General features: G+C 45.8%; 2 protein-coding genes across 2 annotated transcripts; both read left to right on the forward strand.

The window, feature by feature from the left end:
* Window positions 1-1,453: 1,453 nt before the first annotated feature.
* CUNH6orf89 (chromosome unknown C6orf89 homolog) lies at window positions 1,454-27,463 on the forward strand. The gene is made up of 8 exons (XM_067531595.1): window positions 1,454-2,345; window positions 4,966-5,131; window positions 18,082-18,236; window positions 18,564-18,703; window positions 20,196-20,322; window positions 21,216-21,339; window positions 22,183-22,450; window positions 26,937-27,463. Exons 1-7 carry the CDS (start codon window positions 2,151-2,153, stop codon window positions 22,266-22,268), a joined length of 993 nt encoding a protein of 330 aa, XP_067387696.1. The 5' UTR covers window positions 1,454-2,150; the 3' UTR covers window positions 22,269-22,450; window positions 26,937-27,463.
* A 5,513-nt stretch (window positions 27,464-32,976) lies between these two features.
* On the forward strand, window positions 32,977-43,563 carry PI16 (peptidase inhibitor 16). Its single transcript, XM_067531537.1, has 6 exons — window positions 32,977-33,136; window positions 37,643-37,861; window positions 38,731-38,840; window positions 39,829-39,917; window positions 40,872-41,537; window positions 41,949-43,563. Exons 1-6 carry the CDS (start codon window positions 32,984-32,986, stop codon window positions 42,086-42,088), a joined length of 1,377 nt encoding a protein of 458 aa, XP_067387638.1. The 5' UTR covers window positions 32,977-32,983; the 3' UTR covers window positions 42,089-43,563.
* Window positions 43,564-71,579: the final 28,016 nt, after the last annotated feature.

Here is a 71,579-nt window from a genome sequence, read left to right on the forward strand (position 1 = left end):
ATTGACACAGGCTCAGGGTGAAATGGCAGTTCTGAAAACCACTCAACACTCTCTGGTCAGGGTTTGTGCCAGCTGTCCTCAGCTCAGGTTTGAGTCCTGGTCAGGCTTTAAAATTAGGCCTGAGCAGACCTCTAATCCTGAAAATACCTGCATGTGAGTCACTTCAATCTCCTACATAAGTGTATGCAGGATCGTGGCCTCAAACTATAAATGCTTTAGTTCAGAAACCATCCCTTCTGCAGTATTTGTACATTGCCTAGCACAATGTGTCCCTGAATCTCACTAGGGCACTACCATAAATAAGTACTAAATAATAATAATAATAATTAATAGTAAACCTGGTGGCTTTCCAATAAAAAAACAAAAACAAAACATAGAAACTTATTTCTCTGGATTTAGCTGTATAAGGTATACAAGATTTATTTCCTACGCGTATAGCAACTAAGTAGAAGTTTTATGAAACATTTTGCATTGATCTGAAAGTAAATAATGGTTTGGTTTTGGTTTTTTTTGAAGGCATCGTTTGTTTTAAAAATGTTAGAAAAATATTTTATTTTCTGGCAGGGAACAGAGATTATTATTGACTTTTGTCAAGGAAATGAGAAAGGTTTTCAATGGTAGTATATGATTTGTAGGTGTGATCTTCAATTATGCTTCCTAATAGTGGATACTAATAAAGAGGGGGCTAGTCTTTTATGACATGTCTCTGCCTTTTTGACACTGATGAGCTTCTGCTACTAAAGAAAGGAGAAAAACTGCCCTATGTGACACTCCTACTGTAAGGATATCTGTCATGAGCTGCTGTGTGGAATTGCTGTCAACGGTTGCAAAACAAGTGCTCGATTCTGCAAGCTCTTTGTGCACAGATCTCATTGAATTCACTGGACTTCTTTGTGTGGCGTTCTCACAGGATTGAGCTCTGGCATCTCAGCAAATGATACAAAGCGCTATACAGGCACTACAGTGAAGTTCAATGACCTTCCAGTCCATTTAGTACATCACCTGCAGTTCCAGTGTCAAGGCAACTAGAACAGTCACAAAAGTTGAGTGAAGACAGTTTAATCTTCTGCAAATGCTCTTACACTGATTCATAAACTAAGCAAGAGCATTATATAAACTAAAGAGTCAGTAAAATAGTATTGTTTTTATAGAGCTTGCAATCTACAATCTGTTCTTCCCCAAGCTTGCTCCTGGATGCAGGATGGGATTCACGAAGGTGCTTAGGGTTCCTAAGTCTCATGAAATCAGTGGGAGTTAGGCACTTAAATACCTATGGGAATCCCACCCAGAATGCTTACTACTCAGTGGGGTTATTAATAAAAGTAAGAACTGAATACATCTTGTAGTAAACATTTGGCCAATCAGGTCATAAATAAACCTGAGGAACGGAGAATGGAATATGATAAGAAGCAGAGCAAGCTTAATACTGGGAACTCTTCCTGCTTGCAGCTAGCAGATGTCACATTGCCAATACCCAACAATGAGCTGACCTTGGAATTAAATTGAAAGAATTTCAATAATAAAAACTTGACCCTCCACTCACCCACACGCCTTGTTAAAAATAAGTAAGAGGACATAGGGGCAAGGGATTTAGTGAACAAAAGATGTGTCTTGTTAAAATAAGTGACTCTCAAAAGCTGTAACAGAAGAGAGCTTGGACAATACACACGCTCATTGGCTCCCATAGTATTGGTGGTGACCTTCAATGAGCACAATGATTTGTGGGTCAGATCTTCAGCTTGAGTAAATGGATGTAGCTCCATGGATTTCACTGAAGCTACACCCATTTACACCAGCAGATGATCTGGCCCTGTATCTCCATTGTCTGCCTCGTAGCCTTATTAAATCTCATGATCTGTAAGGCTGTTGTTTCTTCTTTCTTTTGATCCCTGGAAGATGCAGATTCAGCAGAGGAGGTTAGCGCTGCAGATAACTGTTTTCAGGTTGATGTTTGAATGAACTACCTCTTTGGCGACAACCAGCTTTGCGGCTGTGCTGCAGAGAAACTTCCTTTCTCACCTAACCTTGAGGATGTGCACCTTTCTGCGGGGGGTGACCTTGCGTTCTGTGGGGGGGCGGGGCGGGGGCGAAGCTTTCGAAGGTTTGATGTTTTTTGACTGCATTCAATCTCCCCACAGGGATTTTCACTGATGGCCATGGAGCTTTCTACCAGTGAGCTCAGCATCTATGACAAACTGTCCGAGACCATTGACCTTGTGAGGCAGACTGGCCACCAATGTGGAATGTCAGAAAAAGCTATTGAGAAGTTTGTCAAGCAGCTCTTGGAAAAAAATGAGCCCCAAAGGGGACCCCCCCGGTACCCTCTCTTGATGGCTTTCTACAAGGTAAACCATTTTTCTGACATGCAGGGGTGGGAGATGCTGACACTTATACATACATGCCTTGTTAGGGTTTGACATTTTTCTTCTACATAATGGCATCTGAGGCTTTTATTTCCCCATGATTAAATAATAAAGGCACAACAGCAAACTATCCCAGTGCGAAGGAAAGATAGGAAGAATAAGAAGAGGCCATTATGGCTCCATCAGGAGCCCTTTAATGATCTGCAAATTAAATAAATAAATACATAAATAAAAAACAACCAGAAAACCAACTACAAAAGGTGGAAACATGGACAAATTGCTATGGAGTAGTACAGACAAATAGCACAAGCATGTAGGGACAAAGTCAGAAAGGCTATGGCACAAAATGAGTTACACCCAGCAAGGGACATAAAAGGCACTAAAAAGAGATTCTATAAATACATTAGAAGCAAGAAAAAGACAAAGGAAAGTGTAGGAATTGCAATTAATATTCACAACGAGAGAGAAAGAACAGGTAATTGAATATTTACATGTATTCAAGTTGGCAGGACCTGATGACATTCATCCTAGGGTATTTAAGAAACTAGCTGAAGCAATTTTGGAACAGTTAGCAATTATCTTTGAGGATTCATGGGGGACAGGTGAGGTCCAAGAGGAGTGCAGAAGGAAAACATAATATTCATCTTTAAAAAGGGGAACAAAGAGGACCCAGGGAATTATAAACCAGTCAGTCTAACTTTGATACCTGGAAAGATACTGAAATAAATTCTTAAACTCTCAGTTGTAGGCACCTAGAGGGTGATAGGGTCATAAGTAATAGCTAGCATGGATTTGTTAAGAACAAACCGTGCCAAACCAACCTAATTTCCAGATGTGACAGGGTTACTGGCCTAGTGGATGGAGAAAGCTGTAGACATGATATATCTTGATTTTTAGCAAGGCTTTTGAGACAGTCCAACATGACTTTATCATAAATAAACTAGGGAAATGTGGTCTAGATTAAATTACTATAAAATGGGTGCAAACTGGTTGGAAGATTGTACTCAAAGACTAGTGATCAATGATTCACTGTCAATGTCAATCTGGGGAAGACATATCTAGTGGGGTCTTGCAGGGGCCTGTCCTGGTTCCAGTACTAGTCAATATTTTCATTAGTGACCTAGATAATGGAGTAGAGAATGTGCTTATAAAAGCAAGGGAGATTTAGGATAGATATTAGGAAACACTTTCTAACTATAAGGATAGTTAAGCACTGAAACAGGCCTCCAAGTGAGGTGGTGAATCCCCTTCATTTGTGGTTTTAAAGAACAGGTTAGACAAACACCTGTCAGCAGTAGTCGAGGTTACTTGGTCCTGCCTCAGTACAGATGGCTGGGCTAGATGACCTTGCGGGGTATCTTCCAGCTCTACATTTCTATGACTTTCCTGAGGAGTCTGATTTTGCCATAACTAGCCACGTGCATAGCCCTGCACCCATTCTCCGGTGAGATTGTTTGAAGAAGAAGAAGGTACGTTTACTGAGCTTTGGAACTGCCCCAGTGTGTCAGAAGATGAGTGTGTAGGCATCCTCCCTTCATAAAATGTTAAAGAATGCGGCACCACCTCTGGGCTAATGAAGACTCATCACATCAGCACTTTTATTGGAAACTTTACTTCCCCAGCCTGATTGATATAGAGGAAGGATGGTCTTGTACTTAAAGCTCAGGGTAGGAACTCGAGATCTGGGTTGTACACCTGGTTCTGCCACAGACTCCCCATTGACCTTGCACCTGTCTGCATCTGTTTTCTTATCTGTAAAATGGGACGCACCCCTCAAGATGTTTAATGATGGGAAAGTGCTTTGAGATCGTTGGCCAGAAAGTGCTATATAGGTTCACAGTAGGGTATTTATTGGATGGTGGTGGTGGTGGGGAAAGGAGACAATTTCTTGTTGGGTGAGGTCAGATATTTGCTACAAAGATGAGAAATTTCCCATTAAAAATACTGCTGGCTATATGTTAATGTCCTCTTCTACAACTTAAGTCTAAAGCACTTTTTTTTCCCAACAAAAAAAAGTCCAGTTTTGTCATTAAGAATACACAAATGCTACATAGTGAGGCAGTGGAGCATCTGGTTTGTATTCCTAGTTCTGCTATTGACTCCCTGTGACTCTGTAGGCAAGTCATTTGATTTCTTTGGGGCTTATTTTGGCTTATTGTGTTGATGAAGTAACTCCATCAGGGTGATTTGAGGTTTGGTTAATGTTTGCAAAGCACTTTGAAATCCTTGCGTAAAGGGTGCTATGGAAGTGTAAAATATTATCTGATTAGGGAGTAGGAGCTAGAGTTATTGATGGAGATCCCTGGCCTTCCTGATGGAGAATGTTAGTATTTAAGTGTTTAAAAAAATAAAAGCAACCCAGTGTCTGCAGACGTTTGTTTAAACACCAATTCTTGTACAGCTCAAATTAACAAAACGGAATGAGAAATCTGCCCCTCTCTGCAACCAGCATTGCTGTTTAAATGAGGTGTCTCAACAGAAATGAGAACACTCATGACGCAGACACTAGAATGCATCTTCATAACTGGATGGAGAACGTTTCCATTCTGAAGACATATGCTTCTTGCAGTGGAATTAATCACATGCCTGTCTTCTCTCACAGGGCCTACTCACCCTGGGGTTAATCTTGCTAACTGCGTACTTCGTGATGCAGCCATATAGCCCTTCGCCACCTGAAACCACGCTCTCCAGAGCCCACGCTTGGGGCTTCCTCGTCGGTCACATCCGGCTGCTGTCTTTGCCTATTGCCAAGAAGTACATGCTGGAGAGTAAGGAAATAATTTCTTTGTTGTTGCATAACAGATACAGTGAGGCAGGAAGGACAATGAACACCGAGTTGAATAGTAATTGCATATACCAGCTGAATGTTTCACTTTCCTCCAAACGAATAACACTTTACTATGGTGGCACCAATCTTCATAGAATTGTAGGACTGAAAGGGACCTCATGAGGTCATCTACTCCAGTCCTCTGCACTTATGACAGGACCAAGCATTATCTAGACCATCCCCGACAGGTGTTTGTCTAACAAAATTTCTAGCATCATATTTACACACAATCTGTTGTATCAGTAGCCAAAGCATGAAATTAGTCTGAATGAGATTCCCACAAGCAATTTCCAGTGTATAGATCTGGTCTGTGGTGCATCTTCTCTATTACTTTTTATCACGAATCCTTCTTGCATGTTCTCTTCTTCTGATACCAAAGGCCCTGATAGAGAAGTTCGCTTTCTCTCTACCAGAATGAAAAAATAATGTCCCTGCTTGAAGTGGCTCAGTACGGTGCTCCGATATGGCGGTAATAGAAGTACTGCCAGTGCCTTGATTGATAGATTTCCCTGTAAATGGGGCCTCTTCGTTCTCAGCTAAGCAAGTGGAAGTAGCTTTGTACATCAAAGACCAGATGTTTGTGAATACAGATTTGAAACTCCAGCCTGTGGCTCTGATTGGGTTAGGGAAAGGCAAGCTTTATCCATTGGCATGTTGGGAAGAGACTGTGGGCTTGGTAACTGCACCTTTTGTACACCTAGAACTCCTAGTGAAGTCAATGGCAGTTCCATGCATGAGACAGCTAGAGCACTCTATCTCTGAGTAGGTATACTGATGTCACAGTGAGGAATACAGTGTAAGTACCTAGATAGACATAATAGGAACGGAAAAGTTGACAATGAGTTCTCGTTTCCATTCAAAGTCCATTTCCACCAACCCAGTGAGATCATACGTGGGCAGTAGTGTAGGCTGTGGTGATTTTGATAAATCCCTACTTCAGACATCAGTAATGGCAATAAAGTTTTCAGTTATTCTAACTGAGAGAGTACCGAGATAATGATCATCTTGCCTCCCATTGTAAAGGAAAGACTGAAGTCCTTGCCCTAAATTGGTTTATATTTAACTTCAGCGTTTCATTGTGTCGAAGTTTCATTATCTGGCTTTGACCTTCCTGCATCAGCTAAAAAGGACCCTTTGAAATGCCAGCTCTTTTCTGCCTTCTCTCTGAGCGTGTCTCTCTGTTCTGTTGACATAAACACTAGACAGGCTATTGATTTAATCCCATGTGGCTGGGTCCCCCATTGTTCATTTCCTGGCTTGCAAATGGGATTTTGTGGGCAAAATAACCAGAGGTGGAGGAGAGGCCTAACATTTAACACTGGCACTGGAGTCTGCTTATCGAACTTTCTCTATGTGCATTTGTAAAAATGTCCCTGGGGCCAATAAAAATGTGTCTCTTAACTTCTCTGCTGGATAGAGAAACACAGCAGATAGTAGTTGAGTAGTGCTGATGATTGGAGGTTTCCGAGTACTGCAATGCGATTGGGGCCATGTAAGAATTAGTGCAGAGAAGCTGAAACGAAGAGTTTGAGAGATAATGAGGGAATTCAGGCAGTAGCTTGTGTCCACATCCCACTGCTGATCAGTGCTGCAGACCTTCTCTGACCCATTCCAGCCTGTATTGGAAGGATGTCAGCACTGAGGGAGAGGAGTCATTTAAGTTAGTTCAAGGGTGTGTAACTTGAAACAATAAGATAGGAGGAAGGAAACAGGCTGAATATCAGAGGGAAACAGGCCAAAAATCAGGAAATGCAGTGAGATCTATAGCTTGGAATAGTCCACGAGCAAAAAAGTGGAAGCACTGTTGCTTTGGACATTTAAAACTGGGCAACATGCTAGACTGGGCCACACACTAAAAATATACTGCAAGGGCCTTGCACTGGCAAAGGAGGAAGGATGATTGCACATTTAAGGCCTTGGATGGAGACTCAGGAGATCTGGGTTCAGGACTGCTTATGCTGCAACTTCCTTTGTGACCTTGGGCAAGTCACTTATCTCTCTGGGTCTCAGTTTTCCCTATCTGTAAAATGGGGATAATAATCTACTACCTGTTGCCTGTCTTGTCTATTTAGCTCTTTGAGGGCTTGGGGTTTTTACTATGGGTATGTACAGTGCCTTGCACAGTGGAGCCCTGATCTGTAGACTCAAAGAAGGTGCACTGCTACGATAATAATACTAGGTTGGAGTAGATATCCAAATGGGTTTTTCCTTCTTTAGTTTTTATGATTCGTTTGGCTATTAGTCCTGTTTGGGGTTAAACTCACATTTCCTTAGTACTCCACCCAGGAAGATCACAATGCTGTTTTGTCATCCCACTCATTTCCATGACGATAAGTTGTGATGGTCCTAAAGGCAAGATTAGATCTTTGCTGAAGGACGCCCAAAAGAAGAAGCTGTGCCAGGAGGCAGAAAGCAATAAAGCAGTTGAAGGAAAAAGAAAAAGGAGAGAAAAGTACTAATCAAGGGTCCAGTCCTGCAAACACATCTGCCCTCTGTATCATAAAGTTTGTTAGAAATCATTTTCTGACTGAGTGATGATGACATCTGGAGCCTTTCGCATCTTGGTCACCAGTTTGAATCCAGCCAAGGCTGGTATTGATTGAAAGTCCCCTGTCAGCTGCTCTGAGGCCACTATGTGTATGTCTACACTGCACACTAAGCTCGGCTTCTGACTCAGGTTTGAGATTAAGACCACCTTCCATCATGCACAAATCAGTCTGACTTGGGTCAGCAAGTACTCAGGGTCCTAGGACTCTGCTAGGGGGACGAGTCAGAACCAGAGTCCTGCTGTGACTCGGATCCAGGCCCTGACATTTTGCAGTGTGGACGTAGCTTAAGTCATAGACCCAAGTCAGAAGGTCTGCGTAGCGCAGTATGAATGTGTGAGCATGTCTGTGAGGCCCTGGTCCAGCAACTGTAAACCTAGGCTTACAAAGCAGTGTGGACACTCAAGCATGGGCTTGAAAACACTGAGTCCGCAAGCCCAGGTGTCTCAGATCCAGACTTAGTGTTCAGTGTAGACATACCTTATGTGAAATAGGTCTGGAGCCTCAGTCTGCTTCATGGTAGACAAACATCGGCCATGCAAAAGCCACCATCCTAACTGACACGTCGTTTTAGAGGCAAGGGAGAGCACTAGTGTTTACTACACAGTGGAGTGAATATGAATACTTGGCAGTAGGAGGAGCTTTGCCTTGTACGTTCTGTTGCATGACTGGACCTAAAGTAAGTTTCCTTTTTGTCTCTTCCCTCCCATCAAGTCTGTTTCTGTATCAATGTCATTGTGTCCCCACCCTTTGTTCTTTTAAAGCTGACCACTAGATCCTTAACTTCGGACACTGTGCCTTAGTTTCAAATATTTCCCCAGTGCTAGGATCTGAAGTCTTATTAGTTGGTTAAACATTGCTCGGAAATGTGCTTTGCCTTTTCTTTCATGGAGCTGGAGTGTTTACACAGCACTCGTGTGCGCACTGGGCCTCAGTCATGTTATACACTTCATGGCACTGGATGGGAATTCGCTGCCCTGGATGAGAACGGTGAAATTGATTGGGTAGCCTCGGCACAGGGCCCCACGTTGCACAGGTGCTCGAGAAGCTGATAGATTCCCAATCACATGGGCCTGGCTGGGTTCGTACCAGAAATAAGATAAAATAATTGATGTGAATATGGGGCAGGTGTTTACCTAGGAGATTGCTGAGTGTATTTCAGAGAAGAGGGATGTCCTTCCTGGTGGTTAGGGCTCTAACCTGGGACTTGGGAGTCCTGGGTTGAATTGTCAGGAAGCCTACAGTGAAGCAGTGTGACCTTGGGAAAGTCCCTCAGTGCCTCAGGACCTATCTGTACCGGGGTGACAATAGCACTGCCCTGCCTCACAGGGATGTTGTGAGGATGTATCACATAGACTATAAGGCTTCTCAACAGAACAGGTCCAGTCTGGGCTGTGTCAGCACAGACTTCTCTGACACCAGCCTGCTTGTGTGCTACACACCTGCCCTGGAGGGAACACCTCTGGGGCAAGTGAATGGTCCACTTTCATGGGCCCCTTAGTGGTGGTTTTTGTGGTTTGGATTCCTGAAAAATGGACTGAGACCCAGTCCGTCAAACTCATTTCACATAGGTCTCCAAACAGCCTCCCGATAGTTGTTCTGGTATTACTGCAGTCCTTGGGAGCCCTAGTTCTGGGCCAGCCCCCCTTGTGCTAGGTGCTGTACAAACACAGAGCAAAAAGACAGTCCCTGCCCCAAGGAGTTTACCTTCTGATATTAATAACTTTCAGTCACAAGTTCACAACTCATTTGGGCTGGACTTGAGCCAACAGACTTGAGGGAGAAGGTTCCATAGCCCATTCACAATCTCCTGAGCTGCCCAGCTCATCACAACGACTTTTTCTTTGGATGCTTATTTTCTGTTTCACATTTTGATCACATACTGAAATGAAGAGCATAATGCATATTTTCAGCCATCTCCATTTCCCACAGGAGTCCTCAAGTTACTCCTGTATCACTTGGACACAACAAGGGTTTTTTGTTTTGTTTTGTATATTTACATTTTCAGTAGGTTGAAACTTTGCTCTCAAATCTTTCTGCCTCCCAAATTGGTGATGAAAACCTAGAGGATTATATCCCTTTCTGAATGATGTTTACGCTAATATTACATGCTCTTGGGTCCACTAAATGCTCCTCTCAACATGCTTTGCAGTTGCATTTTATATGGTGTTAAGGCAGCTGCCCCTAAAATGAAACAGACAAGTCGTGCATCACTTCTACTGTGGTAAAATAATCAGCTCCTGTCTTCCCTGGTGTTTCTGCCATGAAATAGAATGTGTGGGTTCTACCCAGATTAGCAGGAGGAGTTACACTTAGCAAGGGCCTGATCCTGACTGAGCACCCTCTACAGAAGGAATTGTTAGCTCCTTCTGTAAAATGGGATAATGATAGCGCCGCCCTATCTCACAGGGGACTGCGAGGATAAACATATTAAAGACAGTGAGGTGCTCAGATAATCAGGGCTATGCAAGTACCATAGGCAGACAGACCTCTGTGTGTGGCTGGCCCAGCAGTGGCTGCTTTGGAAAGGGTTAAGCTCACAAGGAAGCTGGAATGTGGTTGGGAGCCAAACAAGCCTCAAGCTAAACTGGAAATGGCCAGCCAAAAGACAAACATTGCTGTTGTACCTTCTCCCAGCTGTACAGTCCCCTGTGAGATAGGGCGGTGCTATCACTATCCCATTTTACAGATGGAGGACTGAGGCGTAGCGGGTATATCTATGCTACAAGGTTTACAGCTGCAGCTGTGCCATTGTAACACTATAGCATAGACACTTGATACAGCAACAAAAAGGGATTTTCCTTGAATCCAGCCCTCTTGAGAGGCAGTAGCTGGTTTGATGGTGCCATATGACAAAACATACCCAACAAAACGACCCAGCAGTGTTTACACTGAGGCTTAGGTCAGCTTAACTGTCTCTCAGGAGCGTGAATTCTTCTGGTGGAGCAGGACCTGAACCTGGATCTCTCCTGTTGTAGGCTAGTGCACTGACCACTGGACCAGCCTTCCTTTCTACCATCAACCACAAACCTTAGTCAGAGACAGATGATACTTGTTTGGCTCCCAGCAAAAAGCACTTCTGCCGAATGGGGCACTCGGCTTTTGCACTGTAACACTATACTCCAGGGCTCCCTCTGAATCCTGTTGCTGTTGTGAGCTCAGCTGACCTTCGTTGTAAACAACCCTTTAATAACATAACCTGAGACATAATAGCAGACACATGTTTTGGCTCATGTTTTAAAAAAAAAACAAACCAAAAACAAAATAGAAAAGTCGGGCTGGCTTTGCAGTGAAGGGTGGTGCAGAGTTTTTTATTTTTCAGCTTTACCTTGGCCCTCATTCAAGCAGTGGGGTTGTTTATTTGAACTTGCTGACAGTAAACGAACTCATTGTGGGATTGTGGAATGCAGAAAACTTGCTATGTTTTTGCATTTTGAAGACTTCAATATCTCCCCTCCTCCCACCCCGACTCAGGGACTTGTATGTTTGTTAGCAGAGGTTTTTGTGGGAAGCGTGGATGTGCTATCCCTGTGAATGATACCTGCCTCTCAGAGCTATTGTGAAGCTCAATGTGTGTTTTGTGATCCTTGGGTGGAAGCAGCTATGGAATTGCAAAGTGGTGGTGGTACCGTAATGTCCGATTTGTGTTGGGAATCTCAGTTGTGTGCATGCTGCCTTACAGGGCATCTGCTCGCAGCTGGAAGTTGGAGTGGATTTCTTGAAGGGTCTTTCAGCCAGCCCTAACTCTGCCTTTCAGCTAGCAGATTAGTCGCTGCAGATTTGCTCAGCTTATTCTGATCACTTGTTTACATGAATTGTGATGAAGTTGGAGATTTTATTTCCCCACTTTCAGTTGGGTAATAATGATTATTCAGTCCCTCTTGCCATGAATGAAAGTTGCTCTTTGACCAGCCACTTCCCCATTGGTAAAATGCATGACTATGACCCATGAGCCAGTGACCCGTTTGACCCAGAACAAACTGTAGGCTATTTTGTTAGCGGGTTTCCTTTGGTAGATGCTTCCCACCAGTTTTGAAGAGAGAGCAGATATGTACAAATTACCCAGAGGTAGGGGTGAGGATTGTGAGCACTAGACAGGGGCCATCTCTTCATTCTTTGTTTGTACAGTGCCTTGCAGAATGGGGCCTGGGTCCATGCCTGGGTCTCCTAGGTGTTACCGCAATATAAAACAGAACTTGGCTCACATGAGAAGAGGGCCAGTCCCCCGTAGATGGGCAGGGCCCCACAAGATCATGGTGCATGGGATCCGAGGGGTAGGGAGCAGGACTTGGGGATCCCTGGAGCACAATGGCTCTCCAGTTTCAGCTCATATGTTGGGGTAAGGGAGGGGGCTCAGACCTCCCCCAAAATACAGGCCCCCCCAGCACCTGGCTCACATGAGGGGGGGATGTGGTGATGGAGAGTCAGGCCCTACAAATGGGCAAGGGGGCCCCAGATGATAGGACACACATGGGAATGGAGGGAGGAGGGCTCACACACAGCCCAGGGGTTAGTGACGCCCCATATCCGAGATTACATTTGAAAGTAGGGAGTAGGGCTCAGACCCAAATGTGGTATGGGGAGGATGGAATCACACCTCTCCCTCCAGATCCTGGAACATGCAAAGGGGAAAGGGTCCAGGGCTCAGACACCTCCTGAGTGACAAAGCCCCACATATATCCCTGCTCACATGAGGTGGGCAATGAGAGGGGCTCAGACACCCCTGGAGAGGTAAGGGAACCCCAGATCCCTGCACATACACAGAAGAGGAGAATGTGGGGCTGACAGGCATCTCTGTCCCCTTTCTCCCCTAGTCCCTCTGCCACTCACCCTCTTGTCCCCTTCCCAGAGTCCCTCCTCTTACCCCTCCAACCTCCCCTAGCATCCATCCCCATAATCCCCCCCTTCCCTGCCAGCAAGCATTTACTTGTCTAATTTTTGTTTACAAAAATATTTTGATGACATTCCCCCAACATAAATAAACCTGACCCAGAGAGGTTTTAGCAATGTGCTTTCCCACCCATCCCAGATTGCTGACTGAGATGAGACTTGACCTGACACTGGCTGGGTGAGTTCTTCGGGATCAAAGGCTTACGGCTTAGCCCTTCAAGCTATCCAACTGCAGTGAAAGTTTTCCACCAACAAATCCTGTTAGCCTCGCTGTCTGCATGTGCTCAGTGTGATCTGTTTGGCATTCGACCTTTACTCGAGCCTAATTAAAGAGCCAAACTCTTGCTAATAACATTCTGAATTTTGCTCCCCCAAAGGGCTGTTGGTGCCAGGTGCTCTAGGGGTAGCTGTCAAGCGAGCGAGACCCTTGTGCCAGGATCAGATCCAGGGTTTGGTCTCTAGGTCTGGGCAAAAAACATTGTCAGGATATACCTTTTCAAAAGCTGTTTATTTTGAGGGTCTGTATCTTCAGAACCTGCTGGTCAAGTGACCTCTAATTTGGATCACTACCCATACCCCTCCCCCTGGAAGCATGCCAAATTTCAAGGCAATCTGAGTTACTGTATGGATTTTAGAGCATTACGAAGAGTCTTCGTTTAAACAGAAATGACATCTCAATCTTAACTATAGCAGAGCTAGTGCTCCACTATAATAATAAAAACTCCTTTGAAAATAGGCTTTTCTGAACTCATCCAATGTCTAACGCACCAACATGTCCTGATTTTGACTTTATATTATAAATGACTGAGTTAATTTTTAGCCCGGTTTAAAAATCATGATCATTTTATTTATGGAGGAAGGCTGTTCCTTTTAGCAAAGACATAAGGCTGGGATTCAGGAGATGTGATTTGTGACCCTGGCTTGGCCACTGTCTTGCTGTGTGATTTTGAGCAAGTCGTTTCATCTCATAGTTTCCACAGCTGTAAAAGAAGGATGATCATAGTTTCCTTCCTCAGAGACTAAATTGTATTAATTAATTAATGTCTGTAAAGTGCCTTGAGATTCTTAGGTAGCAGACGTTACAGAAAGAGAATCATATTAGAGCATCTTACGTTTATGTAGTGCTTGTCATCTGAATGGATCCCAAAGCACTTTGCAAGCTGATTCATTGGGTATAGTATGTACAAACTGCCTTTTCCTTGATGCGTCCCAGAGAGAGAGAGGAGAACAAAAATATAAACAATAAAAATGGGCGAGTGAGCCACTCGAGGGAACGCAGAGTTTAGAAGTCTGCAGTGGTGCTAACATGGCAGTTGGCGGGTCGTGTCTCGGAAGCAAGCACAGATGGAAGATGAGACAACAATGACTCTCGAATGGAAGCCAAAGGCAGTTAAGTGCTGTCAGGGCTGGCTAGAGGAACTGAAAGCCTTTGTTTAGCCTTGCTCAATCTTGGCCCAGAAGTGGGGTGCCTAGCAACACCAAGATGAGTCCTGCATCCTTCCGCAGATTTAATGAAGCTGTTGTTTAACTCTGTCGTTTGCCCGGATAAAGGATTCTGGTCATAAGCAAAAAGCCAGGTTTCTGTGACTTTGGCCACATATTCTTTTGCTGTCATGGCAATAGTGGTTCATTTAGAACAGAGACCTCACTTTTCGGTTAAGGGCTCTGTTCTGCAAATCCCAACTTCCACAAGGGCTTGTGACATAACAAGATCCTATGGCTGGAAGTTGAAGCCTCTGGAAACAAGAAGTGCATTTTGAACAGCGAGGGCCATTGACCATTGGAATAATTAGGGATGCAGTAGAGTCTTCATCCCTTGCAGTCTTTAAATGAAGATCAGCTATCTTCCCAAATGATCTTTTCTAGTTTAGTCACAAGTTATTGGGCTCAGTGCGGGAATTATTGGGTGAAATTCTCGGCAGGAGGACAGATTAGATGACCATAATGACTCTTCTGGCCTTAATGTCTGGGAAAAGTAGCCCTTTTTCTTGTGAACTCTCCTGTTGACATCTATGAAAGTACTTGTGAAAAAGGTCTGCAAATGTGAGTAAGGATTTTTTGGGCCTCAAGCAGTCATCTGAAATTGGAGACTCTTGCTGAACCTCTCAGAAATTTGTTGGACCATTCAAACTATTCCCTGTGGTTCAGGGGTCTCATTAAAGCCATTTTGAAAGGCCTGTGGTTTAAGCAGATGTGCAGCTGTACACAGATGTTCTTATAGAAGGGTCAGCAGTTGTCCATCTCAATTGTATCCAATGCACCTAAAATCTGAATATATAAATCATCGGCTGGCTCTCAGAGCAACAGGATAGATGAGTCATTTTGCCATGCCTGTAGGGATCTGCCTGAGTCTGAGTCGACTTGAGTTAAAATTAGTCACGCTTATTCCATAGCTGATTAGAATGCAGATCTCTAAATCTTATCTGCCGACCCACCCAGATTTCCACTGTTCTGGTAGTTTCTGATAATATAAGGCTGCAGCATTGGATGGTTGTTATTGGAAACCGACCAGCACAATAGACTTAAAAGGAAGAAAACAAAAATTGAGCACAAAGACCCAACATATAGAACAATACGCTTTAAGGGCCTGATCCAAAGCCCATTAAAATCAATTAAAAGACTACTGTAGACCCAGGAGGAGGTAGGTTTAGTGCTGTTACTGGTCAAGACTGCCTAAGACTTGCTCAAAGAGAGGATGCAGGAAACCCAGAAGAAAATGAGTCTGAAACCAGATTGTGAGGCTTTTTTGTTGTTGTTGTTGCTTGACTGTCACTGCTGTGTCTGCTTGCTGCAGAGAGCTCTTTTTCATTCAACATGAATGATGGTGGCCTTTCCTTTCTCCAAAGGCAGCATCTAGAACAGTGTCTGTAAAAAGCTAAGCCCATTGAAGTCACGGGAGCCTCCCTATTGATTTTGGAGCAGATTTTCCTATGAAGAGATTTCCTCTTCGGTGGCATAGAAAATTGCCACCAGCTTGCCTAAAGGAGCTTTTCTGAGTCTTGGGTGCTTTGTGGTCCACTTATGGATGCTTGTAGAGACCAGCCGGCTCTGAGGTTAGCCAGTGCAATGTCAGCTCTTAAAGTTTTGATACACATAAAACATTACATTCTGAAACATTGAAGTGTCTGAGCTCTAAGCTGCCTTTACGTCCATGAGCGTGACATTTTCAGCAGTTCATTAGAGTCGGGGCTGCCCCTGGCTCTCCGCACCTTGGAGCGCCAGAACTTTGCAGGGTCCCTGGGCTAGCTTTCTGTCCTTGAGTCTCTCAGCCTGCTGCTCCTGTCTGAGGTTAAACTCAACGCGGTGCCTTGACTAAAGATAGTGAGTTGGTGACTCTTCCCATCAGATCCATGTGAAGGGGCCACCGTTGAGTTAAGGCAGTTCATTCCTTGGTGAGAAGAGGGCCAAAAATTGAGAAATGTTGTGGAAATGCAAAAGGGTGGGGCAGTTATTTTAAAGTGATTATAACTTGAAATACGCATTCTGTGTAGTGGAAATGTTGACCAAAAATCCCTCTGACATTAATCACAGTAACATTCAAAAAGAAGTTGTTACTGTGTCTGTGTTTGCACTGCAGGAGCCCATAGGAGCCCCAGTCATGGACTAGGTCCCCTTATGCTAGGCGCTGTAAAACTACAGGACAAAAAGACAGTTGGTGCCCTGGAGACCTTACAATCTGAGTTGAAGACGAGACGACAGGTGGATCCAACAGGCAGGCAAGGGAGCACAATGTGAGAATAAGGCAATACTGGTCAAAATGATAGGCAACGGTCACAGCATAGCAGTTGCCTTCCTGTGAAAAGCAAGAGGGCTGCATGAAAATATAGCAGAGGAGGGAAAGTTAGTTGCAGCTGGACCGTTGTCTTGTAATGTGATGGTGTATTAGGACATACCAATACGACAGCCACTTCCATTTGTCCCGTGATCAAGCTACACAGGAATAATTATGCACGCATGCAGCTTTACATTTTAATGGAGCTTCATATAATCATAGCATGACAGTAACAGTCACACAGGACAGTTTTGTTTATATGAAGGTGCCTTCTCCTGTTAAATCTACAAACAGATCACACCCGACGTGCTTCACTTAAAATCCAAATAATCCCCCGGGGTGGCTGGACAGAGTGATAATCTTAAAGGATTGTAGGAGTCTAATTGAAATGGAGAGAGAATACTTTGTGAAGTGCCTGCTCCAATCCCCTGTGTGCTCTTGTATGCAGTTGTCCTCCCCTCTACATGCAATCTATTAGCCTTTCATCACTCCCTCCCTTCGTAGCTCGGCCCGGCCCTTTTCTCCCATCACACTTTTCATGCTGGTCACACGCATTCTGATACGCAGACTAACACCCTCAACAGTAAATCTAAATGATTAATTAAAAACAAACCAACCCAGCCCCACCAACAGCAATGGGAATACATCTCGAATGCTCTCTAAACGTCTTATTTGTGGCAAAAAATAAATAACCTCTGGAATCAAACAATTGAGAATGCAAATATCCCATTCTAGTTCAAAGGAGAAATTGGGCCCTGGACTGAAGAGCTGATTAACATACAATCATGCAGGCTACTGTGCTCTTGATTTTGTACAGAATTTCAGCAGACCAATTGGCTACAACACCCTAGAATAGTGTTTAGAGGATTTCATGATAAACAGATTATTTTAATGTTCCTTGCCTTATTGTGAATTGCTATTGTCTAGTCCCAAGATATGTTTTATTGCTGTCTGTCCGTATTAATGATGACTCCAGTTACTTCAATGAGATCTTTCAGGTTTTGTTTCCCCTTATCGACCAGATGGGTTTTTTAATTCAAACTCCCTACTGCCGACAAAACAAAGATTTTCCTTTTTCTTTTGTAAGCACGGAGGATGGGAAAAGCACATTGAAGTGGCTTCTTCTGTCTGTTAAAACGTCATGCATGTGCGGGGGTGGAATTGGCCTTTTGCTCGGAATAAAAATGTTATGCTCTAATACCTTTTTAAAAAAACCAAACCAAAAACTTCATGTTCGTTTTCCAGTGAGAAACAGGAATTCTATCCTGACCCTTCTTAGTCCATCTATCAGCAGTAATATGTGAAATGCACTGCTTAAGCCTGGCAGATTCACAAATAATAAAGAACTGAAATCTGGACGTGCATGAATTAAAAAAAAAAAAAAAAAAAAGGTCCAAATAACTCTCCTGTATTGTTATCCCTTGATGAAATTTAACCATCTGTAAAGCTATTCCTTGACTGTGGGAAGGAGGGGAAATAAACCTAATGCTTTCCCATCATATGATGCCCACCAGATAAAGCTTGCCTGATTAATTGTTTTTAATGGCTAATGAATTGTGGGTGCCATCAGTAATCAGACAGTATTTTGTGTTGGGTTTAGAGATAATGAGTTTATAATCTGGACTCTGCTACCTTTCCATTTGACTCATCCTGAAATAAAGTTTGTTTTTCTTTTTTCTCCAGAGTGCCATGATTGGTGGGGACTAGATTGCAGGCAGAATGGTTCTCTGATTCCTGCCAACTGCTCTTGCTGTGCTGCTATAAAAAGCCTACTGGTAGTGACTGACCTAGGACATTTATCAGAAGACCTCCAGAGGCCTCAGCCCCTCTTAATCAAGGTAATGCACACATTTTTAATGGGAATATAACCACATGCATAACACAGATCAGAGAACCACACCCAGTGATTTCTGCATTAAGCCCATAATTTCCATTTGAGGTACAGCCGATCTTTAGAAAGACATCCAGTCTTGATTTAAAGACTTAAAGTGATTGAGATTCCACCACATTCCCTAGGTAAATTGTTCCAATGGTTAATTGTTCTCCCTGTTAAAATGCAAAGCTCAGATGGCTGTCACTGTTGGATGTGATGCAAGGAAGTAAAAATGGCAGAGAAAATAGTCCAGGTTAACACTGTTGGTCTAAATCTATTGCTGTTATTTAAGACAGGGCAGCATCTGTCTTATGATGAACTGAAGCATTTTCAGTCCCAGTACCCGGAATTAACAGAGATTATAATAGAAGAGAATTCAGCTGAACTATGGCGCTACCTTCCAAGACAGATGTTTCCATTTGCCTTCCCCTGGTAAGTTGAAACAAAACACATGGAAGTTGCACACCACCATTTTCCAGGGGGTGCCTAAGCTTTGCCCAGCTCAGAAACATAATGATGACTTATCAGGTGCCTGAGGGCTACACCTGATTGGCAAAAAAAGATCGGAGCAGATCTTAGCCCCCCTTTGTCTTTAATTGAGATGTCGTCCATGGAGACTGCTGACCTCATTGTGGAATGCTCCATCCTGAGCCAAGTGGAAGGCTGCTCTGATCAAGTTGGAGCATTGCATGCTTGGACTTCCTTTGTTGTTTCTCACAGTAAAGATCAGGCTGAACTTTGGTCCCACTGTACAACTTCTTGGACCATACCCTTGTCTCAATCCGAAGGAAACCTGGGTATCAGAGTGTCAGGAATCATTTGTGCACCAGATACAACTGTGTGTGGTCTTGAAATGTGAAAGGGGCCTAACCTTGTTTTGACCATGTCTTTAACCTGTGCTAAAGCTCTAGAGTTGTCCAAGACTTTGGCACAGTACAGGAGCATGTTAGGGTCCCATCTAGAGGCAACACCATATTTTTACAAACACCTTTCCGCTTTACTTTTCTGGGATGGAGCAGTCTATCTTATAGCTGGGTCCCGCTGGCACAATTGTAATTACAGGGTATGCCAGACTTAATGTTACCTTTCTCAGAAGGGGGGAGGTGGAGGAAGTGTGAGCAAGCTCTGGGAAGGGCGTGATGGCATCTGTGCTTTGGTTATGCTTAGGTGGGGTTCTTTTTGCAGAAGACACAGTGCTTCTTATCAGTCAAGAGAAATGTTATGATGAGTAATTTAGCTGCAGGCCAAATAATCATATAAGTCCACCAAGCAGAGATTTAAAAATAACACCCCCACTCTGCCAATCTGTTTTCTCTGGCCTAGTGAATAGACTTGGATTCCCTCAACCTTACATGTGTGGTTTCAGTTAGTGTCATGGACTGTCTTTTTGTTCTGTGTTTGTACAGCGCCTAGCACAATGGGATCCTGGTCCAACACTGGGGCTCCTAGGTGCTACCACAACACAGATAATAAATAATAAGAATGTAAGGTGGCACCTTCCCATTTCAGTAATGATTTTATTTGATTAACAATTTAGAAGAGATTTTTCTAAGGGAAGGGAGGGGAAAGGACTCCTTAGACATCTCCGATGAAGAATCAAGCCTTTTTTTCCCTGACTCATCGTGTCCTATCTCCTGTTCAAAGATGCGTCATTGTGTAAGGGAAGTGTGTGACCAGGGCACAGGCCTAGGAGCTACGGAGTCATGAGTTCTAATCCCAACTCTGACACTGACTTTGTGAGGAGCAAAACCCCTTCACTTAGCTATGCCTCAGTCTCCCTGTCTATTAAATGGGGCTAATAATATGTAGCTACCAACCTCACAGGGGTGTCGGGAATGAATATTTGTGAACCACTTTGTCATTGGAAAGAGGTGTTATGAGTGCTAAGTATTATTATGATGTGATTATTTAAAATGTTTTATAGGAACAAAGCCCTGAATAAAACTCAGATTCTCCAGAAACTTTTCCCTGCCTTGTCTTTGCTGGCATTACCAAAGGCAATCTCCCTGGAAAGCTGCTTTCTCATCCGCTACCCAGAGTTAGGGCATAAGGTAAGAAATCCATCACAAGGATGCTTTCCCCTTTTGTGTAGGTATGTGACAAGGCCTTGACACAGGAAAATCACCCATGTGTAGAGAGCCAATGTAAGGCCTATGCACCACATATACTAGGAGGGGCTCATATGTTGCATGGGCCATATGCTGGTGCTCGGCACAGAATTAGATTTTACCTACTAGCACAATCAGTCACTTTCCCTAAGCATGAGAGTCTTGTCTGATGATTAAAGCGTGGAGGATGCAAGTTGGGAAATGCTGGATTTTGTTCCTGCTTCTGTCCTGACTCACTGTGACGTTGGAGGACTGCTCTGTGCCTCAGTTTCCCTATCTGTAAAGTAAGGATCAGACCCTCATAAGTTAGGAGGATCCCAGAGCGTAGGCTGCAAAACATCTACACTGCAATTAAACAGCCCCTTAGCCTGAGTCAGCTGCATGGGCCAGCTGAGAGTGTCCAATTGCAGTGTAGACAAACCTGTGACTACTTAGGAGGAGGGTTGTGAAGTTGATTTAATGCAGTAGCTCCCAACCATTTTTGTTGGCACAGATCAGTGATGGGTGCTCCCGAGTGTGGCCCCTCACTCTGTGTTTCTTCCCCTTCCTTCTCCCAACTCTGGGCCTATTTTCCCTCCTCCTCATCTTGTTTGTTCTTTTTTTTTTTTTCCCCTGTTGGGATGTTTGAGTGTGGAGGAGTAGTTGTGCTGTGCTGCATTTTACAACTGAATAGAGGGCATCAGCAGCCTCCGGGGTCTTGGTTTTGGTATGATTTCATATGGCTAATCCAATAATAAATATCCTCTAAACATCAGCCATTGAGTCATGCCCTGAAAGGACTAGGAGAGCTTTTGAGCTCCTTTCTCTATATCTTTCCTCCTTCCCATCTGTTACAGACCCACAGACTGCACAGCATGTTTGCTGTTGGAAGTGGCCGGCTTACCCTGAATATTGCACCTACCAGTGAGTGCAGAGGACACTGCAGGACTCTGTCGGCGGAGATGGAAGCTGGGGATTTCGGTGAGTTCCAATGCTGCAGTGAGCAGATCTAGGAGATACTCTTCCAAAACAGACTGTCAGGTCCAGATGCCTGCTCCTGGTTGTGTCTTGTACCTGGTGCCTCAGAAGGAGATGAGCATCTACTTCCAGCACCAAATAATTGCAACTAACCAACTGTGCAAATCCTTCTCACATAGTGGGAGAGAAGAATTATTCCCCAGCCCCTCTGGGGGTTCAGTTTATGGCCTGGAGCATAAGCAGCATGGTGCTTAGAAATATTGTACACAACTTCATGACTAAGTCCTGATCCCTCACTGTTTTCTTGGCCTAACCCCCACTGATTTCCAAGGATCATTTGAGTCCACTTTCCGTTGAGGTCCTGCAGGCATTAAAATTGTTGATTAAAATGTTCTCTGCATTTATCAAGTCTCTTCTAAAGCGTTGTCTTGTCACCTCACCAAAGACAAGCAGGGTCAGGTTAGGTGAGTGCTTAGAGAGGAAACCATCCAGGAATAGCCAGAGTGCTGCAGGAAGTGGTGTGGGTGGCGATTGTGGGCCACATATGCAGCTCTCTGTGTGTTATGTGGGCTGCGTCCACACAATATATATACTACCTGTATGGTCCTGAGGATGTCACGTGGGCCATAGCTGTGTGCTGATTGGGCTGCAGGTTGAGAACCACTGCTCTGAGTCCATTCTGATTGATGCCCAGCCATGGTGCTGGGGGCTACTGTACTGCTGGAGGTGCTGCCTTTTGAAAGAGATGTAATGCAGAAGCCCTGATCAGCTTCTCTTCTTTCTACATAGTTATCACAGTGGTGTCCTTGGCCTGTCTAATACTGCTTCCTATTGTGTTTCCCAAAGGCTATGCCAGTGCAGATTACTGGAAGATGAGCTTTAACTCCAGAGGAGCAGAGCCCATAGTTATTTGCGATGGATCCGCTAGCTAAGAACTGGGGGAAAGCTGGAGTCCATTCCAGCACGAGAAGAATGTGCAAGGGGGACAAAGAGACTGCATATAAAAATGATGAAGTTGGTGCAGCTGAAACATCTGAGGAAGCAGTTTGCCCACCCTGCCTTTTTACAAAGTGGGAGGTCTTGTGTTTAAAGCAGCGTTTCCCTCAGCTCCAAGGTAATACTTGCCCTTCCTCAGATGTATTTTGGGAGTGACAGAGCTGGACTGATCACTCCCCTCCGGTAAGCCCTGGGTATGCACACAGGTGTTTTCCTGAGAGCAGGCAGACTGATTTCTGAGGACATGATTCTCCTTGTGTCCTTTGTAACTATTACACTGTTAGAATTTCACAGGGAGCCCCAGAGTGGGCGAAATCATGAATGAAATGTGTATTCCTGTGTATTCATTCTGGAGAGGCAACATTGGGCCTCTGCTCTGTCAAGGGGACACATTACTGAAACGCTCCGTGCCCCACAAGGAGGAGAATGAGCCCCACAGCCTCCATTCACAGACTCAGGCATTTCTCTGTGCCACAGGGAAAGAAAGGGCCTCACTCACAGCCTGATTACAAAGACCGCCAAGCACAGCAGTGTTCTTGTACCAAATTCTGTTAAACCTTTCCCCCACCCCCCTTGTCTTGTTGTGATCACTCTTCTGCATTGTGGTAGTGTCAAAGTGTTGCTGGTTCCAAGACATAGTCACTATATTTTTTACCCCTCTAACAAAAATACCAGTGTGAATTTGGCTGTCCGGGTTCTGAGGATGCAATAGCTTTGGTGAGAGCCATGCAGAGGTGCGGAGAAACACTGCATACACTTCACCTTCCAGATCAATGAGTGAACTGCAACATCCGTGCTCCCCTGCTGTTCCACCTGGGTCTGACATCACTTGGAAACCCCTGGTTAAGATTTTCAGAAATGACTAGTGATCTTGAACCCCCTGATTCTCAAACAATGCTGAGCACCCACCCTCTGAAAATCAGGCCCACAAAAAGTTGGCCACCCAAAATCACTGGTTTCCTTTGAAATCTTAGCTCTTGTCTATGTTGGCAAGGCAAATGGCATCAGCGTCTTACTCACAAACCTTGCTTGCATATACTATGCAGCTCTTGTTTGAAATGTGCTGAGTTGCTTCTCTTGGCCAGAGTGGGAAGGACCTTAATGAGGGCAGCCTTTAGGATCTGGTTTACTTGGAAGTTCCTTCTTCCCTCAGTCATTTGTGTGTTAACTTCTTCCAGACCCCAAAGCTCTATCCCTCTCCAGAATGAACGCTGATTTTTTTTTCTCCTGAGTGTCTTCTGAGTTTCCTTTGCACGTTTTCTATTGCTTGTGTGCTCCCCTATCCGGTGCCTTTAGAGAGGATCAGTTTCATCATGTGCAGGCTGCAGTTCCTCCCAAGTCTGATCCTATGGGTCTCTGTTCCTGCTGTGGAAGATGGCTTACAGATGTGTCAGTCTGAAGTCATAGCCCCAGGCTGTCGTTCAGGACATGCTATCTCACTTGTTAATATGGTATTAGGAGAGCCTCTTTTGCTTTAAAGCAAGTTAATTGTGTTACGAGAAACAAGTATCTTTTCATTTGTAAATATCTTTAGGTCAATTAAAATCGTGGAATGGGAAGATTTCATTCCACCCTCTTGCAGTTTTTTTAGCAACAGCTGGAAAATGGGGATGAAGCTGTTATTTATTAATTGTATTACAGTAATGCTTAGAGGTTCCAGTCGAGATCAGAGCCTCATTGAGCTGGGTGCTCTACAAAGATAAAGTAGAAGACAGTTACTGACCCCAGAGAATTTATAATCCAATGGCACGATCTTGCAAACATTTATGTACATGCATAATGCTAATGAGATACTCTGGGTGCCTCTAATGAGAATAACTTGTGTGCGTTTGCAAAATCAGTCCCTAAGGAGGGAAAAGACAAAACAGGGGGAATAGAACATGAAGGGGTGGGGTTTATTTTAATTGGCTTTGAACAATAAAAGACTAATTTAATTGACAGCAAAATATTACAGGGAATTAGGTTAGTTCAACTCCCATTATTATTCTTGGCTAATTTTTGTTGGTGGATTTTTATACTAGTGATTGTACATACCCCCCTACACTCTCACACAAGTGTATCCCTCTTAAGTGCTAGATCCTGTGCAAGTTACCCTTGACTTCAGTGGCAGAAGGATCATGCCCTAAACGCATAAATTAGTGATTGATGCTATTTACATTTTGGCAGCTTCTCAATTGAAATTCAGAGGCTAACTACGTTACCTCAGCTCCCAGATTTTTCTGTGCCTAGCTCTGTTTTTATTAAGCAGTAAATGAGAGACACATGCGCACACAGGGGCGTTAAGATCATGAGTGAGTTAGTGCTGCTATTGCGTCTAAATGTCCTTGAATATGACTTGTAAAAAGTTGCAGAGAAAATTGTCAGTTGTCCATTAAATGCCTAGTGTTTTGTGAATTGCGTCAGTGCCAACGCGGCTCCCTGGCTGCTTTATGGAAGGAGAAGAAATCAGTCAATAGTACAATCAACCGTCGGGCTCTCTAGCGAGCAGTGGGGTTTTGTAGCTGGTTTATGTTTACTCTGCAGAAGTGTTCCCATTAAAACAGCTCCTCCCCAACTCAAATACAGCTAGCAGGGTGTTACACCCATTGGACAGAAGATGGTAAATCTGTCCTGATTGCAGATCTGCTTTCCAAGTGCACTTTATGGTCTCTACATAAGTTTCCAGAGCTGTGTCTAGGAGATACAGTGCACATGTCCAAACCTCACTGCCTTTGGATTTACATCATTTGTTTTTAGACTTCCAGTATGCTTTCTCCTCTACTTCCAAAGGCTGTAAGAAATTAAAGGCAGACTTAGCTGCTAAACCAAAACAGGAAGGGACTGATTTTACTCTACTTATTAAGACGCTGAAGAATCAAATGTGGCCCCGTCAGCACTAGAGCACAAAGCCCTGGTCTGTAGCATGGTTTCTAGCCCAAGTCCATCCTGTCTACAGCAGCCAGGGAAATAGTGGTAGCACCTTGCTGTGTTTGTGTGGATAAGGCCAAAGGAGAATGAGGCTGGCGAGTCTGAGACGCATTGTGCTGAAATAAGGTTTCAGCACTTTCCAGACTAGATAGTCTGAGGACTGCAGGCAAGATCTGGTCCTGTCCCACCCCATTTATGTTTTGGGGACACAACTCCTAACGAAAAAAAGCAGCATTTCCAAAGGCAGACACAGACTTGAGAGGTGGGGAATGAAGATTCTATTCTTGCGACCTCTCCCAACAGAGGACTTGGCAGAGAAAGGGTTAAATGTTGCCCCAAACATCCAGCCAGCTCCTGTGGCTCCAGAGGCATCTTAGCAAGTGGATCAAGTCGCTGATGCTATATATTATGTCATAGGTGTCCATCGCCTCCAGCGTTGTCCGACATTTATGGATCTTTCTGTGTACAAAATGTCTTAGACAAGTCCCTGTGTGGGGCTAGTTTCACACCTTGCCCTGTGCTTTGCTGGCATCTGTCAGGTGCCCAGCCCCATTCACCGACATTAATTCCTCTTTTGAAATTCACTTGAGTGCCTAAATGCTTTGTGTATGAGCCGGGAGATGGACTTGTACATCCCTGAATGCCATGGGCTTGCAAAGCTGCGGTGAAAATTTACCAGCCACGGTCAACGCTTGCTCACTTGCCCTTGCCCATAATGACCGAAGATGATGAAACTATCGTATTTTACTTGCCTGGAAAGAAAGATCGTCTGCTCCAGGGGAGGGGGCAGGTAGAACTTTGCAGCGGCTGGTTTAAGGCCTGTCTCTGTTAACCCAAGACATTGATCTATCCCAATCTCTGGTTTCTGAACTCAGGGTAATTGAATGCAAGAGAATGGAATCTGATTTCAACACTGCTAATTTCAATACTTCGCTAATTTCAACACTGTGGAACATTCCAGCATGTCCTAGGGGGATCTGGAAGCCAATTCCCATTGATTGCAATGAGAATCTCAGCCTCAGCCTCCCTTTATAAATTCCTGGAGTTTTCTAGGGTTAGATCCTACTGGAGTCAGGCAGCTTTTTGTATCAGCCTCTCTGCCAACAGCTGTTGCAAAGTGTGCACCCTCCAGATAGGGAAAAGGAGGGGAGGTATTGGCGGTGCTGTAGGGTTTGTTTTGTCTGCACGTACCCATGTTGGCTTTAGCTAGCACAAGTAACAATAGCAGTGAAAACATGACAACTTGGATCTCAGCACGGGCTAACCATGCAAATACACACCTAGGATACTGGGCGGGCTCAGACAGCCCTCACTGAAGTCCGTACCACCAGGGCTTCACTGCTCTTTTTGGCTGAGCGAGGCAGATTAAAATTAGCGTGGGTATGGCTACCCACGTTGCAGTCACACCTCTGACTGCCTCGCATGGACAGGGAAGAAAATCAAGTGAATAGTGATTTGAGTAGTAATAGTGCTATGGTCTGAGGAAGACAGGCTTGCCACTCTTTTTCACACAAATGAGACTTTTCTCACTTCAGCATGAGGAAAGGTTGCAGGATTGGCCTAGATCCTGCTGTGAGCTCCGTGTTCATTCAGCACTTTTCAGGGTCAGATCACAAATAATGAGCAATTCCAGCAGCCTTGCAAGCAATGAACAAACTTTTCACCTCTCAAAGAACTCAACTTTCTTCTCTTTGTAGATTTTTCTGTCAAGAGCTATATATTCTCCTCTTCTGGAATGCCTGAAAAGAGGTCTTTTAAAGGACAGAAGGGACTGTCGTATCGAGTTAAACATGGGTGGTCCTGGCCTTTCCTTTTGCTTTGCAGACTCCAACAAATGAGTATTGATTTATTTTTAAACGTTATCTCTGTGTGTAGTGGAAAAGAAGGGGTAATATGGTGAATTGTAACATATTACAAAGACTCAGGGGTGTGCTGAGCAAACTATTACATAAATATATGCGTAAAGACTGTTGAATTACGTACAATTCAGGTGGCTGTTAGAATGTAAATATGCAATGAATTTTATGGATGGTTATAATTTAATATATTACAAAGTTTGTAAATACTTGGGGAAAGCCTGTAAAGAGTGTAAATAGATGAGCTTTGTATGGAAGAAGAATTAAAAAATATTTTTACTTTTTGCATTAAAATACAAACATTGATGCACTTTTATTCCCCAAGGTGGATTTTCTTTTTTCTTTAATTAAAGAAACAATGTCGCAAGCAGGAGCAGTGGTTTTGTGACTATACTTAAATCATGCTGCAGGGCTCTTCGGGAGGTATAATAGGGACCTGCACTGACGACCGTCAACATACAGTGTTAAATATGACAGTTTGGTTATATTTTGTCTTTATACTCACGCAACATTTTCAAAAGGGTGTAGGTTATTTGAGCTTAAATCCCAATTTCAGAAGTGATTTAGGCTTCTAAAGTCTTGTCTGCACTTAAAGCTTTGCTTTTTTGACTACTCTGCCTATAGTTCAAGTGGCAAACCCACCCCTAGTGTGGGTGTGGTTCTGGGTAGAAAAGTGATTATACTAATGTAGCTTATTCCCGCTTGAGACCCCAAATAAGCGATCTGAGTACGAGGCACCATTATACCAGTGTAAGTGTATCCACAGTACGGCTGGTAGTGGTATATCTGCATCAGCAAAAAATCAGCCCATGTAGCTATACCAGTAAAACTAAAGTTGCTTTTGAAAATGGGTTTTAGGCTCCTGAGTCACTTAAGTACATTTTGTAAATGTTACCCAGAGGCTGGTATTTTCAAAGGAGCCTAAGAAGTTAGATGCCCAACTCCTGATTTTCAGTGGGATAAGGGTGCCTAACGCCCTTAATTTTCTTTTGGAAACCTCCTCCAGCTATTTGTCCTGTTCCAGAACCCACTGAAGTTGGATCAGGCCCACAAACCCCAGTGTGGGTTGTATAGCTCGTGTGTTAGGTAACAGAATTTTGTCCCTAACGATCCGTGGGTTTATTGCAGTTGGACCATACATTCCTATAGCGAAGCATTTGACTATAAGAAAGCCGCATTCCTCACACGCTTACCTAATGGGTCCTGCAGGAGACAGCTCGTCCGCACATGGGTGGGAGTTTGCTCCTTGTTGTTGAGCATCTCAGTGCTGCTGACATTGGTTCCAAAAAGAACAACTGGGTGGGATCCTGGAGTTGAGAAGCCGCCCTTGATCAGTTCAAGATTTGCCAACAGCTGCAGCTGCCCCTGCCAAAATATTCATTGTTACTAGCATGAGTCAGTTCATCCTGTGAGCAGTGTGTAATATGAATATTAACCAAGCTGCACCTCTATCTGCGCCAGTGCAAAGACTACAGCCAAACTGCAGCCTCAGAGATGCGGAGAGGCAGGGTGAAGTGCTGACAGATCTGAAGACTGATGCTCAGGGGACCAGGTGGGATAGACCAGGTGCAAGCTGCTTTGTGCCAACAGAGTGTTCTCTGGCGATAACAGCTGAAGGGGAATCGGGATGTCTCCCCTTTTTATCACCGCCCTTACTGGGCACATCCCAAGTTTCTTCTTTCTGTTTACCAGGAAATCTGCACCTACTCTTTCTCCCCAGAAACCCTCCAGTTCAGCACACCTTCCCTATTGCTCTTGGCCCTTGTGAGCCCGAACCTCAGCTGGCATGGTGGAGTTCGGGACAGATACACGGGAGATGGTCTTGTTCTGGAGCTTGAGGGATCTTGCAGCCAGGAGGACCCAGTTGGTGCCTCTTCAGGGGCCCAAGATCTGCTTGAAGTAGCTTTAACCTAAATTACACTCCCTTCATTTTTCCTGACTCATTCATAGACCTGGAAAGAATGTTTACCTCCCCCACAGAATGATTGTGGGGCATCATCCGCCTGGGTTGGTAAAGCGCTTTGAGCTCCACAAGCCGCTGGTGTTACTGTCATACAAAACAGTATCGCCTTTTACAAGCTTTTAAAAATAATTTGGGTACATTTATTTCCTGAGGTACCCACCATCTTTTAGCATTACCAGAGTCAGCCTTGACACATTGGCGAACACAGATTTTAAAATATGACTCTAGGAAGAGCGTTTTAATTCTTTGGTTAACACAAAATCAAAATGTTCATGAATGGTGGAGGCATGCATGTTAAATTTTATGGGTGTGTAAAAGGCACTATGCAATGTAAAGGAGGTTTTGGGGGGTTTTTTGTTTGTTTTTTTATAAGCACTGGAAAATTAATTCTTTGAGGCCATTTCAATCTGACGATAAAGAAAATTGGACAAATGAATTGTTCTGCAAAAGGCACTATTAAAATAGCAATACAACTGTAAAGATATCTGATGCATTTTGATTGCATCTCAGGTCTTTTTTATCAGTCACAATTTGTCTGGGCTCAGCTTTTTGCATCAATGTGGCTGCACAGTGTCACCGTTGGCTTAGCAGCCATTGTGCTTTAAGTTTCATGTTTAGTCAATACTGCTCTTTTTGGGTCCAGTGCATGTCTTGGGATACTAAAAAACAGAAGCTGCTTTTGAGTTATGTCAGTCAAATATGACGCATGTAAAGACAAAAGTGTTTTTGTTAAGTTATAGTGTTTTTGTAGGCAGAAATGACCAGTTGTATAGTTTTACCCCCTATATGTATGCCCAGTATTCCTTTCACCTTTGTAAGGGCTATTTACTTACTATTTCTGACACCCTGTGGAAAAAATTATTAGGAAAATTAGTAAAACAAAATGTTTCATGGTTTGGGGAGAGTTTCTATATGACAGACGCTTGCCCCGCCCAGCTCAAACATAAAATCAAAGAAGTGTAGGGTTGGAAGGGATCTGAAGAGGGTATCTAGTCCAGCCCCCCCTCATGCTGAAGCAGAACCAGTTATATAACCATCCCTGACAGGTGTTTGTCCAACCTGCTCTTAAAAATCTCCACTGACAGGGATTCCACAGCCTCTGTACGGAACATGCTCCAGGGTTGAACTATCCTCAGCATTAAGAAGTTTTTCCTAATATCCAACCTAAATCTCCCTTGCTAGAAACTAAGCCAATTCCTTCTTCTCCTCCTCTCGGTGGACAAGGAGAAGAATAGATTTATCATCCTCTTGGCAACAACCTTTTACATATTTGAAGACTGTTCCTGTGTCCCTCCTCAGCCGTCTCTTCTCTAGACTAAACGTGCCCAGTTCTTTAAACCGTTCCTCATAGGTCAGGTTTTCTAAACCTTTTACCATTTTTGTTGCTGCCCTCTGGCCTCTCTCCAATTTGTTCACATCTTTCCTAAAGTGGGATGCCCAGAATTGGACACACGACACCATCTGAGGGTTCAGCAGGGCCCAGCAGAGCAGGACAATTTCCAGTCAGGTCTTACATAGGGTAGATAGATGTTGACGCTGTGTATGTGGGTGTTGTATGTTTTGCTAAAATAATGTTTTAATTAATCTGTCCTTCAAAAACTTGACTAAAATTAAGAAGCCTCATCTATAGCTTAAGCCAATAGGCACTAATTTCCAGTAGGGACCTTTCATTAGGGATAATCCAAGAAACAATTAAGCTCCTTTTTGCAACCAGAAAGCTGAAAGAAGCGTGGCCTTCACCCAAAACAAAGGCACAGGTGGGGCAGGTGTTTCATTGGCTATTGGCTTAGCAGAAGTGTCTGTGTAAGAGAGAGAAGCAGTGGAAAAAACCCCCCACAGAAATAGACGGGGCAGCCAAAGACACAGCCTGGACAAGCACGGGGAGTGTGGCCTTGAGGAAAAAGCCGAGCAAGAGCGCACATGCTTTTTGGGGGCTGTAGCTGTGAGCAAAGAGACTTTTTCCAGCTGTTTAATTCCTTCTGTCTTCAGGGAAACAGGACTTCATGTACATTCTTTGTAAATAAACAGGATTGCGTCAAAGAACTACCTGACTACAACATCAGTTTCTTCTAACAGAAACAACCCTAAGACCCCAAATTTTGGCTAACTCTTGCAGAGATGCCAACCCTCCCTAATTTTCAGTAATCCTCCCTATTTTTTAGGTAAACTATAAAATGACTAATTCAGACTTAAGTCTAATAATTTACAAGGAGACACACGCACACGTGTGTCACTCACCATCATGCAGGCCCAATGAACACAGCAAACAGCACGGTGACCACCGCCGCATACCTTTTCCACCATCCTGGTGGCACACACGCAGACTTGCGCAGTGATGATCTGGTAGACAAACGGTGGCGATTTTGAATGGGTTGGGTGCGGCTGAAACCCCGCCCAAGACAGTGGCTCCAGCAGCTAGAGTGCACCAGCAGAGTCCACAGGGGGCAGTCAGAGCACAACACACAGCCTATGGCTTGGGCAGCATCCAGGCCTCCTCCCTTGGCCATAGACCGGGATGGCAGAGAGAGATCCCAGTGTCTGAGTGATCCATTCAACCTCCCTAATTCCTTCCTACTTTTTTTCATAAACATCCCTAAAAAGTCCCAGAGCACGGTTGGCATTTCTGTGTTCAGGTTAAAAAAATAAATAAAAAGAAGGGAGTAGGGTGGGTAACATGTCTGTATGTAAATAAATTTATAATAACAATTCTTTAATTCCCCTATCATTAAAATTTTATGCAATTGTTTCATTAGTTTTAGTTACAATCGTTTATACAGTGTATAAAGAGCAAATTTCCCTTTTAAAATGAGGAAAGGGTATACATTCTTTATTTTATTTATTTATACTGCTTCCAGTAAGGAAAAATGAAATACTTTAAAAAAAAAAAAAGATATTTTTTTCAAAATGGCCGTTAGCACCAAAAATGCATGTTTCCAGAAATGATACATGCAACCCTGGAAAGGGTAGGAGGGACTTCTAAAACCATATGGCCAGCTCATTGGACAAAAGGGGGTGGGTCAAAAGGCGGAGCATGCAGTGTAATATAGGGTTCTGATTGGCACAGTGCCATGATGAGGGTCATGGAAACCTGTCAAAATTATACAGTGATGAAAGACGTAGAGCTATTACTACTCCCCCTTAATCCCCCTTCTTATGCAGTTTCATAAGGTATTTCTCACTTCCTGTCCAATCCAAAAAGTTTTGGAAGGTGTATAAGCCCTCCTGCTTAAGGGCATAAACCAACCTCTAACTAATGAGGGTCAGGAAGAAACTTTCCGTGTTGGAAGGTTATTCCATAACTGTCCACTGCACCTTCCTTAGGTGCTGGCCACTCTGAGAGACATGACACTGGACAAGCTGGCCAGGACCCCTGGACTGATATAGAATTACAATTCTTGCATTCCAAAGTGTTGTCTAATGTTGCTGCTTGCTGTTAAACAGTTGCCACTTCCTGCCCCAGAGGTGGCTGCATTTCAGTGGCAGGTGAAACCATCCCTATGTGTGGTCTGTGCTTCAGTTTGTTGGAAAAGCATTTGGGGATCCTCTGAAAGGAAAGGGGAGGGAGTATAAACATAAGTCATTACAGGACATTCCATAGGATTATATCAATGGTTTACATCTGAAATTGCAGCAGCAGCAGCAGAGCCCCAAGATGGAGCCCCTACAATTGTGGAAAAACATAATACAAGGATTTCACATACAGGATGATTCTCAGGGAGCGGCTCACTCATTGGCCCCTTAAGCAACATTCCTTTTTCATCAATGACATTACATGGGTGTGTTCCATGTGGCTCTGAAATGTATTCTAATAAAGAGATTAATTTCCTCCCCTAATCTCAGGCTTTGGGTGTTCCTTGTTTTGGGAAGTGCTTTATATTGGTCTGCCAGAGACGTGGGCTGCTAAAGCCAGAGACCGACTGTCACAATGCTGAGCTTAGGGCTTCCTCCCCTTCTCCTGTTGCTCACAGCTGTGGAACTAAGCTGGTCCATTAAAGATTATGACAAAAGGTTGATCGTGGAGATGCACAACTACTACCGCTCCCTAGTCTCCCCTCCTGCTGCAGACATGCTGAAGATGGTAAGTGTCCCATGGGAAACCTAGGGTCTGATTGCAGTGAGATATCTGGGGTTTTATATGGTAGAAAGGGAATCCTGTATCTTATTGCATTTTATTGAATAGCTGGGGTCGCCTACATTTCTGCTTAAAATAAGAGCATCCCTTGTTATGAAATATACTTTGAAAATGTGATTCACTCTAGCTGGATATCCAGGGTAAAAGTGGGTTTTTTCCCCCCATGTAGCAATGACTGAGCTACACACAACATGCAGTAAATGTCATCACTGTACTAAACAAACTGGCAATGAACAAATAACTAAAATTGAAATTCACCGGCCAGAGAGATGAAATCCCAACTGAGCTCTGAAAACTCTTTTTCTGTTGCCTGATGCACTTCATTGATTAATACTTGTGATTACTGATAGACTCTTTCATCTACAGAATGGAATATAAAATTGAATCTCAACCATAGATTTTGGCTGTAAAGGTATCTTAACAGTTAACATCTTTCATCCAAAGTGCTTACGCATGTTTCTTCTCACAACCCCCCTGCGGGGTAGGTATGGCAAAACTGGACTATCCCCATTTTATAGATGGGAAAATCGAAGGCATAAAGATGCAATGTTCCCAAGGTCATACAGTGTTTCTGATCTACAGTTAGAGCCTTGTTCTTTCAGTCCTTGCTCTTAACCACAAGACGATGCTGCTTCTTGTATTAGACCTCTTGATTTGAGTAAGATGAACACATCTGCTGAATTACTTAAAATTTGTAAAGTGTTTTGAAGGTGGAAAGTGCTACATAAAGTGTGAGGTGCTGATATTTGGACTGTATTACCCCTTTGGCTAAAGACACATTTGCAGCTGGTTCGTTCTTCATGACTAGCACTGGTTGAGGATTTTTTTTGATGAGCACTGAAAAATGTCAATTTGTCAAATGCGAAATTGTTCACAAAATAGGGTCTATTTTGATGACTCTCGAGACACCAAAATATTTTGAGAAAACAAGTTTCACTTTTTCAATTTGAAACAAGTTTTCGTTTTGAAAGTTTAATACATTTCAAGTTAAAAGAAGATTCTGAAAAGGTCAGAATCAAACCAAAATGTTTCAAAATTATAAAAACGAAATGTTTCAACTGACACAAACTGAAGTTTCTTTGGATTTTTGGTATGTGAAAATTGTTGAGATTTTGATTTTTCATCCTATTTTTGGGACAGGAAAATTTTTCAATATCTAAAAAATTTTCACAGGACAAGAAAATTTCTGCAACCCTCCCAGCTCTATTCACAACCTGATTATTTTGGGCCTTGCCAGCACACACAAGTTGCACAGATTTAACTAAACTCGTGTGTGTAGACAAAGTCCAAGTTAAATTGGTACTATTTTAGTTCAGGGGTGAAACTTTTAAAAGCACCTAAATCCCATTTTTGAAAGTGATTTAAGAGCCTAAATCTCACTGCCAGTCAAAGGGGCTTAGCCTCCTAAGGACCTAATTCATTTTTTGAAAATGAAGGTTAGGGCTTGTCTACACAATGAGGTAATGTGCTCTACTGGAGTGGAATTTCTAAAACACACTAGCGTGTTCCACATTAATTGGTCCTTATAGATCCTGCTGGTGCACTTTAATGTCATGCTTTTTAGGTGATGATAGACGCCCCAAAAAAGCTTTCTATGGTGAGCTGAAACTCGGAAAGTGCAGGAGAGGTGGTCAATGAAAATGCTCCAAAAGACATTCGTAAGTAGAATCTGACCATATGTGGCATAAATTTTGCTAACTTTGAAGACACAATGGATGGAGAGCAACTATCAATAAAAGTGGTAAACACTTTGAGAAAAACGTGAAAAATGAATTTAAAAATTTAAAAAAGGGCCAAGCATCATGCCATGTCCTCAGTGGGAGCCTGTACATTCTTATATGACATGTGTTTGCCATCTTGCTCCTCGCGGATTGGACTGTAAGCCATATGAGAACGCGTGATGCTGTGACGTCGTTGGATGCGACAGACAGCCATACAGTGCTGCGTGAAACATTAAAGTGCACTAGGGAACCTTTAGTGTGCACCAGCTGGGTCTATATGGACCAATTAATGCTCAACACATTATAATGCTTTACAAATTAGATTCCATGTAGAGTGCATTACCTCACCTTGTAGACAAGTCCTTCGGCACTTCAATCATTTAAGCAATTTTGGAAATTGCTGAATGAAGTATGCTGCTGCTTATTGTAAAAATGAGATGATAATGATTTAGGCATATTAAAAATAAGCACATTGAAACCTATTTGTTTTAAATAAAAGTTTTAAGCCAGGTTTGACTGCTTTGTGTCACATTCAGCCTTGTTGCCGATTCAAGTGCTGATCCTGTCCGGAAAAACCCATTGATCTTGATTGTGGTTTACTCTGAGTCTTGCTTTTGTTCTATATTTACCATGAATAGATGTGAAAGCATACACCGACGCTACATTTACTATTATACAACTTAAAAGACCTGATGGCCAGCAGCAGAAGTTTTTCCATAGCATGGTAACCTTTCGTAAGCTATTCAGTTTAGAAACAATCCTGCGAGTCTCCGATTAAACTTCCTGTTTCTGCATTGCTCATCTGGATTTCCAAGGACATTTTTCTCTTGGAAGAACCTACTCTCAGCTTCTGAGTTCACCTACTCCTGTGGCTAACTGCCCATCTGAAATTGTTTGTGTTTGGGACAGCAGAGCTGGTTACCATGGAAATGGTTATACAATGGGCATATGCAGACCAAAGCCTTTTTTTTTCAATTGAAGTAAATAACGCAGATGTTAATTCTCTGCTTATGGAACTCGACTCTCTGCCACAGGGAGGGGATAATGAGCCCCACACGCAGACCTGCAGCCAGCCCTTCTTTCAAAGCCACATCAGACCCCCTCAGATCCCTGCCAGCCTTGTTATCTGTAAGTAGAGAGCAACTTGGTAGAACGGTGACTGCATCTTCTCCGATCCTTGCCACCTACCCTTGGGCTCTGACATGTAGGAATCGTCATCCCACCCACTATGGTAACCACCTTCCCTACAAAATATCCAGGGCTTCCCCACTGGATCACACCCCACTCCCAGTCCTGCCCCCATCAGCTGCTAAACTCACCTTCCCCACCCGCCGCTCTGTCTCCTTTGATTTTTGTGATCTTTCAGTGGACTTTGGATCGGGCCCTAACTGCAGACTACCGAGTACACCTTGTATGTCTGGGCTCTGCTCCCATCTGCCCTGGTGTCTCTGCTGGTTCGATTTCAGAGACGCTGCTGCCTCCTTTAAATAATGCAATGAAAATCCAAGCAGCTGTGTCATAGGGTTCCCTTTAACGCTTCTCTTGTACGAAAACGTCTCCCTCTCTTGCCTAGCAACTGCTGCTAGGTAGGATCTGGCACTCAGGGAAGCTCAGCTGGACAAGAGGCTGCTGTCAATCTGGGCACCGGAGGGTTCACTGGGGAGGCAGCTGTCAGACCGAGTCTCGAGTCAAGTTTACATGATGAGGTTACCAGATGTGTGCGTTGGCTCCTGTGCTCTGGCCTTGGACAGCTGTTGAACTGGGCATGTCCTTCTCTTCGTGCATTCCCCCTGTTCATCCTGGCCAGTGGTTCCAACGGGGAGCCAGGACTCCTGGGGTTGCATTCCCAGCTTTTTGCTGCTTGACAGTGTGTGAGCCACCACCCTTCTCATTGCCTCAGTTTCCCCATTAGTAAAACAGGGATAATTCCTAACTGGACAGGGGTGCTTTGAGATCCATGGATGGAAGCAGCTGTAGAACTGCTGCTATTTTATTACTGTCCATTGACGACCAGCATTTTATATTCACATCAGCCTTAAGATGGGATGTTCAAAGATACCTAAGTGGGTTAGATACCGAGGTCCCATGAATTTCACTGAAATTTGAGCAACTGATGCCCTTGGGTTCCTTGAAAACCCCAATCTAAAATATTTTAAGGCCCCAATCCGGCAGTTGCACCCCCAAAGGGGGTCTCCATCATCATCGTGGCAAATCCCAGGAAATCCTTGCATTTTGCCCACCACCCGGTGGAGGATCCCTAATAGGGAGCTGCCGTTAAGCACGACAAGAATCGGAAACGTCAGGCTGGTGTTCTTCAGCACCCACATCTCACTTCTGTACACTAGAGCTGGTATAACTGTGGTTCTACAGAACTGCAGCGTTGTGGCAAGCGTTGTGTCACTGCGTCCACACAGGCCCCAAGAAGCTTTGCTTGGGCACAAAGAGCTTTGCTAGCAGATCCAACTGCAGGATCAGGGCCATTCATCTTTAATCTGATCCCTTAATCTAGATGTAAAATAGGAGAGCCATCGTCTTTGCCGGTGTTGGGACTAGAAGCCAGGATTCTGGGTTCTAACCTCTGACCCCACTGGATAGGGGATAGGCAGGGGGACTGTGTGTATCTCAGCGTGTCAAAGTGTTTAATCCATGTGACAAGGGACTAGATCCTGATGGACAATTCTCGCCCCTGGCCTGATGCTTTGTGCTGATGGCAGCTTTGTGTTTGTTTCAGAGCTGGGCCCCGGACCTGGAAGCCTTTGCCAAAGCCTATGCAGAGAAGTGCATCTGGGGCCACAACAAGGAGCGGGGCCGACGGGGCGAGAACCTCTTTGCCATCACTGACGAGATGGACGTGGAGGTGGCTATGGAGCAGTGGTATAACGAATATGAGCATTACAACCTGACCGCATCCAAGTGCACCGCAGGGCAGATATGTGGTCACTACACCCAGGTATTTGGCTATAGGGCATGAGGGGCTGGATTCCTGGGAGGGAGCCCTGCTTGGGACTTGATCAACCACAGAACCATTTTTTAAGTGCTGGGATACCCTGGTGATGGCCCCAGTACAAGAATCTCAGTCAAATAGGGTCAAACTGATTCTTATTGAGCATGGATGGCTCAGTTGTGTGGGCATCATGAACTGCTGTGATGATTTCAGGCCTGCTGAGAGAGTAGTCTTTTAGGGAGAAAAGGTCTTTAAAGTCATCTGTGTATTTTAATGCTGCACCTTTGGTCACTCAGTAAGCCTGGTGCCGGCGTTTCAGTCCCTGTAGCCAGAAATGGGCTCTGGCCTCAGAATTAGGATCCAGGTCAAGCTCCATATTTTGAGCTCTCCAACACTCAGGGATTTGGATCTGGCCTTTTCATTTAGCTTAGAATAAATACAGGGGCCTCTTCCAAAATTCAGAGCGGGGTCATGACCAGCATCCTAATTCAGGAGCATTTGGGTTGTGATCCAGCTGGACAGAGAAGAATTGCTGTTGGTGGTCGGTCTCTCATTCAAGCACTAATAGGCCAGACTCTGCTTGGCTGGTGAGATGTAATTCTGAAGAGGTGTGCTCTTCTGTCTGCACCGAGTCTGGGAGTCTGCTACAGCTCCTAGTTTGTGGAGTAGGTCTATTAGCCCAAGCTCATGCTTTAGCTCTAGAGGTCAGGGATGAAAATCCTGGTGATGACCAAGTTGACACTGGTGGCGAATGACATAGCCACTCATTCATCTAAACCTCTTCTCACAGGCCGGGTGTCTCATGGTCTCCCATCTGTGCTCTTCCTGTCTTGTGCTGACAGACTTAACCCTTCTCTCCTTCTCCCTTGCTTTAGGTGGTCTGGGCAAACAGCGAGCGTGTTGGCTGTGGGATGCAATTTTGTAAAACCCTGCACGGCGCCGAGGAACCTGACCTCTACCTGCTGGTCTGCAACTACGATCCCCCGTGAGTGCATACTTACCAAGGGCTGCTTTGATTCCGTCTTGGCCCTGTCACATCTGTTTACAGTAACCTTCAATCCCAGTCAGAGAAGGAAAATCCTCCCCCAGGCTCTGCCCTTGCTTTCTGGTAGCCAGTGGAAGCCAATGCCAAGAAAACCCTTTGTTGTCATTTTCCTGCAGCAACAAAGAGAGGAAGATCTTATAAATTCAGCCCAGGTCAGGGACACAGGATTACTCAGTTCTATTTGCGGTACTGCCATGGACCGTGTGTCCTTGGGCATGTCATGAGAAGCCACATAATTACAGAGATGTAGATCTGGAGTTACTCCACATAGATGAACGGAAGCACCCTGGGTTTACACCAGTGTCACTAGAAGGAGAATTTGACTGTTAATTTCTCTGTGCCTCATTTTCCCCACCTGTGCAATGGAAAAAATGGGCTTGATTCTGCTCTCGTCCTGGTGTAATGCCACTGACTCCACGGAGTTCCTCGTGACAATTTACATCGTTGTCCTTCCTGGATGTGTGCAGGGTGCTCTGAGGTCAATGGGGAGGCTGTATAAATGAAAATTTAACTATCAGAGCTGGTCAAAGTGTTTCCGGTTCTGTAACCTTCTGTGGAAAATTTTGCATGGAAATTTTCACGGAAAAAGGCAAAATAAAATGATGAATGTTCATGAAACTGAGGGGTCATTTTTTGGAGCAGCTCTAATAATTATTAAGAGCCTGAATCCAAACCTCTGCTGAAGTGAATGGAAAGACTCCCGTTGACTGGCTTAGGCTCAGGCCTCTAAAGAGACAGTGTTCATAAACCCAGGAGCTATTAGTAGCACAGCCAAGGTCCCACCCTTTTTAATGACGCCTCATTTGCATCTTGGCAAGGTCTGATTTGAATGAAAACTCTCCCTCTTTTTTGAGGTGTGTGTGTGGGGGGTTCGTTCTCTCTGCTGCCATGGGCTGTTCTCCTTTTCATCTGCATATTCTGCTTCTAGCGGCAACGTGAGGGGTCGCAAGCCGTACAAGGAAGGACCTCCATGTTCTAAGTGCCCCGAGGGCTATACATGTAGGAATTCACTCTGTGGTAAGTGAAGGGAAATGGAGGAGCCAGTGTCTCCACTGGACAGGCCAGAGAACTGGGTGGGGGAGTGGGGAAGGTTCCACCATCGTTCCACCCATAGGGCAATCCCCTTGAAATCAGCAGGGCTAGCTGCAGAAGGAGACGCTAGTCCATGAGTGAAGTGGTTAGGATCTGGCTGGATGTGGGGTTAGCTCGCTCGTCACCCCAGCACATCCTCAGCCTTGCAGGCAAAGTTCTTCCCAGGGTCAGGATTCTAGGGCTTGCCCTGGAGGTGAATCCTCTTTTTCTAAGTGTATTTCAGCACTGATAAAAAAGTGCTGGGTTGGCAGACCTGGGACTAGAGTCCTGTGTTTATCCACAGCGCAGGCGTAGCCTGGGAAGCAGCAGAGCAAGCTTCCCTCACACACACTGCCTTGCCAATGTGCCGCATTCTGATCTGGAGGGACCCCCCGGTCCTCTCCTAGGGTAGGTAGTTTTCACATTCTGCAGCCCCTTCAGTCCTTGGCGGCTCTGCTCAGACACCAGTGCGTGGTGGTGGCGGCTCTCGTGCCCTGGCCACTGGGAGCTCCCCCAGCTCGTTCCACTGTTCAGCCACCAGAAGACAGGAACAGCTCAGTGTCCTCCAACCTGGGCCGTGTTCATGCTGGTGACAGATGGAAAAGGCTTCCTAATTCCATTAGCTCCCACTGGCAGGAAGTACCATTCCAGAGGGGTGACGTTTTCCCACCTCAGCTCGGAAAACAAATGAAATCTTGGGAGCTGCTGGGGAAAAAAAAGAATGTCCCTGCGTCTTGATGATACCTGCCAAGCTCTGCACCCACCATGGGGCGGAGAGAGAGGGGTGGTTCTCCAGGCCTCCTTTGTTGATTTTCATTGGCACCGCTCAGGGGGGCTGGGGATCAGATGGGCTCTGAGTGAATCTGGTGGTAACCCACAGCCCTCTTTGTCTCTCATCAGACCCCAGGGAAGACTCAGAAGAAGCCGTTACATCCTCTAGGACAATAAGGCCCAACATTACCACTAGGCCAACCCCCCACACCACCACCATCACCACAAGGCCAGCACGCACCACCACTACCACACGCCCGACCACCACCACAACCACAAGGCCAGCGCCTGCCACCACCACCCTGAAAACCAGGCCCACACCCACCACCACCACCTCAAGCCCGACACCCACCATAACGGGTGCATGGCCCCACCCTACCACGACCACTGGATCAACATCCTCCTTAGAGCCATCCTCAGACCTGGACCTTACAATGTCTCCAGAAATGGAAGTGGACTCTGAGGAGACCAGTGTCCCCTTGGTGACAACAGAGGCTGGGCTCTTACTGGATTTGGAGTCGACCCTCAGCCCTAATGCCTCTCCAGAAATAGAGGGAGACTTGAAGGAGTTTAATGCAGCCTCCATGAGAGCCGAGCCAGCCGTCTCCTCAGAGCCACATCCATTCTTCAGCCTTTTTATCCAAGAAACCGATCTAAGCTTGGAAGATACCAAGCAGCCCCCACTTGCCCTAAAGCCAGCACCCTCCACTGCTAAAGTGACCTCCCTCCTGCGTTTATTACCCTCCTTCAAAACCAAAGGGGAGCACAGCCTTGCTCTCCAGTCCTCCCTGTCAGGTAAGGCAGCTGTGGAGTGAGTCTGTCTGTCCTGTCTTGGATGCAAAGGGCATAGGCAACCCCTCAGCAACACAGAATGCACTTGGCAGGATTTAATAGAAGACTGACCCCCAAACTCCTCCCCCACACGGCACTGACTCCCTTCCCCATACCTCCCCCTGCACTGTGTCCCCTAACCTAATCAGGGACTGTCTGAGCTGCCTGGTTTGTGAAGCATGAGCATGGATTTGGCCTGTTCCCCACTAACCCACGAGCAAAGTCTTGCCTTCTGAGGAGCTCTGTGCTGCTGTCCTGCGCTATGCATTATCAATGTCCACATGGCAGCACGTTGCAGAGGGAGCAGGGTGAACGGGGCCGGTCCTTTGCCCGTGGCTCCAGCTTTGACTCCAGGATGTCTTCCTTTCTACACAGGTGCCAGTGAGATTGAAGAGCTGATGACGGACCCCACAAAGAAAGACTTGGACCAGCTTAATGATTCTGCCATCAGCCACCCCTTGGAGTTCTCTCTCTTCCTACTGGCTGCTCCCCTTTTGCCAGTCCTTCTGCTCTGAAGGGTCTGCCTCAACCCTCCGTGCTCCTATCATCAAACGCTCATCAAGTACCAATCGTCCCACTGCCCTGCTGGGTGTGAGGCACATCAGTCAGGTGAAGAGACCCTACTGGGCCTTCTTGCCTCTGGCTAAGTCTGCTCCAGTCCAGTTATAGTCAGCAGCGGCTGGAAAACCACAGTGGCCACTCTGTTACGCTAGCACTGCTGAGACCCCACTATCCCTAGATACCAATCAAAAGGGGGTAACTAAGTGTTAAGTGCCCAGCTCATCTGTCGAAGGGGCATCTGGGCAAAGCGATGAGAAATTCCTTGGTGCCTCTTCCTCCCTGGCCCCTAACTCCAACCTGAAGCTCCATTACCCCTACTCCAGTCTGACTCAGAGATGGGACTCACTAATAGTGAAGACCCTGGATCCCCATCCCCCCTCCCGGTCTGGAGGCACTGAGCCTCATGGCCCTCCCCCAAACCAGAAAGAATGAATGAGTTCCTAGCCCTGTAGGACTGCTAGCTCCTTCCCCACAAATCCCAGATGAAAGGCAGAATGCCCTGAATTCCAGTGCTGAGACATGGATGGTACAACCCTATCTAAACTTCCACTTCCTCCACCAAATGTGTCTGTAATGCACATGTCCCCTCAGGAAAGTCAGAAATTGAACCCATCTCATCAATTACTCCATGTAGCCTGGGTCTTATATTTTTGTGCCAGGGTGTTTCTATGACCTCTTTTACCACCATTTCTGCACACCTCACTATGTTTAATGTAGTTCTCCTCATAGCATGCCCTGTGAAGTACAGCAGTGCTTTTATCCCCCATTTTACAAAGGTACAGAGAGACGAAGGCCCAGATCCTCAAAAGGATTTAAGTGTTTCACTCCCCTAGATACCACTAGTTGAAATCAATGGGAGTTAGGCACTTAAATACTTTTGAGGATCTGGGCCTGAATGACTTGCCCAGGGTCACTCGGGGACTCTGTGGCAGAGCAGGGCATCGAACGCAGGTTTCCCATGTCCTAGCCTAATAACCTAACCCTTGGATCATCCTTGCTTTCAATATAGTCATCATAACTGTGTGTACATCAGTCATGTCGTATGGTCATGCTGCTCGCCATTCTGTAGTTAAAGACGAGCTGAGTTTTGCACTACGAGCAGGAATGCAGCCACTTTGCTGTGCGTAAAGAATACTCTGTGCCCTACTCAGGATCCCAGAGCACTCACTCTTTGAGTACAGAATAGCTTTTCTGAGCATTTACAAGTAAAACAGTTCATTAGTTTATCAATTAAAATTAATTTAAAAACAGGGCTTTAAAGGACAGTAGCACCTTGTGTCAGACCTTTGTCCTGAACTGAAGTTGGTGTCTCCATTACATTATTGCCCATGGTATTGTGGAGTTCTAGACTCCTGCACTTTAGGACTTTGTATTACTACCACGACATGTTTATGGCTGCATTTTAAGATCTAGGGAGTGGTCCAGCAACACAATTCCGGAGTGCTACAGCCAAAGTTTTCTCCACGTTTTTGTGTGTGTGTGTCTTTAAAATAAACAAAGCCGTTTCATGCAAATTCCACCCTGCCCCTGCACCAGTTTGAGTGCAAATTTAAACCAGAGCAGCTCTGTAAACAGGAGTGGCTTAGCTCAGCCTCACTGCACTTTATGGTGTGAAGCTGAAGCCATTAAATGTATAATATAATATAATATATTATGGGTGCAATATGGCTAATTATATATTGTTACTGAGACCATGGCTTTTGCATTTCCTGACTCTTCTGAGCACTGCTTTGTTCTCTGAATGTTGCATTGAGATAGATGTTAAAGAAAGAGAAAACTAGCCTATATAAAAAACTCCCATTATGTAACAGGAAGAAGCCTGAGGGGCTTTTTCAGGTCATTCACTGGCACCAGCTGTTCTACCTTCTGGCCAGCAGATGGCAGTGGTTCAGATACAAGAGAAAACTGGGCCACTTTGAAGTAAGTTGCAGAACAAAGCTAGAGGGACTTGAGTGCTTTATTTAATCAGAAAGATCAGATGTATTTAAGTATCAGCTAAAAATAAACTGGTGCCCAAGTGACCTGGTTTGTACGTGGCCTCGGTGCAGGCTCAGTGCCCATAAAGCAACTGCTGAGCCATGTTCAATACAAAATCTAGCATTGGTTTATCTGCAGTGATGCCTCCCTAGAAATGCAGATTTAGCTATTACTATTTGCTCATCATAAAAGCTGTCCAGATGCTACTAGAGAGAGGTAAATCAGGAAGAACCCTACAGGGCTATAATCTGTGCATAGGCCAAGGATAGAGAAGTGGTATAAAGGCCCTGCAAATCAGCAAAAGAAACAAATAAAATAAGAGTGGGTAACCCTGTCAGTTTTGCCAAACCTGGACCATCACTCAGATTACAGGCTAGCCACTTAACAGAGAGATATAGTGTTGCTAAATCTTGCAGCTGTATCCTGAGCCTCTCTACATATTTCTAGGGTCTACAGTTTTTATATGATTTCAGTGTAGCCAACGCTTGTGATAGTTGGTGTTTCCTTAAAGCACTCGCTCCTGCAGGCAGATGATTACATGAGAATCTTGGCTTTTATATACCCCAAAAAACAAAACAAAAAAGGTATGCTTCTAGCCCTTTTGGCTGTAGAGACAAGCTTGGAAAAAATTAACCTCAAAGTGCTCAGAAACCAGAACACAAACCCCCCAAAATGTTTGGTTATTTTTGATCTCATGATTGAAAAGCTCATCTCATGATTTTTTTGGGAAGAGAAAGGGGCTGGCTCAATTTTTGAAAGCTGGGCCGTTCTGAAGATAAAATGGGTTTTGTTTTGTTTTTTAATTCCAAATGGATCTGGAATTCTAGGTGACACTTTGAAGATGGCCACTTGGCAAAAGTGATGCACCAGCCTCTGACAGGTTAATAAGTAAAATCGCTGCACTGGGGGCAGACTGTGACTCCATGAGACTATTATGCTACCAACAGCACCAAACTCTGGCTTGCACAGATTAATTTCTAGGGGATGAAGAAAGGGCTAGCGATTGAGGTGCTCAGAATGACAGGCGATTCTTAAGGGTACCCAGATGGTGACAGAGATGAACATTACCGGGATGTCATGTCATAGGTCAATTCCCAGGGGAACAAACTAGCAGAAAGCAGTTAGGCTATAAAGCCTCAAGTAATTCTCTGGGGTAATGGGTGGGGAGGGGAGTGGGGAGTAGTTTAAAGGTCCCAGGTCAGCCCCAAAGGTAGTGGGATAGTGTGAGGTGCAGGTTTCCAGGTTACAATTCCCAGGGGAGAGAGGTTACCGGAGGGTGATGAAGGACACTGCAGAGGAAACTCACAGCTCCATCGCTGAGGCAGGGAGATGGCACGGGAGGTGCAGAGGGGAGGATGCTGAAGAGTACCACACTCAGACCCCAGCCTGATGAGATGGGGTGAGGCAGAGACAGTCTGTCTGGAGCTGGGTCCCATTCCGGGTTGGGAGAACCCAACGTAATGACCATCTGAACCACAGCTGGGCCTTGCGGGCAGTGGGCAGCCTGCTGCACACGCTGTCTCATGCTCCCCTGCTCCTGGAGACAAATTGCTTCTCAGTGCCTGTGTTCGGCTCCCCAAGTTGTGCTGAAGGCTGCAGAATGGGGCAGCTCAGCCTCTTTCTCCTCAGCCATGTTGCTATGGCAGCTGGAACCTTCAAACACAACCCCTTTTGTTAGCAGCGGACACGGGCAGCTCCACCCCGCCCCCACTCCCCACAGTCTGGCTGGGGCTCGGCGAGTCCCTGCCTAACGTTCCAGGCTCTTCGCGCAGCAAGCGGCTCCCGGGCAGGGCACGGTGCGTCTCTGGGGATACAGCACTCGCCACGGTGACCGCCAATGGGAGAGCGGCTGCTTGCAGCCAGGCACCAGCGACGTGCCCTTCGTGGCATTCAGCAGGCAGGACCCTGTGGGCTGAGAGAGGCCGAAGAGGTGCCCTGCTGCTGCGTTCGGACCCAAAAGATTGGCAGGTGGCACCTGCAGGGAGCTCGAGGCAGGACATGGGCACAGCCCCACGCACATGCTGCACAGAGAGCAGGATCAGCTCACCTACGAGCCCAGGCAACGTTGGACTCAAGAGCCATTTGTGGCTCTCCTGGAGACCCACTTCACCCCTTTTTCATCCCTTCCCTCTTCCTAGAGACACAAGGCTTTGACTGGCCCCGGCTGAAGCCATCAGGGGCTAGTCGCTCAGGCAAACCCCTTGAGTAGGTAGGTTAAACTGCTGTAAGCTGTGATGTCTTCCGGTGCAGGGTAGCAGAGATAAGTGCTATCAGTGCAAACACCTTCTGCCCTAGGGTTTGCCTTACAGATCTTTTTGCAATCAGAGCAAATCCCCCACAAGGACAAGGCCTAAATGCTGCTTCAACTCCTTTGTGCTTCACTTTCCCCAGCAATTTACCTTCTGTTAGAGGTAGAGCTGAACAATTGCAAATGAATGGGGTGACCAGTTTAACCCATTGTCTCCTACTCCTGGGTTCCACCAATAAGCTTTATTCATAAGGATTTGGTGGATAGATCAAAACAAACCGGTTCCAGCCTATGGGTCTGTTCATGGTGCCTATTCGAAGTGCGTGATTGAGCACCGAAGTCACACGGTATTATTTGTGCTCTATGACTGGCAGACTGATCTGTTTGTTTTTAAACAGACAAATAATAAAGGCCAAATAATAAACTAGAGCAGGCTGAAAAACACAGAAGGCAGGAGAGAACAGGTAAAAATCTGCATCCTTATTTTTCATTTTTTTTATTAGAATTCAAAATTTCAGTGAAATTCTCCATCAAATTCAACACAAAATGCCCCCCACCACTACAAATAATGAACGGCAAGTTTCCTTGTGGGCTAGTGAATATCCTTGTGGCTTTCAACAAAATCTATTCCATAACCAAGAACCCAGCTCCCTCTACCCTTCCTAGTTCTTAGCCTGGGTTTTGTCTAATGGTACCTTCTATTTACATTCTGATTCCCCCATTTTAACCTTTGTTTCCTAGTCAGTTTTTATGACACCACCTGAAAATAAAGCAGGTGCCCAGCATATGATTATTGGCCATGGTGTTTTCATTGATCTCCCATGCTACTGCCAGACAGCCATCCTTCCGAGTTAGAGCTGGGTGAAATGTATCAAACAAACAGTTTATTGACTGAAAAATGCAATTTTGGGACACTCAAAGCGATCAGTGAATTCGGTATGAGTTCAGCAAACAATGTTAACTGACTAGAAAAAAACAAACATTTTTCCAGAAAAGCCAAAGTGATTCATTTTGACACTTTTTTTTTAAATGAAATGTTTCAACTTTCCATTTTGAAACATTTCATTTGGAAATTCAGCTAGGTTGATTTATAAAAATTTAAAGGTTAAAAAATACCCAAAAATGTAACAAACAAAACACCAGGGGAGGAATTGAAAATAACATTTCATATGACCCAGAGCAAATTTTTTTTTCATTTGTTTGTTTTGGCTAACAAACCAAAAAATCAGTTATTTGCTCAACTCTGATACAAGCCATGTTATTAGAGTCCATTTAACTCTGAACACCAGCCTACTGTCATTGAAGCCAAGAACTTACCAAGATTCAAAATGGGATTGGACATTTATGTGGATATCAAGAATTATCATAATTAATGACAGTGGTTTTTTGGAAGGGATGCTAAACTTTGTGCTTCAGAGTTTAAGCCAATCTCTAACTATTAGAGACCAGGATGAGACTTTCGTGGGAGGCAGTTTATTCTACATTTACTACTGTGATGTTCTTACACTTTCGTCTCAAGCTGCTGGTGTTGGCTACTGTTGGAGGGCAAACCGTAACAGTGCCCTTACACCATTAGCTAAGTTTCACAGCTGGGCCCAATTGTATGAAAGTCCTAAACTAGATGCGAAGCTCCAAACTCCCCATGCACCAAACATCTCCAAACATCACAGCTCAGGCTTGTTCCTCTAATAGACTCAGAGCAGAACAGTGTATCCTAACACCCCAAAATTCTGGAGAAGTCTGGATCCAAATCCTTCTGAGCTTGGGCCCATTTCCCAGAAAGGAGCGAGCTGTAAACACAAGCATCTGATGATTCCATCGAATAGTAATGCACCACCGAACCTATGCTTTAGTTGCCCTGGCACCTTACACTCTTCAAATGGATGGATGGGCATTAATTGAAGCAGATGGCTTTCCGTTCACGTGCCTGAGATCAGTGGTAGGCCCAGAATGTCAAGACCCTGGATGCCGCAGGAGAAGAACATTGAGGGGTTGTTCACATCATGGTTTGAAGCCCTCACTGGAAAGAGGAGATGTCTCTGGAGTTCTGTGGCTGAGCCATTCCTCAAGCTGTTTTGCTGCTCTTTAAGGAAGGCAATAGACTGTATAGTTATCACCTGAAATGGGATGAAATCCCTCCCACCAAACTATACAACCTACTACCTCACCTCCACAGAGCAGTACAGGGGCCTGGTGTGCTCCACAGCCACAGTCCCAACCTGGTACAAGAGCATGCTTGAACTCAGCTCAGACCCCACCTGCAGCACTGGGGTGGTCGTGTGATGACCTGACTGTCTCCTTAGGAAAGACAGTAGATTGTATAGTTAGCTCAAAGGGAGGGTAAGACTCCACAACTATTCAATCTACTACCTCAGCCTCAAGGACAGCATAGGGCCAAGCTGGCCCATCCTGATGAGGCGGGGACGGCAGCTCCAGGAGGAGAAGGTGGGCGATGTGGGTACTGCAAAGAGAAAAGAATAAGCAGGGTCAACTTTTGTGGTGACAGAGGGAACAGCGAGTGTAAAGCGTTAGTCCTGTCCCACCCCTTTCACCTCTCACTTGGGCTTCCTCTCCTTCCTTAAACACCCTTTGATTTGCACAAGCTAAATGAATCCCAGTCAGCAATTAAGTTGGCTGCGAACTTTGGCCACTTTAACTATGTGAGGGCTTCTGAATGCAACACCTTGCACCCAGGGACCTGCTGTAACCTGTATCAGCCAGACTACTGAATATAGGGAGATAGATTCATGCAGCTAGAATGTCTCTGCTGCAGTACGAAGTCTACCAGGTACCGTCTAGCCAATTAGAATGCATCTTCTGATCGTACCCGGGGCATCTAGAACACACCTACTGGGCCACAGAAATGGAGCAAGTCAGACAAGGCAGAAGACATCTGCTGAGGCACTGAGCATACCAGTTAGACTGAACATACTAGAGATAAGCAGGTACAATGCGGCTTCCAAATGTATCTAGTGCCAGGTACATCTAGGTAGCACTCATTTGCTGAGCTAATGAATGCACCAATGTGAGCAGCACCATTCCTTCAAAGTTATAACAGAGGACAGCAATACAGCAGGGCAACGTTTAACAAGTGATGAAACATGCTGGTTTTCATCCAATCCCAAGTGCTTGATGTATTTTCTCCTCTTGATCCACTTAGCACACCATCAGCATTATTTTTTATGCTCCAACCGCCCAAACACTGATGCGAACTGGCTGGGGGTGCAGGTAATTTAAAGAAAATTAATGAGCCTGGGTACAGTAACAATAGCCAGCTGCAAAGGGACTAAAATTCTCCAGAAGGGTAAAGAATGTGTGGTGCATAAGCAAAAGACAACTGACTTTAGAACAACAGATGAGATGAGCAAGTAGCACAGTATTGTCTCAAGGCCATTTTTTCTAAAGAGCTCACGCTCACATCCTCAAAGGTATTTCAGCACCTAGCTCCCATTGATTTCAATAGGAATTAGGTCCCTGAATTCTTCTGAGGATCTAGGCCTCAACTCCTAGTTAGGCACTTAAAAAAGTGGCCAGATTTTCTGACTTTGTCAGTATGTTGGATGCCCACTGAGTGCTGAGCTCTTCTGAAAATTTGCCAATACGTGTTATGATGAGAGCTGAGCCCTTGAAAATCTGGCCTTTCGTGCAGGTTATAGTGCTGGTTAAAAAGATGCCAATTATTTTTGGTGGAAAAATTTCAAAATAATGTTTGTTTGTTTTTTAATTTCCCGTGAACATGTTTCATTTTTTTCAATGAAAAAAACAAAACCTGAAAAAATTTCACTTTTTGAAAAAAAAATTCAGTATAAAATTTCCAATTTTTTTGAAAACCCAAACCCAAACATTTTTACCAAACAGTCCTCCCCCAAAATTCTCAATATTTCATTAAAAAAGGGAAAATTTCCTTTAATCAAAAAGCTATTTTTCAATCCTCCCCACCACCTCAAAAAAGGGGTCTGATGAAAAAATTTCAACCAACTCTAGTAGGTACAATTGTAGTTAAGTTGATGCAAAGCAATAGCGGAGAATGTGAAAAGGAGAGAGAAAGTATACTGTGGAAAAGTGGGCAAGCACAGAGATATCTCTTCAGTATCTTCTCCCCTACTCACACAATGGTAGGGAGGTATTTGTTTTTAAATGATGGGGGAAAGCCACAAAACAACAAAACAGCTGCTTTAAAAGCAGACACTGCTTTCAGCTTTTGTACAGTCACAGTCCTGCGAGACTGCCAAAACGATCCAGGGACAGGTGGAGTTTCCCAGCAGGAAATCAGGCCTTGCTTCTCTTAAAATCTTTTCAATCTCCTCAAGTAACAGTTGAATTGGGACAGAACCAACCCCAGCTTTAAAAAAAAAAAACTGCATTAAGTCAGCTATCTGCATTGACACAAAATGGCTGCCTGTCAGCCATTTTGTTTCCTTACACTTGCCTATATGGAAGCATGCAGCCACTTAAGATTTAATTTGCCTCACTGTTTTGTTAAGGTGGAAAAAAAAATGACTGTCCCAAACTTTTCAACGGCCCCAAATGTTCTCGTTCTTGCAGTAACATCATTTGCCTGTGTGAGTCCCTTCTGCTTTCTGTATTCCCTATCAGAGTTCATTCCCTCGACTCACAGCAGCTTCTTATACATTTTGATTTGCTGTAAATCCTGAAAAAATACGGCATTGATTTTGCACATCTGGGTACAGCACCATTTAGATCCAGCTCAATTGTATATGCCAGAAGTGAAAAACCTGACTAGAGAAAAGAAGCCGGTGGTCTACAGTATGTCTAGCATTCACCGAGGGTTGTCCCCACTTGAAGACGAAAATATATTTACCAAACTAGCTAAAAAGAGCTAAATATTTAAAGTCTCTCTTAAGGATTTTCAGTTTTACTTCCTGTAAAAAAGCAACAGAACCTATCTTAATTTCACACTCCACATTTGAGTGTGATTTAAAATAGTACACTTACACGAGTTAAGAGGTGCTGTATATAGGCAAAGGGAGAAGAGAAATGCAAGCAGAAATTCTTAAAATTTATTTTTAGAACCATCTTGGTGCATTTGTGTTAATCTTTCTCCTCCGTGTTTAATGAAACAGGTCACACTTGATATTAAGGTAACATTTACAAAGGGTAAATAAATGATTTACAGATGTTTTTATAAACGGCTAATCAATTGTTAGAGATTGTTCTTGTCTCCAGTAGGTTGTTAATAAGCATCTATACCATCGTCTATGAATGTACATATAACAATATATAACATGCACTGTTCATGTGCGTAACATGCTTATTACATCTACTTATCCTTTATTAACCTTTTATAAACCTTTTACAAATATGCTCTTAATATAAAGAGTGACCACAAAAAGAACACTTCCAATTAGTATCCTTACCATATATTCTGCCCTCTCTTGCAGAAAAGTCCTATAGAATGTATTAGAATGAAACAAGTAAGGTGCTGTTGACATTTAATAGAAGTGTAGAGAAATTTATTCTAAAATAGAGAAATTTTAATAGAAAATGGGACCCTAACGATTGTTCTATTTTAATAATCCTATAGATTTTGATAGGAGGGATAAAATTCTCTATTAAAGTCCATTAGGCTGCTTTGAAAATCCTACAGAAAAGCTTTCTATTAAATTCTATAGAGCTTTTCCATAAGGGTTTCATTCAGGTACTGTTAGAATTTAGACACTACTTGTACAAGGTGAAACGCTAATGCACAGTGCCAATTGTATACTGTCCACAGTATTTTCATTTACAGTCAGAACCAAACATCCCAAGCCCATGGATGCCGTACCAGCTGCGTGATTGCCACTTCCACTGCAACAGTCTACCTCGTCCTTTTATGACAAATCCATTTACATATGGAGGCAAATACCTTTTCAAAAAATCAGTCCCCACATGCTGCCCTCAATCCTGACTGCTTTTTCAAAGTATCTGATGCTCTAACACACACCCCAAAGAAATATGACACTATTACCAAAAGCGATGATCTAAATCTGATTGCCCTGTGCTGCTGGACTGAGTACGTTGTTCTGAATGTCCCCGGACAAACTGAGTGATATGACTGTTAGCTGACAAACACAGTCATGCAACTGGGGGGAGATGCAGACATACTTAAAAAATACCTACTCTTTATTGGTGCACACCCTGGTACCTTTGCCACATTATTGCACAGAAATGTAGGGGAATAGCACCAAGATCCCTTCAACTTTCACGGCATACCACTTTTCATGAAAGCCTCCACCATATATGACACCTTAAAGGTCACAGTTTGGTACGGGAAATGTCTTGTTATTATAGTACTGCACCAGGAGCGTGATAAATAACTAAACTATTAGCAGTCCAAAAGGAAAAAAAAAGACATATTTTAAAAACAAATTCACAGATCATAACGCTGAGATGAAAATTGCTAAGGGGAGGCACTTAAAACAAAAAACAAAACAAAACAGATCACTTTAGCTAATTCCATGTTTTGTTGGATCAGAGGAAAGGTCAAATCCTATTTTCATCCAAAGCAAGAAGACACACAACAGGTTAAAGGCATTGACCGGTTCTAATCATACCAAGCCCATGTGTAAAACTGTCAGCCCGTCCAAAAACAAATTAGACAATAGCACTCCCTGGTATTTTATAAACACACAAGAAAGGAGAATTGCTTTATTGAATACAGCGAACAAACCTTTCCATCCGGCCATACCGTGCAGCCACACATTTCTGCACGCACCAAGTATCGCTACATTGATAACACAAAGCTCAGTTTGGCAAACCTAGGCATTTTCAATGCTCAGCATATGCCAAAACTACCCACTCTCTGTCTCCGACTTAGGTCTCCTTCCAAACAGGTCCCTTTTTTTTTTGTGTTACAGCCGGTGCCACGTAGAGACAGAAGCGTTCGGCTCAAACATGGCCGCAGTCTCCGGCAAGAGCCAAGTCCCAGCATCCTCGCTTCCCCCTTCCAGACAGAAAACAAAATGGCCCAGCAGCAGCCATTTTGTTTGCTCTGGAACGGGAGGGGAGACGCACACCAGGAGGGCGGGGGCAAGTATAAATTAGACGGGAATCAAAACTCGGCTGAGATGTACTGCTGTATGCTCCCTTCCTGACACTGGGGAGAGAACGGCCCATCCCGCCCTGCAGCAGCAGAGAAACAGATCAAGTCCTGAGCGTTCTAACTTGTTACAGGCGACAGAGCTTGAATCTGCTGAATTTAAAGAGGTAACACATCATTCCCTAGGTCCAGCTGGGCACTCCCACCCTGGTTGTCACTGTAGGCCAGGGTACAACTCAGTCCATTCACCATTTGCACTCTGTGCAAAGCTCCTGATGAGAACAAAGCAGGAGAACGGAAACCAACCCGGGAACGTCAAAATCCGAACTTCCCTAGACAGGAAACTGCAAATAACACCCATGTAAGGGTGTGGGGTGGGGAGCCCACAGCAAACAAAGGGGCCTTTGGGAGAGAGGTTCAATGGCAATAGGGACAGTGTAACTTGTCGACTGGCTCCGTACTTATGCCAGGCGCCAGCTGCATGGCAGTTGCAGGGGGAAAGATTTTTCAGGCATTTATTAGCTAAGATCAAGCTCTCCTCCATAAACCTCTTTGTTTCTGATACAGCAGCAATGCACAGTGGTTTGGCATAGTACATGCCAGGGTTCTGTGTTCCCAGAGCCATGGATTTAGTTAACACCCCAGCTACTGGGAGCTTCTTGAACTAGGGCCGGATCCAAAGCCCAATGAAGGCAACGGGATGCTTGGCATTAAAGTACCTAACAGCGCTAGTGAACATGTCTGCTTAGTAGTGCCCTACGCAGCTCCAAGTAAAGGCCCCACATTCCCACTCCAGCGTGGCTAAAGGGCCCAAACCTGGGACAGATTCTTTTGGGGGGTGGTCTGTTCTGGTGGAATTTGGAGAAGGATCTTTCTCAAGACCTTACAAGTAATCAATTGCTGTAGTCTTTGACCACCCTGCACTCTCTTGGGCTACAGGGAGCCTGGTCTGACTTAACGGTGGGATTGTGATGAAGGAAGAGGCACTCGTTCCATGTGTCATTCGCCTCCTTTTCTATTCCAGCATGGGGAGGAGGCAGAAGTGAACTCTGAAAGGCTGGAAGCAGAGGGGTAAATCACGACGGAGGATAAGGCAAGCTGAGCTGGACTCCCATCTGAAGGGAGGAGTCTGAGTCATGTGTCAGCAATTACTACAACCTTTGGGTTTGTTCCCTCCAGTTGCCAGCCCTGTGTCCGGTTTAATCCCTCAGGCACCACCATCCCCATGCAGAAAACACCAGGGATCAGCCTGCTTTACCGGGGGACATGGTTCACACTCCAGGCTCATTTAAAGTCTCCATCCCTTTGGCGGCAGTGGCCTGTAGGGTGGCAGGGGAGGGAGTGTGTCTATGGGACAGAGGACGAGAAAGGTGTCAAGCGAAATTCAAATTGGGGTGGGATACACACATCTCCAACACGCACTTATATCCGCCCCTTGTCGACAGTTTCAGCAAAGAGGCCAAGGACTGAATGAGCCCTTCAGACTGAATTCACCCTACGTGTGGATCCTTTCAGATCTCAGGCTGAGGGGGGCTCTGAGACCGACTGAACGAAGAGGACGGTGAGTGGTAGCAAGCATTGAACCTCCATAGCTTAGAGATCTTCCCTAAACACAAGAAACACAGGACTTGCCTGACATGCAGTGATGATGACAATAACCACGGCCAGCTTCCTCTTTAGGGCCCTGCTACCAAGTCAGTCCTCGGAGGATGGCAAAACTCTCTCTGCTTCTATCCATGGCGTGGGAGCCCTCACCTCGTGCTGTTGCATTATAATGTCCCACTGCATCGTGACCATGTCAGGACACAGTGAGATCCTGTGGCGCCTCGTGTGTAGCCCATTATACATTCTAAGCATTTTGGTTTGCAAGACGCAGGACAAACCTCTGGGATGGGAGGGAGGAGAGCCCTGTTCCAACTAACAGCCCCAGCACCAAGGCTGCCAAAACCTGACAGAGAGGATGAAAACTTGAAAGAGGCCATGGCAAAATCCCCAAAGCAAGGGTGTTAATTGGGCATGTCAATTAGTCACCCAGTGCCTCAGTCTCAGATAAAGAAACTGATCCACCTTCACAATGTTCCCCAAGATCTTCAGATCTGCAGTACGTGGGCCAGGTTCTACAGTCTTTTTTAAAAGGTCCTCCTTTTTTGGTCCTGGTGGTATTGCAGGGGGGCTGTTAAACACGCGACCCTTGCTCATTCTCACCTGCGCTCATTCACACACTTCTTGCTCGTGCAAACACACCTTCATGTCCCATCACTGGCTCAGGCACACACACACACTCCTTCCCTTGTGCAGACACACACACACGTGCATTCAAGGTCCCTCACAGACGCATGGACCCACCTTCTTGCTTGCCTCCTTGCTTGTCACTTCCCCCCTTCCTTGTGTGTACCTTCACACACTTGTAGAGCATATGCACGCAGCACCTTGACTAAATTGCACTGACTATACAGCACGCATTGTGGGATGGAGTGTGACTCCAGCACTGTTAATTGTCTCTGCCACTCGTGCACCATCTCCCCGTCACCCTCATCCCCACTGTGATCTCGCCTCTACCACACACGCACTCTGTTATCTCCTGTCTAAGTGCCTCACTGTCAGAGGCTGCCCAGGTGGCCTGTAGCCCATGTTGTCGGAGAAGGTTGCCTTGCAGGCAGCGTGCCCTCAGTGTGAACTCTCTTGGGTCCATGCTGCAGCTGTTAAGCTTTTATTTAAAATGAGGCTAAAAATAAAACCTGGTGCAAGTTCCTCATTCATCAGGGACCCGCTGGGTTTGTTTCCCTCTAACTGAGAGTGGGCAGCCCCTCCAGATGGGAGTGGCTCCGAGCTGCTCCTGTTTGCTCGCTGAGCTCTGTGCACCATGCACGTTACAGCACCAGGATCACTCGGCCTTCTGTCTAGGCTCAGTGCTCTTTGTTCTGCAGGCTGCCATAGCACTTTCCCTGGGGGACTTTTGCACACTAAATTAAATATACTTTGCCCACAATGGCTGGGATTTCAAATGCGCTTCAGCTAGGCATCCATTCAGCTAGGAGTTGGCTCCCGTTCACTCCAGCGGGAGCCAAGCAATAGCAATTCACATCAATTCCCCGTGCAACTAATGGAAGCCCCAGAACATTCTACATGGAGGTAGGAGGTAACTAAGCCAGACGCTCCCCCTCCCCCGAGTTTTGAGAGCTGTATCACAAAGGGTATTGCCAGATGGTAGCTGTGAGGGGTTGGCAGAGCAGAGCAACTGAATGGGAAAGAGACAGCATGGTCCAACCTTGTATTGGGGTGGGAGAAGGCAAATACTTATCCTCCCCAACAAGCTGTGACTGAAGCCCTTAGGGCTGGGTTTGCAAACCTGTCTTGAGGACCTGGATGCACAGTTCCAATTAGTTTCTGTGGGAGCTGGGACCCCAATCCCTGAGTCTCAGCCTCGGTCTTTCCCACTGCATCTAGTGAGATCAGCTGCTCACCATCTTGTGGTCAAGCCTTAGGGTCTCCTCAGCACCAAGCCCTCACCCAGAGAACTTCCACAGTCAGGGTGTCTGCTGGAGTCTCTCCCAGGCTTCTCCTAAGTCCTTCTGGTTTATCCCCCATAGCCTTCTAGGACACATCCATAGATTCTTTTTACATAAACACCCTTCTGTGCTGATCTCTCCCCACACACACTGCCCATGTTGCTTCTGATTTATGTAATATAGAACTTCTGCCCATGTGGACAAGGAACAAAGAGCTTTTATTGGTTTCATCTGTGGACGAGGCCTCAAGCGTTCCCCATGGGAGGAACAGGGCTGTTTTCTCCTCACATGGTATGAGCGTGTGTGTGACTGCAGAAATAGGTCTTGTTAACCAGACATTTCTGATGGAGTTTTATCTCTCCGGGTTCTTATGCCAGCACCTTTCCTTGTAATATTTGAGGCCCCCCAAAGAGTGTTTAGGAAACCCTAGAATGGAAGTTTATAGAAGGGTATCTTCTATGCTGAGAGTCATAAACAGCACAGATCATTTGTGAAGAGAAGGCAGAAAGGCACTGTGGTCTATCAGTCTGAGCGTGGGACTGAATTGCATTCACCCCTCTGTCCTATCTGCCACTGACTCAATGAGTGAGTCACTTTGCCTATCAGTGCCTCAGTTTCTTCATTTGGGAGATTAACACCCACCTCTAATGGTGCTGGGAAGATTAATTAGCTAACGTCCTACAGTGCTTTGAACAAGTAAAGCACTTAAGGTGATAAATATCCTGAAACTCTAAACTCGAGACTGGCTTCAAACAAGGGTGGGCTTCCAACTGCTATAAATCTGCAGAGCACACCTAGCCCTGGGAAAAAAATCAGCCCCATTTGCATTTTTCAAGATCTATTTCCACAGCTCCTGAAGCTATTAAGAGCTGTGCCCAGAGCCCATTCTAAGTTACTGAGCCACTGACCTAGTTCAGAGTCTTCTCCTCCCAGTATCCATCACACAGGAGCCTAGAAATGAAGTTGAGGTTCTTCTCATAGCAGTGGCATTGAGGATCCATTCCAGGTGGGCAGAGAAATCCAGTTCAGGGTCTTCTCCTACAAGCTACAGCCAATGCCCATTCAACTTGTTCATGGGACTTCACCTCTGAACCATGCCCAGAGCACATTCTGGATGATTTCCCAATTCCAGTTTAGCTTCTTCTCATTCTTCCACGAAACTCACAGCCTAAGACAGACCTCCACCTGCTCAAAACAGTGAGGCTTTCACCTGGATCAAGTAACTGGGACACATTCTAAACTGGCTTTGGCTGCACAGCAGAAGTGGATGCTGTAGGCCAAACATCTTTAGCCAAAGGCCTCCGTTGGACACACCAAAAGGACAGACATTTTATGCAGTTTCAGAACTGTCTAGATGTCTGCCCATGATTTCTAATGGGAGCCACCTAGCAATGAGATTTACAAATGACAGCTAAAGTGCAACAGCAAATCTCAGGGGTAGGCTGGGGTCATAACCTACCTCTGAAGTGTCTAAATCAAACAACTGATCACCATGACTGGGTGATTTAGAAGGGGCAGACGTGTTGGTTGTGAGACTCTTGCATTGATCCTTTCCTAACCATTATTAAAACAATTCCATCTGAATCCTGCACTTCAACATTGCACAGAAAATCAACTCCCTGGACCAGCTGCATATGTGCGCCTTAGAAGAGTTTTTGTACACAGGTGGGCGTGGGGGGAGAGGAGAAAAGAGTTAGCTTTCCACTACAAAGAAGTTTTTGCCTGGAGACACAAGAAAAGGTATTTGTGCTTCAAGGGAAATCTGCCTTCATGCGCCTGGCTTGTAGAGCTAGTTTAAGGTGTCTAACAGATGCATCTAGTATGTTCATGAAGAAAATAGACACAGCAGCCTCAATCCTTCCACTGCTAGAAATGAACACCCAGTAATTGAAACGTGGCTTAACCTGAAGCTAACTGCATTTCCAGTTAAACGGCTTTCAGGTATTTGCTGCATAGGTGTTTAACTCATTAGTTTTCAGCAAATTTAGGTGGCCATTGTGAATTTAGCAGTCTGTTTGTGCCGATTCTGGAACTGGGTCGACGATTGTGCAAAGAAACCTCCTAATTGGAATCTGAAAGCCCAAGCTGCATGGCGCTTCCCACACAAGAAGACACAGATCCTGCCCCAAGGGCCTCTCCATCTAGATTGGACAAAGGTACTGGCCATAGTGGGAGGGATGGATAGAACATGAAGTCGTGTTAATTGCCTTGTTGGTAATGGAGGTCAGGCACATGTTTGTGGCCCTATAAAAGAGACAAAGCCTGATTCTCCTCTCACAGCAGTTTGACAGATGTGGAACTCCATGGATTTCAATCGAGTTACTGCTGATTTGAAGGAAATGTTCCAGGATAACAGTTATGTCATTGTTATAGGACACGTTTTCAAATTTGGCTTCCTAGAGTGAAACACCTAAATCCATGGTTGGACATCTGGGCACCCATTGTACTCAATGGAAATCTTTCTTTGGATCAGCCCTTACGGCTGAATTTTCAAAAGAGCTCAGATGCCTAAATGGGAACTAAATAGGAGCCAGATTTTCAAACACACTCAGCTGTTCCTATGGCCAGATTTTCCAAAAGAGCCCTGCACCCAACATGCTGAGCTCTTCAGAAATCTGGTCCCATAATGTGCATTCAGAGTTCTTAAAAACCTAGCCATTAATGCCCAAAATAAGTATATAGGTGACTACCTTTACCCCTCCCCCTGCAACACACCCACATACAATGTAGCCCCAAAACAGTTGCCTTTCTCTTTCCTCTCCATTGTGTGTAATAATTTCATAGAGGCTTGTCATTAATATTTCTTTGCCAACTCCCGGAGTCCTGTTGAGTTTTGTCCCATCAGTTGTCTGGATGACTCTGACTGCTTTTAACCCGACGCTTCTGACGTCGTTGATCTTCCGTGCCCTTCTTTGTGTGTTGCCATCATCCAGGATGTCAGCACTACCTGGAGAATAGGGTAGATCACTTGGGGTGCAGCAGCAGAGCCCAGAACAGGGTAAGGCCTACGTATACAGGGACTACGGCTTTAGTTTGCTTTTATTCATTCCTTGAGGGCGAAGGAGTGCATTTCAGAATGAACAGGATGATGAGATTTAGAATCCAGAGGACACCCTTGTCCAATTATAAGAGGATTTAATATAGGTTAAATTTTGGGCTTACGCTGCTCGTGACCCTCGAACATCAAGTGAAATGTTTAATTCGTAACACGTGCCACAGATTGTTTCCGGCCGAACATTGATGCTTTTGCTCTTCAGTAAGAATTGTGGGACAGTGAGGAAACGTCAGATGCTCGATGACCAGGGACATTTAAAACAACACTGACTAGCGCACTGAGCCAAGAGCGTCGGTTCTTCGGGGAGGAACCGTCTTTTTGTTCTGTGTTTTACAGCCCCTGGCACGACAGGGGCCTGGTCCATGACTGGGGCTGTTAGGATAGACTGCAATGTGAATAATAAACGACTGTGTGCTGCCCTCTGACTCCTCCCTGAAAGCCCTGGGATGAGTCTTGCCAGTTCAATGTAAGGTCCAGGGTTGGTCCTGCTTTGGGCAGAGGGTTGGACTAGATGACCTCCTGAGGTCCCTTCCAATCCTAATCTTTTATGATTCTATGAAGCATAGCATAACTGAGTGGACGGAGCATAAGAGTAGGAAACAGGAGGCTTGGGCATTGCTCTGCTGAGCTGCTGGGTGACCTTTCAGAAGTTGTCATGTTACTGTCCTGCTGTACCGCACAGCAGTGTTGCGAAGAATAATTAGTTAATGGGACAGATCCTCCATTAACTTACATTTGCACCAGCTGAGAAGTGGGACCAGCATTTGTAACGCACGTTGGACAATAAGGTGCTACATAAATGCCACGTTTTTGTTATCAGCGTAGGACAAGTTTTTAAAAAATCTGGAGTCGTAAAGATAGGCTCCAGACTCCATTATTCAGGCGTAATGGGAGCTGCTGGGTACTCATCCCTATTAAAAACCAGGCCCTTTATTTAGATGCCTTTACAGGGACTTTGGAACCCAATTTCAGGCCCCCATTTTTAAAAATCTCGATGATGGACAGCAAGCTTGCACTGGTCTGGGCGATGGACATGATGACATCATCCACCGTGAGCTTCTCAGAGAGGAGAAGTCGAGGAGCTACTCATTGGAAAGCTCAGAGCCTACAACCATCCTAGAAAGGGCACCCCAAAGACACGCCAGTGATCCACAAAACACACTTCGATCCCCCCGAATGTGATATCTGCTCTTCCGCAGGTAGCGAGGACATTTTACTGGGGTCACTGCTGCAGTTCACAACCAGAGCTCTCATTAAGCCATTTCTGCTGACTCGCTCAGCAGTGTCACTGAAGGGAGAGCAGTGGTGGTCCAGATGTGCCAGGGAGTCCCGGCTATTGGTGTCAAGCTGTACTGTCGAAATGTGCCAGAGTATACAGAAGGCTGCTGCCTGTGATGGGGTGAGCATCGCTGATGTGTAAGGACAAACAGATGGGTCAATTGCACAGGGAGAAATAGGCTCTAATACACTCCATGCTCACCAGCTGAAAGATTTCCTCCTCAGTCCGCCTTCATGGCTCTGTGCATTAGTCCCCCTCACCTGGAAACCCCATCTCAGATAATTCCCAAAGGTGGGCTCTGTGCTACAGAGCTGAGATCCAGATGGGAACTCCCACAGAGTTCATGGGCATTTGGATCCTGGCTTAGGTTTGGGGCCTATCTCAAACATCGATTTCAAATGCACCCTGCTAAATTCTTCAAACGTCCCTTACTTTGGAGTCTCGTTTTATGGCTCTTCCTTCCTCCCCGTGTCTCCTAAAGTCCGGGAAGCAGGCTGGATTAACAGGAGCCACTCCTTCAGCAAAGAAACCTGCATCCCACAGGAATCAGGAGGGTAAAAGTGCTCTCATAACCAAGTCTGATGTTTCTGCCTCCTGCCATTGCACCCTGAAGAACGCTAAAGTGCTTCAGACTATGCTGTCAATTAATATGATCAATGTAGCTCTGCAAATGTATAGAGTAAAGCAGGTACCTTGGGCAAGACATAGGAATCGCTGCATCCTCCACTGCTGCCACCTCTGAGGGAGGGGGGGCGGAGAGGGGATAAGCGTTTAACAGTGCACGGCAGCCCTGTGCAGTAAAGGAATCAGGAACCCCTCAATGTACTGAAACTTCGGAGGGACTCTCAGGGTAGGCAGAATATAACTGACCAGACTGGCATTTGGACCCCACATCAGGTCTCGAAGTAATAGTCTCACTCTATACAATGGGAACTTGAATGCTTGCAAGAGGTCAGGAGCTCAGTTTTACAACTCACTCAGCACCGGTGCATTGGTCCAGTCCTGCTGCAGAAGGAAGAGCCCCCCCCCCCTGCTGCTGAATCACCGGCCATGCAGCACTCTGGGTTGCCCTTGCACACCTATGTCATCCACTTACCACCTCGACCCAACCTGGCTCAGCTCAAGGGACACGCAAGAGCCCAGCACGCCTGCAAAGTCGGCTGCAAAGAGCAACACAGATTCTGTCTGCCCGTATTTTTTTACCATAGTGTTGTTTGGTTTCTTTGTTCCCTCACCGGTGTGCTAGCGGGGCACCTCCGGCGCAAAAAGGGGAAGCACCTTGTAAACAGTGCCGTTAAATCCGCAGCCACAGTCCTCTTTTGCACAAATCCTTCAATGATTAACTCTGCCTACTGGAGACCAGCACTCGAATGGGATCCGGCCTGCATTCCAGTGGGGCTCCCGGGACTCCCCTCCCCCTGCATAAACAGGGTTCTCCTTCCTCCTCCTCTACCAGAGAATCTCTTTAAAAGGCCCCTTAGATGCCTGCTGCCAAGGTTGGTACAAGCAATTCCTCCTCCCCCCACCATACACACACTCCCCCAAACTCATTCATTGGGTACTGTAGCTGAAAGCTTGAGCTTCCATGCACTGCCCCAAATTCTCCTATCCCCACTCCAACCCCCAGCTGGCATGGATCGTGTCCAGAACGGGTATGCAATGGGCATCAAAGGGTACTGCCCAAGCCAGGGCTGGGATAAAGGAGAGACACTCCCCACTGAATCCTCAGTGGCAACCATGTTATTCCCAGGAGCTCTCAGTCTAGCAGAAGTAACTCACTCTCTTCACCACATGGCCCATGGAACGTCACGCGAGTTCTGTTAGGACCCCTTGACCTGGAAAGCCCCTGTGGCTCCAGGGCAGCTTTTTGAGCTCAGTCTGGATGCTGCTTATCAGGCAAAGAGAAGAAATCAGGAGCTCCGGTTCCCTATTGCACAAACCCTAGGATTTTGGGGGGAGGCTGAAGGTCCATGGGGAGCAATCCATCAGGCAGGGAGAACTGTTCACCCAGACAAGCCAGAGGGACTGGGATGTGTGCTGCTGTGCAGAGAACCCTGGGACCTCTCCCTAAGGATCAATGGATTTCTCACTGCCAAAACCTAGGGAGGTGGGGACAAGGGGAACATGATGGTGACCAGCAGGGCAGAACCACTCATGAAGCAGTAACTGTGTGAGGACCTCCAAAGGTGCTGGTCCCCCAGCCTGGCCTATGTGTCTTCCAAAACCCCACGGCTTTTTATACGTGGGGCGTTCTTTTTACAGTAAATGCTTTTCTAATTTCTTTTTCTCATTGCCAACAGCAAATCACTACAACAACAAACCAACATGCGCAGCCCAGCACACCTCCACAACCCTACAACAACATATCAGTGGGAACAACTCATCGCTCAAAAGCAACCCTACAATAACAAACCAGAATGCACAGCCCAATACCCATGAGAAAGCCTTCAAAAACAAGGCAGACTATATATCTCAGAGCTCATAAACAAACCTACAGTGACAAACCAGTGCCTACATTTCATCAAGTAACCCCCTGCCTCCCTCAGCTACCCTACCATAACAAAGCATTATGCACATATACAATGAAGGAAAAGGGTATATTGGATGATTCAAGGGAATGGTGATGGGACACAGAACTTACCACCTGCACAGATACTGCCATGATACCAGTTTGAATCTGGATTGAGACCCATCAGATTGCCAGCAGATGAGTCTCAATCCAGCTCCCACTGAATGTGTGTCCACATTCCAAAAAATCCTCTGGCACCAAATTGGCTGGCCAAGGACTGATGACCACAAAGAATGATCTCCCTTCTTGCCCCTAGAAGGGGCACTCCAGGCAAGATTGAACCACACTGATGAGCTGATGTAGGGAAAGTTTGCACGGCCACTATCCATATGGGAGACATTCAGTAAACCTCTCTCCAGGACTGTCCATCCCAGGCATCTTTCACTAACACTAGTTTGACTCCAAGTTTAAAAAAATACAAAGCTACAGAAGCCCATATTGACCAAATCTGGCCTTTTTAAGGAGAGGACATTTCCCAGCGACATCCTGCAGGCCCAGTTCTACTTTCACTTATGCTCCTATCAACCCAGAGCAATGCCACTGACTTGAGTGGAGATACCCTGCTTCTATATAGCAGTGCAACTGGAAGCAGGCTTTGGACCTACAAATCTCCCAGGTCCAGATCCTCAAGGGTATACAGGCATCTAACGGTCATTGAATTAGTTGCCTAAAGACCTTCAACTGTCTGGGCCCCACTCCCTACTCATGCTACAGAGCAACACTAAAACGCCACTGAGCGAGTTCCAAATTCAGGGCCAGTAAAAGTCAACAATGATCCAACTGCAAATTCCCTCTTAATTTCAAGAATTTATTATTATCATTTAGCCACGGTCTGGGAGCTCAAGTCTTATTTTGCTGCTCGCCATACAGAACAAAACAGCTGCGTCCCCTGGCAGAGCACTGAAGGGCGCTTGCAGGGGTGCCAGATGTTTTGCTTAGGACACGTCAGAAATTTCTTGCTCAAGTTTAGATCTCGCTCATCGCCATGAGGGCCTGATCCAAAGCCCACTGGAGTCAATGAGCATCAACAATGAGCATTGTTAAGAAGGAAAAGGAAGGCCTAGCATTTCACGCATCTTGGGAAATTAATGGCCCTGCCTCTGGGCTGAATTTGTAATCTGCTGGGGAGAAACTTGATTGAATGGAGACGCTAAAGAGCCCTCTTCTATTTATCATTAAAGAGTCAGATCCGCAGATGGTGTAAATTGGCCTAGCTCCATTGACTTCAACTGAGGCCTGATCTACACCAAAAAACGAGGTCGATCCAGCCACATTACACAGGGATGTGAAAAATCCACACCCCAAGCGACGTAGTTAAGCTGACCTAGCCACGGGTGCAGACGGTGAAGAATTCTTCCATTGACCTCGCTACTGCCTCATGGGGAGATAGATCAACTATGTTGACCGGAGATAGCATAGGCTGTGTCTACACTGAAGCGCTACAGTGGCACAGTTGTGCAGCTGTAGCATTTCAAGTGCAGACAATCCCTGAGCTAGGCTGATTTGGACCAAGTCTTCAGCTGGCATAAAAAGTCCTGTCTGGGGCATGATCCTGAGAACGCCTGAGCAGTCACTGCTCCTGCTCAAGTCAGCATCGAGCCTTGATTGCCAGCCTGACGGCTGAATGTATCTGAGATGAAACCCAAGGACCTGTTTTTCAGAGGTGCGGGGCATCTGCCGCTTCCACCGCCTTCAGCTGGACTTACGGGCACTCAATGCTTATGCAAATCAGGCCTTGGGGATGGACCATCATCCTTTGAGTCAAATGCTTTATTTCTAGGGTCACGTTTACCTGGACGTTGTCAGCACTCAAGTCACCACCAAAAGCGAGATCAGCACTACTAAAAGAACGCTCATCAGAGGGCATTTGAAAAAGCACCATGGCCTATCCTGTTCCCCTTCAGATCATTTGACAGATGGGAAAACTGAGGTTTTGAAAAGTTATTGTGTATTAATTGCCTGTAGTATGCTCAGCACTGTACAAAATATGGCTTTTGGACCGGATTGACTTAATGGGAGTTTGGTACCTTAGAGCTTTTGAAAATCTGACGAGGCAGCTCTCTGTATCTTTAGGTGCCTAAATATCTTGTAAAATTTGGCCCTAAGTGAGTTGTCCATAGTCACAAAGCACTTGGCACAATGGAGCCCCAACGGTGCTATGAAAATAATACGTTATCGGGAGAGGAATCCAGGAGTCCTGGCCCCCAGTCACCTTCTTCGGCTAGTCCACAATGACTCGCTAACTGGTTCACATCCAAGGAGACCAGAAAAGCATTTCTCCTTTCTTCCTCAGTTGGATATTTTAATGCTACATTAATTTTCTTACACTTTTTGCCAGGGCGGGGCTGGGGCGGAGGGGGATCATTTCACACTCACTTCCCTTTCGGGAGCAGGTGGTGAGCATTCTGCTGGAAGCGGGTGACAATCCAGAAGGGAAAAAGGGGATTTTCAGACCCTGATTTGTGTCTCTGTAGGAATGCAGAAGGGGAGACAAAAACCTACGGGGCCTCTGTCTATGTTCAACAAAAGGCCTCGTTTGCCACTGCTTAAAAGGGATCCTCAGTGCATCCCACTCTGTTCTGGTCAGGTTCTGATGCCGTGCTCATCACCACAGCATCTGAGCACCTGCACACAGCACTGGTCAAGACAGCAGCAGCGCTGGGGAACCCAGGCTCCGGCGTTTAGTATTCAGCATGCACGTTCCTTAAAAGAAAAACCAGAGGCCGATTTTAAGCTCTCACTGTACATCCTCCGTGCGCCACCCACTGTAGGGGCTTTCTGAGGGATACATTTGGGGGGGGAGGGGTGAGAGAGGGGTGTTCTTACTGCTTACACACATTTGCAGAGAGTGTGCAGTTCGGGAAGGAGGCGCGGTGGTGGTGGAGGTGGTGGTGGGAAATCTGTTGCTCTCACTGAAACAATCTGCTTTTGTTGTGCACAAAACAGGCCTAAATTAAGTTTGACATAAAGAGGCCAGACTTATACAGGCCAGGCCAAAATCCTGAGCTGTGTTCCGCCCGGGTAAATCCAGAGACTGGGGTGGGATCGGTCTGGATTTACACCAATCGCCAGGGAGGACAGGGTCTACCTCCACAAAAGGAGGAGCTCTCCAGGGAGAGGAAAGGTGTGTGCTCTGCAAAGTGCCTTCTCTCATCTCCCTGGCATTCCCGGATGCCTCTGTAATCTGGGCAGGTTCCACTCGATAAAGCCCTGTCCAGGTCCGTCTCCGAAGGCCACCAGAGCGCTCCAGAAACCATCCATCCCGCACTCCTCATTCTCCCTCCTGCCTTCACTTTGCACTTTAACAATCTCTGAGCCACCCCCAGGTGACACAGCTGGGCAAACTGGCGAGAGATCCCCAGGCATGTCCCACAGAGCTGAGACCTTGCGCCGTCAGGCCCCGCATAATCTCCGCCAAGCAAGCCAAAGGGATGAAAAACGAGCCAGCTTTTAAACAGTTAACACATCACAAAATGAAGAGAGGGGACCCAGCCATTTTATCTCCCTTCTTCTCCCTCACTCCAGATTCAATTACCCCCAAAATATTTTCCCCCTCCGCCCCACCTCATGCTGGATGCCCTCCCGCCCCACCACGCGCGATGGAAAAGGAGCACACGCCCAAGGTTCGGCTCAGCATTGCAAGCTCCTACCACGTTAGCTGCGGCTGCCATGTTGAATGGCAAATCCGACATGATTCAACATTTTCCCTCTGCGTTGCACAGGGTGGCAAAAAGAAACCCACACCCAGCCCCAAGCGACTCTTCAGAGCTGCAAATGGCCCAGTCTGCAGGTGGGGGATGGGGGGGGGGAAGGAGCGGCCGAGGAAGAATAATGATAATTGAATCCTGTTTCAAATATATGTTTTTTAAAAGTCAGATGTTTTAGCACCAAGGACCGAAGGAGCAAAAGGGAAGAGGAGGGGTGGGGGGGTTGCAGCAACAATAAAGCGACTGAGCATTTGGACAAATGAAACGTTATTTAAAATAAAAAATAAATGTAAGAGCTAGGTTTGATTTCGTACCAAGCCAGCGAAAGAGACGCACCGTGAAGGAGAATAGTTTGGTTGTTGAAGTAGCCACTGGATTTAGCTCCGCTTATCCGGACAATCATCGGGGAAGGATCCTTTTTCGAGAAAGGCCAGTTTGAGTGAGGCAGCTCTTTTTTTCCCTCCTCTCTCTCTCTCCCCTTTCCTTCTCCTAACAGCTCGGCGCTAAGAAATGGGCGGTGCCTGAATGCCAGGCTTCAATCCGAACGAGACGCCAAAGGCCGAGGAGAGGCTGGCACAAAGGGACGCTGGCAGGAATTCCAACACTCAGGAGCTGCCTTTCCCTGTGCCCTTGGGACAATCCCTCTTTATTCCACAGCTCGGGTTAAAAAAAAAACAACCCGTTCTGGCTTCTCTTCCGAGAGCCATGCTCTGAAAAGTTACCCAAGCCCAGTCGAAAACAACCCAAAGGACAAAAACTTCCTTTAGATCAACACAGGTTAAACAAAAGGCCCGTTTTTGCCTTCCCCCCAACCTCCCCAGCCTGCCAGCCCAACGTCCGTGTGAAAATAAATCCTGGTTCCCTCCTTCCTGGTTTTCAGGAGGTGGTGGGGTCCTTTAGCCGAGGAGAGAGAGACACACCCAAACAGAGAGATCCATAGCGAAAAACCTTACCGCAAAGGAAGCATTGAAAGAATCGTTTTTTTGCTGCCTTTAAGTACCTGGGGCTGTGCCGGTTATAAAAGGGGGTTAAGTAGTGGGGCAGGGGGCAGATGGGGTTGGTAATGCAGGCTGGGGAGTTGCCAAAAAAAAACCAGAACAAAACACGTTTTCGTTTTGTCTGCACCAGCCTGCAAGAGAGAGAGATGCACAGTGAAAAAGCTGCTGTGCTCGGAAATGGGCCTACAGCCACTTTGGAAGCCTCGGCAATAATTCTCTCCCTTCCTCGCATTCACCCTGCCCACTCGGGCTCGGCTGCCAAGTCGGAGAGTTGGCACGGCTTCCCAGGCAGCGTGGAACAAAGCCGTCACCCATCCCTGAACAGGCACTGACGGCAGGCAAAGTGACAGGCGCATCTTCTGCATGTTAATCCAAGGAGTGAGAAGGAGAGAGCAAAATTCACCGGCTCCCCCGCCACCCCCATCGTCACCAGCCCAACCCAAACCCCGGTGGGCCCCGGGTGTAGTTTGGAAGGCAGGAGCCCCGGAGAAATGGAGCTGGCTGTGCCGGCAAGTCAAACACACAAACAAATGAAGGATTTAAACACAAATAACCACCCGCCCCAGCAGCACCCTGGCAAACGAGGCCGCTCGGCATCTGCTGTACCTGTTCCCGCTGCCTTCATCTCGCCTTGGAACTGTGACAAGAGAGAAGATTCGCCTCTGGTGGGTCTCACAGCCTCGGGTCTGCAACCCTGGGCAGGAAGTTGGCACCGATCCCAGGTAGGACTTTACTCCCACATTCCCCCCCCCCCCCCACCCGGCGCCTCCCGCGTCTTTTCCTCCCCTCCTCCACCCACCCTATTCCTCGGCAAATCTCCCCCCCCCCATTCTTAACTTACCTCCCCCCCGTCTCGGCTGCACTGGCCCGGGGCACGCTAGCGACCAAACATGTTCAATGCCCTTCAGAGCACAAGCCAAGAAACACACACACACACACCCCTTAAGGGTGACCTGGGCAGCACAGAGAAAGCAGGTGGCTCTCCTAAACGCCTGTTTTGACAGGAGGGTTGGGTTGAGTGGGTTGTGGTTGGGGGTTGTTTTTTTTTCAGGGGGGGGGGGGGGTGCTGTGCTTGGCAGACTGGACCAAACACGAGGGGAAGGGGAAAAAAAAAAAAATCATAGCCCCCGACTTTGTCCAGGACAATCAGAAAGAAAGGTTGAGATTAGTGTAACTCCCAAATCACAACCCTCCCTCCCAGCCCCCCCATCCATTCACCCCTCTCCTCGTCTTTTTTAATACTCTCAGCGCCTGCATTATTCCAGTCCACAAGCGGGAGCGAGTTTACAGTACAGGCTCTCTCTTGAGGCTGCCAGCAGGAAAGAGAGGGAGTTCTCACAATCGAACAGCAAGAAGAGCAAAGAGAAATTAACATCCAATTAGCGCCGTGTTTAACGAAGGAGACAGAGGCAGCCGTTGTTTTATTGCCCTGTTCTTTTCATTCAGATCTGACAGGCAGCGCGGCAGGCACCCCCGGCTGCAGTGACGTCATTTTTCCCCCCCTTTTCCTCCTCCAAGTTTCCCAGAGGTGGATCGTCAACTTGGCTGGCGAAATTCATTACTTTGTCGCATTAAAAATTATTCCCTTCCTCTCTCCCCCTCCAAAAAACCATCTCCCTTCATTCTTGCAAAAGCCAAACCGGGAGAAGATTTCTCTGCGTGTCTGTCTCGCTCTCTTGTTTTCCTGCTCTGAGACAGCTCTCTCAGCTTGTAAAAGTTTGAGCCATGTGACACTCCACCCAGCCTCCTTTGGCAGCATGACAAGAACCACTTTGGTGTATCAAAGAGAACAGGCAGCTTTTAAGGAAGAAACTCAATTCAGAAAGATTAAAGAATTATGATGTTTTAATCAAGGGAGACAGGTTGGGGAGGGAAATGGAAAGCGGGGGGGAAGAGCTCATTGCATCTGGATCAACATGAGCGGCCTTCACAAAAGGTTGCGGCAGCAGGAGTGTTTGAGGAGGGGGCGGGGGGAGCAGTTTGAAGCAGAAGCAGGAAGAGATGTGTTTAACAGTGCCAAGCTCATCATTTTCCCCTCCTCCTGCCTCCCCTCCCCTTTAGGCTGCTGTGAAAAGAGGCCGGGGAGCGAGCATCACATTTGCAAAGTCTTCACCATCCCTCGTGGAATCCCACAACCGTTCACAAAACGATCACGGGACATTTCCATCTCCAGAGAGGCAGGAACCGAGAAACACGCCTCCCAGCAGAGGTACAAACCTCAGTGAGCCTCGCATCCAGGACGATGCAGCTGCCTTTTTGCTTCTCCTCTGCATCCCGGCTCCCCACTCCCATGCCGCAGAGCAGACTCATCACCTGCTTCCACAGACGACAAAAGGGCTGGCTCCGTATTACCATCCGTTAAACCTCAAAATCCCAAACTCTTTGCCCCCTTCAAAGCTGGGCTTTCTCAGCAGGAACAATGGGATTGGGTAAATCTAACAGCAACCACCTGGCTTGGTGTTACTTGTTTCAGGTAGTGTCTCTCTAACGCTAGCATGGGGGCTCATTTTGCCCCCTGCTTCCTGAGCTGGGCACACGGACCCTGACAGAGGAACCAATGACCCTCCTTCCAGCCTGAGCTGGTCCCCAGCTCCAAACAAGCAACCACCAGCCTTTTAAGCGACAGAATCCCAGATTTCCGGTATTAATTTGCCTGAACCTTAGGCCTGGTCTACCCTACATGGTTAAGTTGATGCAAGGCAACTTATGTAGACCTAGTTGTGGAAGTTTTTTCCTTCTCCTCGGTCTGTCATCTGGAAGATCAGCCTCGTCTAGATGACTGGCCGTTGCTTAAGACAGATCGCGTTGTGCTATATCAGTACAGCCCCCCCTCCATTAAACTCACAGCAGAGCCAATGGGAAGTCAGGGTGCTCAGCTGATCAGAAATGGCAACTGCAATCTCATGGGGGTTTGTACGTTCCCAGGTTTTCAAGGGAATTCCTCATCGAGGTAGAAGGGCTTCGGCCATGAGTCAGCCATGCCTCCTGTTACAGAGAAGGGGATCAGAACTCCGCCTGCTGGCCTCGCACAGGAGGGACAATGGAGGAATTGAGCACTAAAGGC

This window comes from Emydura macquarii, unplaced genomic scaffold, assembly GCF_026122565.2.
Source record: "Emydura macquarii macquarii isolate MOO-44397 ecotype Brisbane River unplaced genomic scaffold, CSIRO-AGI_Emac_v2 contig_3220, whole genome shotgun sequence".
In the NCBI taxonomy this organism is placed as follows: domain Eukaryota; kingdom Metazoa; phylum Chordata; order Testudines; family Chelidae; genus Emydura; species Emydura macquarii.

Coding starts and splice junctions, on each gene's coding strand:
- PI16 (XM_067531537.1), top strand. CDS start 32,984: ATGCTGAGCTTAGGGCTTCCTCCCCTTCTCCTGTTGCTCACAGCTGTG. Junction 37,862..38,730: donor TATGTGGTCACTACACCCAG/GTATTTGGCTAT, acceptor CCCTTGCTTTAG/GTGGTCTGGGCAAACAGCGA. Junction 39,918..40,871: donor ATGTAGGAATTCACTCTGTG/GTAAGTGAAGGG, acceptor GTCTCTCATCAG/ACCCCAGGGAAGACTCAGAA.
- CUNH6orf89 (XM_067531595.1), top strand. CDS start 2,151: ATGGCCATGGAGCTTTCTACCAGTGAGCTCAGCATCTATGACAAACTG. Junction 18,237..18,563: donor CTCAGCCCCTCTTAATCAAG/GTAATGCACACA, acceptor CTGTTATTTAAG/ACAGGGCAGCATCTGTCTTA. Junction 18,704..20,195: donor TTTCCATTTGCCTTCCCCTG/GTAAGTTGAAAC, acceptor AATGTTTTATAG/GAACAAAGCCCTGAATAAAA.